This window comes from Lygodium microphyllum, chromosome 3, assembly GCF_053477565.2.
Source record: "Lygodium microphyllum isolate KBCC chromosome 3, Lygodium_microphyllum_v1.1.10, whole genome shotgun sequence".
NCBI lineage: Eukaryota > Viridiplantae > Streptophyta > Polypodiopsida > Schizaeales > Lygodiaceae > Lygodium > Lygodium microphyllum.
The window spans coordinates 15,001,072-15,073,160 of NC_141137.1; positions in this window are offsets into that span (position 1 = coordinate 15,001,072).

Below are 72,089 nucleotides of genomic sequence, written 5' to 3' on the forward strand. Positions count from 1 at the left end.
TGTAAGTTTCCTATGCAAGGATCATACTCTAGGAACTTTGCTAAGATTTTTGGCCATGTGGTCAAATCCTATTTAATCAAAGAATGAGATTTAGTCCAATATGAGATCCACCTATATATCAATGTGGTTATGTAGCAATCTCACAATTCCATTTGGCCCAAAGTTAACATTTTAATTACTGCACATGTAAGTTTCTCTTGAAATGAGCTATATTGTAGAAACATTGTCATTGGTTTTAGCCATGTGGTCAAATCCTATTTAGTCATAAGACTTATCTATCAGATTAGAAACTTTGCCATGGTTTTTTAGCATAGGGTTCTTAAAGGCTAGTTAAAGAGAGGATGTGGTTTATTGTGATATGAGATTCACATATAAACAAATATAGCTATGTAGCAAATCCCATAGATATCAATATAAGATAAAGTGAAAAACACTTGAAAGGTGGAGATTTGACCTCATGGCAAAACCTACAAGATAAGACAATTTCTATAAACTGGTTTCAACCATATGGTCAAATCTAGTATCATAACCATATGAAGAAAGTGATTCATTTGTTGTAACATGCTGTGAAATTGGATTTGATTATATAGTCAAATATTGTTTTATAATGGAATGAAAAAGTGGTCTCATGGTTTGCAAGATTTATGAGATTAGATTTGATCATATGGCTGAACAAAACAAGAATGGGGGATTCTTACCGGATGCTAGCATTGATAACAAAATGAAAGATTTGACCATATGGCCAATTTTTATTTTGTAATGGAATGGAAAAAGTGGCTAATTTGTGGCAAAATGATATGATATTTATAGGAAGTTATGAAAAATTGAAATCAAAGAAATGGTTTATGGAAACAAAGTGGTTTGTTTGTTGCACAACAAGTTTTGACCACATGGCGAGACTTCCTATAAATATAGTGGGTAATCAAGGAGTTCCAAGTAGAACATGGTCTTCCTTTTTTGGAGATAATATAGAAGATGTTTTTCTTAGAACATTTTTCCATACAACCAAATCTAGCATACCCAAAATTTGTGTGATTGAACCCACCATAGATTTAGTCTTAATTTTTTAGGATCAAATTCCAAAAAAGTGGTTTGTTTATTGCAAGACAAGATTTGACCACATGGCCAAATTATAGAAAGTAAGGAATTCCTAGTAGAAACTAGCCTTTCCTTTTGGAAGTAAGCAAGGGTTGATAATATAAGAAAGCATTTGACCAAATGGAAAAATGTCATTCTTGTAGTAAAATGAACAAAGTGCTTGATTGGTTGCAAGATATTGTGATACTACAAGAGTCCTTATTTTGGCCAAGAGATAGCTTAAGGAGAAGATTTGGCCACATGGCAAAATCTCACAATATATTGCAAAAAAGAACATAAATTACTTCTTATATTATAAGAAAATATTTGACCTCATGGCCAAATCTCAGATTGTATTGAATAAAATAACAAAAAGTACTTCTTATATTGCAAGAAATTTTTTGGCCACATGGTCTAATCTATAAATTGATGAAAGATCATGATATGTGTTGTTAGAAAATCAAATTATATCCTATGGAAAAATCGTATTGAGTATTTGTAAGTATTGTATAGCCATATGCTTATTGCAAAATTATAAAGAGTGTAACCATAAAATCTGATGGTAATGCTTTTACTATGAAAATATAGTATAATGGTAAGTTCTATATAGTAAAGTATAATACAATGTATAAGAACTTGATAAAATGCTCTAATATTACAGAATGATACAACAAATATAAGGCTAGGTTTAGCCTTGAGGCAAAATCTTGAGGTATATAGCATCACAGAATAGAAAGAAAGGCTAGTATTTTGAAAGCACTCATCATTGATAAAAGCATTGCACAAACCATTTATTCCATATTCACATCTAAGAGACTTTTTTCAGCATTACACAAATCATATATTTCATATTCACAACAAAAAGAGTATTTTCAACAGTGCAAGAAGTCATATTTTCAATATTGACGTAGAGTGAAGCTATCACTTGCAAGGTGGTGGTTGGACAACAAAAAACACAAGCACTCCAGGAGATCAATCAAGCAATAGAGAAGAAGAAGAAGACATTGAATTCTCAAGAGTGAGTGATACTTCATTGTATTTAGCAATTTCATCACTATTTTCTTCTTTCTGAGAGGTGACAACATACAAATGATAAAATCTCCATTTTCTCACTTGTACAGGTATCATGAATAATGAATTTTATTTTGGAGAAACTGTGAATTTGCTAGTTGATCATGAGATTGTTGCACTTGGTAGAGTGCATGCAATAAATCCAAATGAGACATGCCATGGGGAAACACTTAAAGATGGATATATTTCAGTGGCTATTGATAAATGTTTAAATGTAGCACTGTATTTGCCATTCCCAATAATTGATGCAATGAAGGTTCATGAAGCTATAGTAGGTGGTTTTGCAAAATGTGGAAAGAAAGATGTGGTGGTTGTTTCAAACTCAATAACAATTCATGACAGAGGAGATGATTATGAATCAGACCATGTCCTACCTTCTGACGATATTGATGTGCTTAGCATTCTTGAAAGTTGGAGAGAACGTAGAGTGATGCTATGGACAGAAGGCAACACTATGTGTGTTTTTATAGGGGTTATATTATTGGCTTTTCCATATGGTGTGATAAACTTTGAATTGCTAGGAGAAGAGGATGTTGGTGTGGTGGTAGATAAAACCCTTGATCAAACCACATGAACATACATAGATGACAACCTCCACTGTGTCACTTTGGAAAGATGGCCTATTAAACAAGTTACCTTTGATGATGGAACATCATTGCTACAACAACAATCATACATGCAATTTGTCTCTACAAATGCTTGTGCCAAAAACATGGAAGATACCGATGAAGATTATATTTTTGCAAAAAAATCAATTTTTGTTCAGAAGAGATCATATTGTATGGTTAATAGAAAGCCTTGAATTATTGCCCCTAAAGGTGCAAACTTGAGGACTTCTATGGACTCCATTTCACAGGTTTCCATGATTGATTGTTGCCAAGAAAAGTGTTGTCAATTTGCTGATAGAGAAGCAATGCAACAATTACGTAAATACTTTTGGGGATTGCAATTTGAAGACCACACAAACTATGTTTATGACAAGTTTGAATCATCATGCAGGATTGATTACTTGGGAGCAAGGAAGTACAGCTTTATCTTCAATGGACAAGTGGTATGTGGAAAGGCATGGTATGAGATTCATGGAATCCCAAAGACATCTTTTTACAGGTACAAAACACAATTTGAGCATGGCGTGAGGAGGGCAATGCATGGAAACAAGGGGGTAATAAGAGCAGCTTGGGATCACACAGAGATGGGAAGAGCCATCCTTAGAGACTTTGTTGAGAAGAATGCAAAGCAAATGCCACACAAGAGTAGAACAATGCAAGATGGATCAAGGGAGACACAATTGGTCATCCCAAATGTTTACAAGCAGGTGGATATATGGGAAGAAGTAAATACAACATTGAGTGGTATTGGATGTAAGCAAATGTCCTTGTCCACCTTCAATCGTATTTGGAACAGAGAGTTCAAGCATGTAACCTTAGCAAAGACAAGTGAGTTCTCCAAATGTAGTATTTGCTCAGAGATCAAAGAGCAACTTGCAGCAACAAAGTGTCTTCAAGAGCAAAATGTGCTTCTAAAGAAGCGTCAATGTCACATGCTACAGCAAAAAAGTTGTCGGAACATATACTACAGTTGGCGCTTGGCCTCAGCATTAGATCCAGATAAAAACTTGTGCATCATGCATGATAAAATGGACCAGCAAAAGATAGCTATCCCTAGGTTAAGGCTTTGATCAAAAGAGACTGAAAGATCTACTCAACTACCAGTTTCTTTAACAAGCATGATTACACATGGACATGGAGAAGGTAGATATGGACATTTCTCACTCGATCTATGGCCTCATGATCCTAACTTCACATTTGCCTCATTGTCATTGTGCTTTAGGAACTTGGAGCGACTACGCAGGCATGCAAATGGTGATCTACAAGAAGATGGAATGCCAAGATCAACCTCTGTGCAACATTTTCAATCATGCCAGATGACTAGTCCTACACCTTTCTTTTTGACACATGTGTCTGACTTTAAGAGATACATTGAGGGATACTTGTGTGATTTGAAAGATACACTTGTTGGTCACTCAAAACCTCTTCAATTTTGGTTTCATATGCAAGGAGATACACCTGTCATGCAATACAAGATGCATACAAAGTCCCCAGACTGGTTACCAAGAGAGGGTGGCATTGAATTATGGAAGAGAGACCTTGCAGGAAAGCCTACTCTTCCAAAGGGTGTTCCAATGTTGCTGCCCATGTTTGAGTACGTTAAGGATCATCAAGAAATAGTAAGTGGAGTCAAAGATTATTTGAACTATTGGAAAAGATGGTCAAATGTACAAGGACTTGAAGCAGAGTTCACAAAGTTTATAACACCAGTGATTGATTATTGGAAACATATGATCTACGTGCTTTAAACTCCAAATGTCCAAGAAGATTTATTTTTCATAGATTTTTGGCCAAGGACACAAAGTGATGTAACCAATATAGATGTAGATAATGCAGATGACTTCATTGGATTGGAAGAGTTGAATGATCACTATTGTGGTCCTCTAAGCAAATGACCCAAACATGCATTTGAACCAATGCTTAATGTTAAGAAAGATGACTTTATGCTTGTTAGACCTTCAAATCCAGTATATCCAATATGGCTTGGTGTTGCACAAAGTGAGGTCGATACAAATAGACATTCCAAAAACTTCAACAAGGTACGTATACAATATTGGGCACCAGTTTGTAGTCGTCAAAATGCTATAGATGCAGAGGTGTATTTTAATTGTTGGGATAAATATTGGATATGCAACAAAAAAGATCCTGAACGATGGGAAACAATAGATAGCATTGTCTTCTCTTGGATGAAGAAAGGTACAAAATCTCCCAAAAAAAATAAAATTCCCCCAAGGGATAAAGAAAGTTTACAAGAATCCATCGACTGAAGATTTTCCTTGAATATTTCAAGGATACTAAAACTAAGGTGTTTATTAACACCACCTTTTTGAGTTTTTTTCAATCTCTTGGAAACAACCATAAGCAGTAATATGTTTAATTGCACCAAGTTCCAAATTAATGAAATTCTCAAAATTCATGAAATCCATTTTTATTTGATTTTCCCATATTGATGGGAAATTCCCAAAATCGTGAATATGGAGTTTTCAAGGCTATTGTTGAAATAGAAATACATCTAAAAATTAAGTGCTTAAGGTTAGATGAAGGGGTAGAATATCTCACTAATGAGTTTAATATTTTTTGGGGTCTCATGGAATAAAGCAATAATCTATATAAAGGTATATCCCACAACAAAATGGGGCTGTAAAAAGGAAAAATAGACATATTGCAAGAGTTTTACGAGCATTTTTATCTAAGAAAAATATGCCCAAGCATTTTTTGTTTGAAGCTATTTATACTGCTATCTACATTATAAACAAGTCTCCTACAGCCACAATTCATGATATGAATCCTGAAGAATGTTTTATAGCCAAGAAACATGATTATCACACTTGAAAGCGTTTGATTGTATTTCATATGTTCATGTGCCTAATGAATTGAGCGAAGAAGTTGGACCCAACACTAAAAAATGTATTTTTATTGGATACTCTACTAAGCAAAAAGGGTATCATTGTTATAACCCTATTAGTAGTGAGATTTGGTTGAGTGAGGATGTTACTTTTTATGAGACGAGTAGTTGGTATGCATCTAATGGAGATGCATTGGATGATCTTGACGATCATGATAATCATGTGCAAACAGAAAAGAAGGAATCATAGACTCTTACTAGATCACTGATATCATCCAGTAGTAAGTTTGGGAGACTAAGGAGCAGTCCCACATCTTCAAGGATATCTATTAGTATGGCATGTAATGACAAAGGGAAGACGAAAGTGTCAGATGGTAATAATGCATCTACTAGTCATGTGGTTATTAGTGGAGACTCTACTGGTTCAAAGAGTTTGGATGATGAGTTTGGTATTCCTTCAATAAAGACACAAGGTGTAAAGAGAGCACATGTTAATGTAAAGGTTCCATTGAGTGATCCAATGGTACACATGCCTAGCAAGGTAAGATACAATGTTAGGAGGTTTGGTTTTGAGGTTTATGCAACTCACCATTATGCTTATATGATAAAGGTAGTTGATTATGTTGAGCCCACTTGTTTTGAGGAGATTGTTGGCCAGGCTCATTGGGATACAACAATGGATGAGGAGATGGTTGGATTAGAGGACAAAATGACTTGTGATCTAGTACCATTGTCCAAGGGCATTAAAGATATTGATTGTATGGGTCTATCAAACAAACATTTTGCAAATGGTTCTATTAGCATATAAAAGGCCATGCTGGTTAAAAAGTCTATGCACAGACGTATGGCATAGATTATGAAAAGACATTTAGTCTAGTTACTAGGATGGAAAATGTTAGACATGCAAGTGCTTTGGCAGTAACCAAAGGTTAGAGCTTACAACAAATGGATGTGAAGAATACCTTCTTGCATGATAATTTTCAGGAAGAGGTATATATGGAGCAACAAGCAAGTTATATGGATGTTATGCATATGTCGTGGGCATTTTGATGTATGCCATGATAGCTATTTGTCTTGACATAGCATTTGTAGTGGGAGTTGTGGCATGTTATATGGATACACTTGGAAAATGACATTGGGATGCCGTCAAGGGTATCGTGAGGTACTTGAAGGGCACAACAACTATGTTCAGATGTTATGGTGGCCAGGATACAAGAGTCATGGGTACACTAACTTTGATTATATAGAATATGCTATAGTAGGAAGTCCACATCTAGATATGGCTTTATCATTGCTGGAAGTGTTGTTTCTTGGATGTCCAAGATGTATAAATGCACAACCCTCTCTACTACTGAGGTCGAGTATGTTGCACCCACCACTGAGGCTTGCAAGGAGGCTCTCTACCCGACCTTGTTATTACTGATGTGGTCCCTACATTGCATTTGGATTCTATGAGTGCTATCCAGTTAGCCAAGAATCCAATCTTCCATATGCAAAGACGAAACACATTAAGGTGTGTTACCACTTCATTAGGAGGTCATTGAGGACATGTCTATTGACATTGTCAAGATCTCAACTGACCAAAATCCTATAGATTTGCTCATGAAGAGTCTCTCAATAGAGTATTTTTCCTTCCTTGGAAAATTCATGCACGGTGGATGAGACGATATCTTTCCTTATCCTATTGTACTTATGTATATTTGTACTTTGTCACTTTTTTCACTACAAGATATAGGCCTTATACCGACGTTTAAAGCGACAAAAATGCAAATAAAATTTTTTTTCCCCATCGTCGCAAAAAGCGTCGTTATTGGCGACGCCATAGAACAGTCGGTATTACCGTCGCTATCAGCGTCGCAAATGCGACACTGATAGTGACGCCAATACTAACGTTGATAGCGACGGTTTGCGACGTCTATAACGACGCTAATAGCTATGCGAGCAGTAAAATTTGCGATGCTAATAGTGACGGTAACATGGATTTTTTTTTTGTGGCAGGTGCCTCATATAGCACTGTGTGCTGTATGAGAGCCATACAAAATAGTTTCTGCACTACTGTGTATAATGCGCTTGCAAAAAAAAACAATGTATACTGAAATCATAAAACTGATACATGAAATAAATACATGATCGCATAAAAAGCGATTGGTACAATCATGATAGGATATCACTAATACATAGAAAATGTCTACATAGATCACGCGACTCAAAAATAAAGGTGTGTGAGCTCCTGGGATCTAAGGGCGAGCTACAAATCCTCGTCCCCCGAAAGCTCGTCCCATCGCAAAGGAGCATCGAATGGACTCTGCAAAAAAAGAAACAACATATCAGTCCACCATACAATAATGCATTCAAATATCTCATGGTAACTACGGATAAGAAAGATGAGTGACTTACAGGGCCGCCGTGTTTATACAATCGGTCGATCAATGCAGTGAGACCGTGCTTCTCTATATATCGAGTCTGAAGGCCAGTCGGATCGCGATTTGTAGTGGAGTGCTGCAAAGAAAACAAAATGCTAACTGTTAGAAATATGATTATCAGTACAAAGAATATTTCAAAAAAATAAACAAGCAAAACAAAAGAAAAACTTACAAAGTCCTCCAAATATGTCTTGTTGCCGCCACTCTCAATATGATGGACCACTCCGGTCTCGAGTCATGCCCTCGCCACCTCATGATGCTGACTCCAACCTCCTGGAGAATCTATAGCCTCCTCCATCAATCGGCACCAGTCCTCTGCATCTAACCACTCGGGCTTTGCAGCCCCACTCTTGATTGCCTTGCATGCGTCGGATCGTCTATGTGACATGTATGCATGCATGCAATCCATCATCCAGCCTATAGAGAATCTATTTACTGCAGCTGGCACCAAAAACTCCTCGTGCAAGGATGTTACTATGTAGTCCTTGCTCCCCTCCAGTATGTTCTTCCAATGATCCAAGACATTGTGCCGAAAAACTTGTTGGCACAACTCTCTCATACGAGCCATCACCCTCCTCCCCTCATCATTCATGATGATGGCTCCTGACCTACTATCGACTAGATATCTATAACCCCCTAGAGTCTGCCTAAGATGGGTCCTCTCCCATCTGCGTCCACGCTCCTTGGCATATCCAAGAGACCCCTATGTATCCGGTGTACCGACGGCGGGGGTAATATCTCTCGGAGTGGCAAATCCGTCCCCACAGGTGTGACAAATCCGTAAGGTGATGCAGCTCCAGCTGAACGACGAGACAGAGACACCGCATCTACGTCTCCACATCATCCACCTGAGCCTGAGGCATGCTCCCTAGAAGGGCTACGAGAGCGAGGAGTTGTACCTGTATCCCTTGTCGACCACAGGCTCACTGCCTTTGTATCTCTACAGCATCCCCCTGATTCGGATGCACTCCCTTCCTCTGGCCCAAGTCGTGAGCGTTGAGCTCGTCTGCTCGAAGCCGAAGCATCTGATTGCGCTGAGGCAGATCTAGCAGAGCACCCTGACGAAGACCCAGACAGATCCTGGTCTACCATCTCTCTGAATCTGGCGATTTGATCTGGAGACATGCGTGCGAATGTCATGTAACTCCTCATCACTCATCCCTCGACTCATCCTGAAAATGTCACCTACACAGAAAAAAAATGATGTTAGAATAATCAATTTAAATCATACAAAGCACAGTAATATAAATCATTTAAAACAAATCTCACTTAAAATTCATATCTGATGCACCCTTATAAGCGATTGGTCAATGAATTGAGTAAGTGGATGCTCCAACTATGAAGTATCCTATGGTCCCATGTTAATCTCTTGACACAACTCCGCATACACTGGAAGGTCGATAGACATGTCACCACAAAAAAATGAGTCCGCCTCGTTCTCAAAGAATTCTTGGACTCCTGTATTTTCATCATTGTTAGCCGATGCTAGCTCCAAGCTTTCAACGGCCTCCACCCCTTGCAATATCGACCCCTCTATTTGCATATTATCTTCATCTATTCTCGGGATATCGCTTTGATCATATACTCTCGCACTTCGGGGAGTTGAAGGTATAACATACCACCATCGAGGTTTTCGGGGTTTGGATAGAAGATTACCTGTTCACAAACACGTATAAGAGAGTTCAAACCATTGTGGCATAAACCATGTTGTAATACAATTAGTAAGCAAATGAGTCCATGCACCTGTTCACAATGGGCCGGCAACACAAAGGTGTCGCGCAAATCCGTCCATTTTTTTTCGGAATCTATTTCGAGAAATCCAAATGGACCTCCTCAAACTATTGCTCCAGCTCCTCCAAGTACCACTTTGAACCATTGCACATCTAATACTATCATGGAGAAGCTATAGTAATCCACCGTAACAATACTTTGCAATTTCCCAAAATATTCCATCTCATCCACAACTGTGTTTGGATCCATTACTCGTCACCGGCTCTCTTGCTCGAACCTTGCCTTGATACCACAGTCCATTGTGGAGCGCATTTTGTCAATACGCTCCATGTGAAAATGCCGTTCGCGTGACCACGCTGCACTATATATTTTATACTGTACATTGAAACACTCAAATTAGATGTCGCATACAAAATTTAGATACAACAGATTATAAACCCCTCAATCACCTTTGGACTACATCCCCTTAAGAATTCCCACTTCTCCATTGAGACCTCTGTCCCTTCGCAAGACACTGTGGTCAAAGCTCCATGCAACCATCGCGTTGATATAAACCGCAGCATCTTCTCCATGCCTTTGGGATATCGAATCGGTCGATGACACGTACTACGTCGGAATTTAGCTCGTGCTTCCTCTCGATCTTGCCTAGCAATCTGGTACTTGGCGAGCCACGTCTCCATAGAGGCATGGTGCAACATACAAAAGCGATTCACCTTCTCTTCCATTGAGGCATCCATTCTTTTTTGTACCCCATTTCCAACCACCACATCTCCAGTCAGTCTATCATCATCCTTCAGTGACCATAGCATTTCATTAACTGGTTCTACCGTTGGTAGCCATTGTGAAATATGCACTAGCACCTCAGTCACCAACCAACCTTCAGCCATGCTACCTTCTGGCCAAGCTCGTTGTCGCACAAAGCCTTTCAAGGTTTGTCCAGCAATCTCCACTTTATCCACAAGATGCACAAGAAGGTGGATTTATATCGTGAGCATGCTGGTGGGCAGGTATTTCTCAAAAAGACAGACCATCTCCACTGCTCCCTGCCTCGCGGATTCAATAGAGGATGTTTTAATCTCCTTCTGTGAGATCCATTACACCAAAGTCGACAACCTCTAAATGGCCCCGCGTATGTACAAACATGACATATCTTATGCCAGTCATGGGATTTTAGCCCTAATAATTGGTCGTCTTTAGAAAATGCGGACCTGAGAGAACGTATCATACCCGTCGGAGTGCGGATAGACTTGATTACTTGCTTCACAATGCACTCTTCTTTAGTGGACAAAACCCAAGGAGCGTGAGGAAGCTGCACGCGACCATCACCACTCGACTGCGGCCAAAGCGCCTCCATCTTACCTATCTCATTCAAATCCATTCGTGCCCCTATAGTGTCTCTCTTTCCTGTGATGTGGTCCCATAACAAGCTGCCCATATTCTTGAAAATATACATGGGATCCAACAAGTGGTTGACCTGTAAGTGGGTCCAATATGGCAACTTGTAGAAAACTGAGAACCGCCGCATTCCATTTGGATGTGATTCCGCGTGGACCATTTTCAACTTGTACCAGCTTGCGGTGTTCATACGTGTTGGAGGTCGTCCAAGGAAACCTTCCCTCAGTTCATGATCCTCCAGCAAGAAAGTAGTGTGTCCTTGATATACCATCTTCTTTATGGTTCGTGACCTTCGGGAGTCTAACTGAGGCCCGCACAATGGACATGCATGATAATCTGAGGTAATGAGACCTGCTCACCTGAGCACTCTCCCAATCCCGGAAAGTCATGCATCATCCACATGAGAATGGCTCGAATATTGGCTGATTGCCGACCATCGCGCCTACTCATATCTTGCACGGTGACCCCCTCCTCCCACAAAAACTTAAGCTCATCCACTAATGGACGAAGATACATGTCCATATTTTTTACTTTGTAGCGGCTTGGGGTGAGCAAGCTAAGAATGAGATGTCCTTTCTTCGTAGAAAGCCATGGAGGGATATTGTAGTTGACAAGGACTATAGGCCACACACTGTAAGAAGTTGAGCACAGACCGAATGGGTTCATGCCATCCATTGCAAGACCGAGCCGAAGATTCTTTGTCTCTCGGGCAAAGCCTGGGAAGGTTGAGTCAATGTGGCTCCATGCGTGCGAATCAGCTGATATTCGTTGAACTCCATCTGTGAACCTATTCTGTGCATGCCACGTTGTCAAGCTCGCCATGCCGGACGTATGAAACATATGGTTTATGCAGGGGATGAGTGGAAACTGTCTGAGAACTTTTTGAGGGATGGTTTGCCCTTGCAAGTCCTGTCGATACTTGTGAGAACCACACTTTGGACATGTCTCCATAGTCTCGTATTCTCCTCGAAACAGTATGCAATCGTTGATACATGCATGGATGTTATTGTAGTCCATGCCAAGCTTTCGTAAAACATGTCGTGCATCATCACGAGACTCAAGCATGGTATTTGCAGGTGGTAATATATGATATTTCAATAACTTGAAAAAAATCATAAAACACCTTGAAAAAGCACAAATGTTTGTAATAATAGTGCCGAAAAAAAAATTCAATGAAGCGTATGTACAAGGTACCTGAACAACTCGGTCACACTCATATCGCTCCACCCGTATTTTGCTTGCACACTTAAGAGTATAAGCAGTGTCTTCATCTGAGATACTTGGCACCCATTATATAATGGTATGGATGCTTCCTCTCTAAGCGGATCAGAAGTCTCGACATCCATGGGAATCAAAGTATCGATCATTGCCTCCATCTCAAGCTCCAAGATTGTAGGTAGGTCTGGAAGGTTGCCTGTCTCCTCTGGCATTGATGGTATAGATTAGCCTTGCAAGTGATGGATTGGCTCTTGCGCTCCATCCATCACACGCCTACGTACTCTTCTAATTGGTTGCAAAGGGTGCACTCCTCCTTGGGATGAGACATCACCTCCCTGGATAGAAAATTTGCCAGCGAGACCCAATCTTATTGTATATGGTATTCAATTAGCTTGGGAGTACAATGCATGATTGATATTAGCTTCAAATTACCGTTTGCTAAAAATTTGCAATCACCTGATCAATGATCTCAGATTGAAACTCGCCAAATCGTCATATGTGTTCTATAGACAATCGACATTTTCGTCTAATTGCCAGCTTGCATTGAGAGCAAGGACATGGGACACACTGATTAAGATACGCCTCGTGATCTTAAACAACAGGACCTTCTTCGTTTTCCATTTTGTCTACGTTACAACAAATAATTTGTTTTTGTTATCATTCTTTTCTTTTATTAGATTGTTATCCTCTCCTTCCATCTCTCTCTTTTTCTATGACCTAGCATATGTTATCATAGAACACTAGTATTTAGTACCTGGTACTCAGTACCTAGCACATAATATTTCATTTTCTCTCTTCCTCTCCTTCTCTCATTTCCTCTCCCTCCCTCGCCCTCACCCTCTCTTTCTCTCTTTCCCTATTAGGTTTAATGATATTTCTCTTTTTATCTCTCCTCTCTCTCTCTCTCTCATTTCCTTTTCTCTCTCCTTTCTCTCTCATTCCTTTTTCTCTCTCCTCTCTCTCTCTCATTCCTCTCCCTCCCTTGCCCTCTCTCATTCCTTTTTCTCTCTCATCTCTCTTTTATTTTCTTTTCTCTCTCCTCTCCCTCTCATTCCTCTCCCTCCCTCTCTCTTTTTCTCTCTCCTCTCTCTCTCATTCCTCTCCCTCCCTTGCCCTCTCTCATTCCCTTTTCTCTCTCCTCTCTCTCTCTCATTTCCTTTTTCTCTCTCCTCTCCCTCCCTCGCCATCACCCTCTCTTTCTCTCTTTCCCTATTAGGTATAATGATATTTTTCTTTTTCTCTCTTCTCTCTTTTCTCTCATTTCCTTTTCTCTCTCTACTCTCCCTCTCATTCCTCTCCCTCCCTCTCTCTTTTTCTCTCTCCTCTCTCTCATTCCTCTCCCTCCCTTGCCCTTTCTCATTCAATATTCTCTCTCCTCTCTCTCTAATTCCTTTTTCTCTCTCCTCTCCCTCTCATTTCTCTCCCTCCCTCTCTCTTTTTCTCTCTCCTCTCTCTCTCATTCCTCTTCTTCCCTTGCCCTCTCTCATTCATTTTTCTCTCTCCTCTCCCTCTCTCATTTCCTCTCCCTCCCTCACCCTCACCCTCTCTTTCTCTCTTTCCCTATTAGGTTTAATAGTTTTTCTCTCTTTTTCTCTCTCCTCTCTCTCTCATTTTTCTTCTCTCTCCTCTCTCCTCTCCCTCTCTCATTTACCTTTCTCTCTTTCTCTGCCTCTCTCATTTCTTGTCCCTTTTTCACCTTGACCCTCTCTTTTTCTCTTTCTCTATTATTTTTAATAATTTTTTCTCTTTTTCTCTCTCCTCTCCCTCTCTCATTTTTTTCTCTCTTCCTCTCCCTCTCTCATTTCCTCTCCCTCCCTCGCCCTCACCCTCACCCATACCCTCTCTTGCTCTATTTGCCTATTATGTTTAACATCTTATCTCTTTTTCTCTCTCCTCTCATTCTCTTTTTTTCTCTCTCCTCTCCCTCTCTCATTTCCTTTTGCTCTCTTCCTCTCCTTCTCTCATTTCTTCTCCCTCCCTCTCCCTCTCTCATTTCCCTATTATGTTTTCGTCTCTCCCCCCTCTCCCTCTCCCATTCTCATTTTCTCTCTCTTCCTTCCCCTCCCTCTCCCTCTCTTTAATTTCCCTCTCTTTCTCCCTCTCCCTCTCCCTGATTTCTTCTCCCTCTCTCATTACATACAAATTATACAAAAAATAAATAAAAAAGAGAGAGAATACACTCTCCCTCTCTCATTCTCTCTCTCCCTCTCTCATTCCCTCTCTCTCTTCCTCTCTTTCTCTCTCATTTCCTCCCTCTCCCTCTCCCTCTCCCTCATTTCTTCTCCCTCTCACATTATATACAAATTATACAAAAATTAAATAAATAAGAGAGAGAATACACTCTCCCTCTCTCTCGTTCTCTCGATCATTTCATCCCCCTCCCTCTTCCATTTCCTCCCTCTCACTCTCCCTTCCTCCCCCATTTCCTCCCTCTCCCTCTCTTTCTCTCTCATTTCCTCTCCCTCTCTCAATACATATACAAAAATTATAAAAGCCAAAGGGAGAGGGAGAGAGAGAATGCACTCTCCCTCCCTCTCCCTCTCTCATTTCCTCCCGATCCCTCTCCCTCTCCCTCTCTTTCTCTTTCTCTCCCTCTCTCGTTTCCTCCCCCCTCCCTCTCCCTCTCTTTCTCTTTCTCTCCCTCTCCCTCTCTTTCTCTTTCTCTCCCTCTCTCGTTTCCTCCCCCCTCCCTCTCCCTCTCTTTCTCTTTCTCTCCCTCTCTCTCCCTCTCTCTCGTTCTCTCATTTCATCCCCCTCCCTCTTCCATTTCCTCCCTCTCCCTCTCCCTCTCCCTCCCCCCCTCTTCCTCTCTCTCTCTCTTTCTCTCTCATTTCCTCTCCCTCTCTCAATATATATACACAAATTATAAAAGCAAAAGGGAGAGGAAGAGAGAGAATGCACTCTCCCTCCCTCTCCCTCTCTCATTTCCTCCCTCTTCCTCTCCCTCTCCCTCTCCCTCTCTTTCTCTCCCTCTCTCATTTCCTCCCTCTCCCCCTCCCCCTCCCTCTCTTTCTCTTTCTCTTTCTCTTTCTCTCCCTCTCTCTTTCTCTTTCTCTCCCTCCCTCTCCCTCTCTCTCTCTTTCTCTCTCATTTTCTCTCCTAAACAAGCAAAAGAAAAAGAGAATTAAACCCTAAACAAGCAAAAGAAGGAGAGAATGGACTCACCGATGAGATATGGCGAGGGTTTGGCGACTCCTCTTTGCGATGAAGACTCCTCCTCTCCTTCGCGAATGACAGCGGCGGCGGCAAGCCTTCTTCCTCTCCCTCTCTCACTACGGTCGCTCTCTCTCTCTCGCTCTCCCTCTCAAAACAATCGACGAAAATGCGCAAAATGAACCCGCGCTCAGTTTCGACCTATTTTTTTCCCTGTGGTGCGTCGCTAAATGCGACGTAGATAGCGACGAAAATAGCGACGCCGCTACCTGCGTCGCTATCCGCCATCACTATAGGTTTAAATCCTTGTAGTGTTTATTGTTCTCTCCTCATTAGGGAAATATTTGCATTTAAGTGGGAGGTTTTTGGAGGTAAATACACTTGTGCTACCTAGTCACCCATATATTACTACACTGATAATACCTACACAGCTGTATAGTGTAGGTGGTCGGGTGAACATCACTATCACTTTGTTTTTATTCTTTCAGTGATATTTGAATAAAGGGAAGGCCGGACACACATTGTGACTACTGAAGTTTTTGTCTCTCTCTGAGTCTCTCTCTCTCTCTCTCTCTCTCTCTCTCTCTCTCTCTCTCTCTCTCTCTCTCTCTCTCGCTTTTGCTCCTTCCACCATAGCTCTTACTTCCGCTCACATGCTTCCACTCCACAGGCTTACTTCCTTCAATGATGGACATGGCTCTCATGTTGCTAGCTCTATCATTTGATAATGGGATAGTTGGATGGGAATATTGTCTTTGTTGTTGATTCATTAGGTTTTAGGATTTGTAGACTTCTCAATCTAGTAGCCTACTATTATGCACTCATAAATTGTTAGCCTCTCAATAGCCACACTATTTGACTCTTCTTGCTAAGTTAATTTCTTGACTTGTATGTGTGCTCATTCTCCTCAAATCTCAAGACTTCTCAATTCCTCTTAGGCCTCTCAATCTCATCTTTTCATTTGCCTCTTCAAATTCTTGACTTAGTGTCCTTTTCCTTGCTCTTCCATTAGGTGCACTTGTCCTTGGGTTTCCTTTGATATGCCTTTATGCCTAGATTGGGGTCTTATGTTTCTAGATTGACTAAGTCAATCACTTGGTCAATGAAATCCTTGAGATGTGTTATCTTGAGAATGATAATCTAACTAGAGTGGATTCAAAGATTGTTGTTGTAGCATCTCGTTTGGAGATAGGGCTTCGCTCTGTGAAAGGAGAGGGAATCACTTTGCCATTTTGCAAGCACATATATGAAAATCAGTCAGAGCTTCTAGCCTAGCCCTTGCAATTCTACGTTTGGCTATGGTTCTTTGCTAGTCCCTAGCTTGTTACAAAGTGTTTCTTGGTGTATTTGATCCCAATGTTTATAAGGTACTTCTCGAGTTCTCTTTGAATGCTATTTTATAATTGGAGCTATGCATGCAATGAAATCGGGTGAGATTTTCACAAGTAAACCACTGCAAAAATACTTGCAATAAGAGATACTTCATGTTGTTTTAACTTATGGGTACACAATGAGAATCCTATGACCAAACCATTGTAAAATTCTATGTAATTTGAAATCATTGAGCTACAAACATACTAGAGAGATGCCATTATTCTCTCTAGAAATTCACCATAGTTCAAGAAGACAACCAATTGTAGAGAATCCTCTTCTTATGTTCAAATAATTTGGATGCAAGGCAGGTGTGGTTAAGTAGAGGGATCTTCACATAAGTGCAACTAAGAAGCTTCAGCTAGATTCAAGAAACACTCAATAGGCAAGTCAAATCCTTGCTAGGCTATAAGATGAAGAGCTTAAGGCATGCTACCAATTGTAATAAACTAAAAACTATAAGTAGTAAAAATCTAACTTAGGAGGCATATCTAACCAATGTGTGGGGTTGTTGGTTAAGTCTCACAATAAGAACCCATACCTATATTTAATTATCCTCAAGGGAGGTAATGATATATTAGATTTCACCTTCAATTTTAAAGGGATAGATCAAACATCTTATTCTTGTAATTGGCTCCCATGACTATTCCATGCCCCAAATGCCCACGTTACGAAGATAACTAAGGTATAGGTGTCTTACTTGTTATCCTTGGTAGGAATAAATTAATGGACTTATAAAATAACATATCAAAGGTCTTAGTATGATAGAGTCAATAAGTAAAGATAATGATTATTTACTAGTTCATGAGCCATGAGTACAAAATTGGATTCCATTTAAGTGCATTTGTAGCATGATCAATACTTGTGATCTAAGAGAATGCAAAGTAGATTCTTTGGTAGCCTTTGAAGGGTCCTAAATGTCATTAGTCATATGAACTCAAAATTAGACTTAGTAACCTTGTTTTTCCTTTATGATTTGAAACCTAGTCTCAATGTTAAGGTCTGGAGCTAGTTTGCTATGATTCAAAGCTAGTATTTCAATAAGGTTGGTTGCAAGGGAAATGGTATACTCTTTATAGGTGGATAAGCGTTGCGTACACATTGATATTGGTGGCTATGCTAATAGAGCAAATGTTTGTTTTGTCCATTAGATGGCTCTCGTAGGCTTATATCACTTACTTGTAGGCGCATGTAGAGAATGACCAATGATAGCACGAAGACGTTGCTCCATGGAGGAGGAGGAGGAGGAGGAGGAGGAGGTGTGGTGGTGCTCAAACCGTTTTGAGTGTCGAGCAGCTCATGATGATTGGTGGGGTGGTACTCTCGTGTATTTAATATTGGTGTGTTGAGGGCAGCTGCCTACCTCGAGTTGATTCGCATGGTAGCTACAAGCTGCTATACGTGTGAATGGATGTGTACTATTGGACAGTGTGTCCTGTGTACTGTAGACCAAGCCAGATGAACGGCAGGGAATTACCTATTGACATTGTTTAAGCCATGCGTTGTAGGGATGGATCATAATACGTGTGTGGCTACTGGCTGCGCAGGGTATTGCACTCGTGTTTGTGCGTTGATTATGTTTTGCTGATGTAGAGGTGGTTGGTGACACGAGTGAGACCCCATCTTCTCACAGACGAGACGACTTGCTTGCAGAGGTTCCCATGTTCCTACCTGCACATTCCTTTCCAATTTTCGGGTGGAGGCATTGTCAACCAAAATGTCCGATTCATTGTCGGTACTTGTTGCGAGCCTTCGTGTAGGCCACCCATGCCATTCACAAGGCAATGAAGAAATGTTTATGGTGCAAACCCAGTGTTTCCAGGCGTGTTGATCTTCAGCGTAATGGTTCTATGCGATGGACCCGTGAGCTTTGGTCTTAGTGTGAATGCTTAATGGTTCTATCCAATCCACATGATGCTCTTCCCCCCCCGCTTCCCCTCTCTCTCTCTCTCTCTCTCTCTCTCTCTCACACACACACACACACACACACACTTGTAACCTGAGGACATGCATTTTTCCTATCTAATAAAATGAAAAAAGCATCCAAAAAGTCACCTTTAGGTGCACATGTAAATTAATGAGAACATATATCAATTGAATGTACAAAATTGCAACAAAACATTGCCTAAAGAAAACATTAATCTACCATGTTTGACACTCCTAAGAAAGCATCAGGGACTTATGCAATCAATTCTTTGGTTCTAGGATATGATGTCACGGAGGTGTGCCATCCCAATAGTAGGGCTTAGACCAATGCACTTGATGATATTGATGGATGCCACATACAGTCACCCAACACAGATTCTGCACTTAGAATACAAGAAGACACCATAAAGGGAACAACCAACAAAGATACATATATTTCATGACATTGAGAAGAGTAGGTAGTTCAAGATGCTTCACAACAACCACAAACCAAATATGGCAAGCAAATTGAGTGCCTAAAGATAGCAACAAAAACAAAGAAGATGTATGCATCATATCAAAGAAAAACATAAATCAATTGATGAAGCTGCTAACAATGTATTCTAGGAGTCAAATCTCACATAGGCAAAGACCACGTCCCCAACTTCCATACAACTTGATCACTGCATGCGAGGTGGCTTGAGCTCTCATCACTAGACAGAGTTGTTACTGCTGATATGGGAGATGTGTCCATGGAGGAGAGACTCGAGAGTTGAGGATAATGGTGCTTTGATCAATAGCTTTACTTGGCTCAACAACACGAACAAGGGAAATCGATGTGGTTGATCAAAGGTAGAGGGTAGAAATGCTCCATGTCCAATGCTCAGGTATCGGCGAACAAACATTCTGTTGACTCTTGGGAAGGTTTCAAGCTTCACATTGAAGCTCATTCACACCTAGCATTTGATCTTCTAGTGGCCTCTCTTTGCAAATATATGGATGAAAAGACACAAGATGCATCAAGGAAGGTAGTTGTGGATGAAGAGACAAAGTTTTGCACAAATGCATCTTCGCTTTAACATGAAAGTTGTCTTGGATTTTTTAAATTGGTAAGTGAAGGAAGTGAGGCTTGAAGTGGAAGCACAAAGGGGGAGCAAGAGCTATAATGGAGAGAGAGAGAGAGAGAGAGAGAGAGAGAGAGAGAGAGAGAGAGAGAGAGAGTGTGTGTGTGGAAACTCTAGCAGTCACAATGTGTGATCAGCCTTTCATTTATTCAAATGTCACTAAAAGAATAAAGAATGAAGTGGCAATGATAGGCGCCCACCACCTACACCACTTGAAGTGTACACGTGTGCAGGTATTGTCAGTGTAACCATAAAGGCTCTTCCTCAATCTGCACACTAGGTGGTCCCTGCCAGGTTCTACAAAGCCCTTAGGATGCTCCATGTAAATCTCATCATTCAAGTCTACAAGAAGAAAAGGAATCAAATTTTTTGTTATTCTTCTTTAGCTACATTGTGAAGGCTCTATCAAGAATCCATTAGAGTACTTTGTTTCCATATTGATGCCAAGTGAGTTTGAGGCCATCAACTAAAGAGGCTACATGGCTTCCCATTTTCACTCAAGTACTACCACCATGTGGGTTGTAATCAACACAAATGTGGCAACAAACATCAACATGAAGCTGCTAACCTTACTCTCATGAATGGAATAATTGACGTGAAAAATAATGAAATTATCAAAGCCTAGGTTATGAATAGTTATCAAATGATCTAGTTATGAAATTATCAAATGCTCTAGTCGGATCTCTCTCTCTTTCTCCTCTCTCTTCTCTCAACCCTTCTATCTCCCTCAATCTTCCCTCTTTCTCTCTTCCTATACTCTCCCTAAATCCTTCTCTCTCCCCCTATCTCTTTTCTCTGTCTATCTCTCTTTCTATTTCTACCTCTCTCACTTCTCTCCTCTTCTTCTCTAACTTTACTCTCTTCCTAGCTCTTGTCTCTCTCTTTATCTCTATATAAGTAGTCGTGGCCATAGTTGTAGTCGTGGTCGTGGCCATGGTCGTGATCGTGGTCATAGTCGTAGTCGTAGTCGTAGTTGTGGTTGTGGTCGTGGTCGTGGTGGTCCTGGTCGTGGTTATGGTCGTAGTCGTGGTCCTAGTCATGGTCATCGTAGTCATAGTCGTAGTCGTAGTCGTGGTCATGGTTGTGGTTGTGCTCATAAGGGTTAGGACGATGCTCAACAAACCTAAGGGATATATGGCTAGAGAACCCTAGCACACTTGCGTCTCCTAGCATAATGTTCTTCCTACAAAGAAACCTCTCATACATGAGGCTTGTCCTAGCCTCCAACATGCAAGTATACAACGAAGGCAATCAGCCTATTAGTTAGAAAAACATTCATTTTTCATAACGTAAATCCAAAAATAACTTTGGATATTCCATAAAAATCAATCTCTTCTTAAAAAGACAAATACAAAAAACTAAAACACCATTAATCATATGCTTCGCAAAAACTAAAACAGCATCACCACAGGATCTCTTAGGAAACTCATCTTCAACTATCAATTTTAATTTAAAAATATAATATAAAATCACTTGCAAGGAAGGATACTCTTTTATCATTAACCCTCTTTCATCCTTAGAATAGTCTTAGGAACAAATTTATGCTCTAACAAGCACATATTTGAGCATAATAACTATTTTAAGGTTTATTCCATGAGTAGTAGTAGTATATATGCAACTATCAAGCTAGAGATTATGCTTTGGTATCTGTGGAGATCCCAATCTCATGCCCTCATAGAGATTGTAGTGTGCAATAGTGTGGAGAGAAGGTGGGTGAGTTGTAAATGGTAAAGGAGAATTCTATTGATGATGGAGAGAAGATGAGGTGAATCGTTATTCTATTCTTAGTGAGTGTAACCTACCCATAGTATGGCATCCATGACCGATTGAAATCAGTAAGACTTGAAATCCTACCTCGAGTATTATAACTATTATTTTGTGGTGGATTTTCTTGCCATAATTCAATGTCAATTTGTACTTGTGTTTTCCACGGTGTGTTGACTATGTGTGTCAAATGCTCTAGTCGGATCTCTCTCTCTTTCTCCTCTCTCTTCTCTCAATCCTTCTCTCTCCCTCAATCTTTCCTCTTTCTCTCTTCCTATACTCTCCCTAAATCCTTCTCTCTCCCTCTATCTCTTTTCTCTCTCTATCTCTCTTTCTATTTCTACCTCTCTCACTTCTCTCCTCTTCTTCTCTAACTTTACTCTCCCTAACTCTTGTCTCTCTCTTTATATCTATATAAGTAGTCGTGGTCATAGTCATAGTTATAGTCGTAGTCGTGGTTGTAGTCATGGTCATGGTCGCGGTCATAGTCATAGTCGTAGTCCTAGTCCTAGTCGTAGTTGTAGTCGTAGTCATAGTCGTAGTCGTAGTCATGGTGGTGGTGGTGATGGTGGTGGTCATGGCCATGGTCGTAGTCGTAGTCGTGGTCGTTGTAGTCGTAGTCATAGTCGTGGTTGTAGTCGTGGTCGAGGTCATGGTCGTGGTCATCGTAGTTGTAGTCGTGGTCGTGGTCGTGGTTGTGGTCGTAGTCGTGGTCATGGTTGTGGTCGTTGTAGTCACAGTCGTGGTCATGGTCATTGTAGTCATAGTCGTAGTCGTGGTCGTGGTCATGGTCGTGGTCGTGGTCATGGTCGTGGTTGTGGTTGTGGTTGTAGTCGTGGTCATGGTCGTGGTCATGGTCGTGGTCTTTATCGTAGTCATAGCTATGATCGTTAAAGAAAATGAGAGAGGGGGAGGAAGAGAAAAAAGAGGAAGGAATGAGAGAGAGGGAGAGGAAATACATATAGCATAATAAAGAAAGAGAAAAAGAGAGAGAGAGGGAATGAGAGGAGAACAATTTAAGAAAGAAAAAAAGAATGATAAGAAAAACAAATTGTTTGTTGTAATGTAGACAAAATGGAAAATGATGAAGATCTTGTTGTTCAAGATCGTAAGGGGTATCTTAATCAGCGTGTCCCATGTCCTTGCTCTCAATGCAAGCTAGCAATTAGATGAAAACGTCGATTGTCTATAGAACACGTACGACGCTTCGGTGAGTTTCAATCTGAGATCATTGATCAAGCGATTGCGGATTTTCAGCAAACAGTAAGAAAAGTTAATATCAATCATGCATTGTACTCGCAAGCTAATTGAATACCATATACAAGAAGATTGGGTGTGGCTGGTAAAATTTTCTATCCAGGGAGGTGACGTCTTGTCCCAAGGAGGAGTGCATCCTTTGTGGCCAATTAGAAGAGTTCGTGGGCATGCGATGGATGGAGTGCCTACAACAAAAAGGCCCCATAGATGCGCTTGTAGATGCAATATTTGAATTGTATTTAAAAATATCGGGCGCGTTTATTACCGCATCTACTAGCGTGTCTAAAATTTTGCATCTACCTACGCGCTTATAGTGAAAACTACATGCGCATATAGACGCACATATACACCCGAATATAGATGCTCATAGAGATGCGCATATAGATGCGCATATACACACGCATATAGATGCACATATACATGCGCACGTAGATGCGATTTCACCTGCAAATTAGACACAAAACAGTGTATGAAAAAAAAACTAGAGAGCATGTGCAACCACATGCTCTCTGGCTTTTTTTCCCCCATCAAATTTTGTGTGTTTGGGGAAAACACAAGAACATTACTAAAAAATATTAGCCATACTTCTCATGCAATAACAAAACATACCTTATCTATGATGAGCCCCTTCTCGTAAAAGTCCATTGCAAAGATCGTGTAGTACCAGTGTGAGAGATAATTAATTTTACAAGGTAGCTAATACAGCAAAAGAAAAGTGATTTTATAAGCTAGGATCCATTGCAAGGATCCATTACACTTAAGGTTCCATTGCATTGTAGTGAGTATTTCTATCTACATGTCTATCTGTTTGTCTCTCTATATGTTCTCTCTCTCTCTCTCTCTCTCTCTCTCTCTCTCTCTCTCTGTCTCTCTCTCTTTGCATGTTTTGCACAATAAAGTTGTGCATCTATCAGCGCGTGTACACTGCATGCTAGACGTGCTCCTACACGCGCTAGGTCCAGAAAACTCAAAAAAAACCTCAGAGGAGGTGTGGTTGTTTAATGCGAGCACATCTACAGGCACATCTAATCTGTGGATTAGACACGCTCTTACATGCCTCAGCTCCACAAAACTCAAAAAAACCTAGGAGGTTTTATGGATCTTCAACACTTGCGCATCTACGAGCACGTCTACTCTATATATCAGACGCGCTTGTAGATGCAAATTAGCAGTGAAGCACAAAATAAAACTAGGAAAAGCAAGCAACAACTAACATACCCAAAGCTAGGAAGGAACCAAAATACAACTCAGAGTAAACAAAGAGAGAGAGAGAGAGAGAGAGAGAGAGAGAGAGAGAGAAGAGAAGGACGCACCTTGAATATTTGTTGTGATGGGCAGCGGCACAACTACAAACTCCTTCTTCTCCTCCATCTTCTTGATCTTTGGTTGTTCTCCTCGTCGCAACAAACATACCAAAAGCTAAGAAGGTAGCAAAATACAACTCAAAGCAATGATAGAGAGAGAAAGAGAGAGAGGGAGGGAGGGAGGGAGGGAGGGTGGGAGAGGGAAAGAGAGAGAGTGTGAGTGAGTGAGAGAGACAAGAAGAAGGACTCACCTTGAATCGGTGTTGTGATGGGCGGCGATAGGGCTACAAACTCCTTCTCCTCCCTCTCCTTTCTCTTTGCCTCTTGCTTCCTCCTCTCTTTACCCTTTCTTCTTTGCCTCTTCCTTTCTCCTCTCTTTGATTCATGCGCCTGTCAAAAAAAACCCAAAAGAAACGCAAGACGGGACTACTTTGAAAAGAATGACACACCAGTAATATTTTTCAAATTTTTTAAAAATTATAGTGCGCGTTTGTGCGCACATCTAAAAGCGCGTCTATAAGCGTGTGTATGTAGAGCACGAATTGTGTCTATATACATGCGCTTATAGACACGCTTATATACACATACTTAAACGCGCCCAACTATGTGCGTGTACTAAGCGCGTCTATAACTGTTGCTTGTTGTAGTGGAGCCAATCCACCACTTGCAAGGCCTTGCCCAATCTATAGTGTCAATGCCAAAGGTGATAGGCGGCCTTCCAGACCTACCTACAATCTTGGAGCCTGAGATGGACGGAATGATTCCCATGGAGGTCGAGACTTCTGATCCACTTAGAGAGGAAGTATCCATATCATTATATGATGGGTGCCAGGTATCTCACCTAAAGACATTGCTTGCACTCCTACGTGTGCAAGAAAAATACAGGTGGAGCAATGCGAGTGTGACCGACTTGTTCAGGTACCTTGCACATACGCTTCGTTGATTTCTTTTCGGCACTATTATTAAAAACATTTTTGCTTTTTGAAGGTGTTTTATGATTTTTTTTAGAATATTAAAATATCATATATTACCACCTGCAAATATCATGCATGAGTCTCGTGATGACGCATGACATGTTTTACGAAAGCTTGGCATGGACTACAACAGCATCCATGCATGTATTAACGATTGCATACTATTTCGAGGAGAATACAAGACTATGGAGACATTTCCAAAGTGTGGTACTCACAAGTATCGATAGGACTTGCAAGGGCAAACCATCTCTCAAAAAGTTAAACACTTTCTGCTTATCCCCCGCATAAACCACATGTTTTTACATTTGACATGGTGAGCTTGACAACGTGGCATGCGCAGAATAGGTCCACAGATGGAGTTCAAGGAATATCAATGGATTCACGCGCATGGAGTCACATTGACTCTACCTTCCCAGGCTTTGCCCGAGAGCCAAGGAATATTCGGCTCGGTCTTGCAATGGATGGCGTGAACCCATTCGGTCTGTGCTCAACTCTTTACAGTGTGTGGCCTATAGTCCTTGTCAACTACAATATCCCTCCATGGCTTTCTACGAAGAAAGGACATCTCATCCTTAGCTTACTCATCCCCGGTCGCTACAAAGTCAAAAATATGGACGTGTATCTTCGTCCATTAGTCGATGAGCTTAAGATTTTGTGGGAGGAGGGGGTCACTGTACAAGATATGAGCAAGCACGATGGTCGACGGTCCGCCAATATTCGAGCCATTCTCATGTGGACAATGCATGACTTTCCGGGAGTCGGAGAGTGCTTAGGTAAATAAACTTCCGTTCTCGTTGGTAATATCTATATTTTATCTCGTTCAAGTTTGTATTCACTAGGTCGTGGTGTTGGAATAGGTCTGGTTACCTCAGGTTATCATACATGTCCATTGTGTGGGCCACATTTAGACTCTCGAAGGTCACGAACCATGAAGAAGATGGTATATCAAGGACACGCCGCTTTCTTGCCAGAGGGTCATGAACTCAGGGAAGGTTTTCTTGGACGATCTCCAACATGTATGAATGCCGCAAGCTGGTACGAGCTGAAAATGGTCCACACGGAGTCACATCCAAACGGAATGCGGTAGTTCTCAGTTTTCTACGAGTTGCCATATTGGACCCACTTACAAGTCAACCACTTGTTGGATCCCATGCATATTTTCAAGAATGTAGGCAGCTTGCTATGGGACCACATCACAGGAAAGAGAGACACTATAGGGGTACGAATGGATTTGAAGAAGGTAGGCAAGATGGAGGTGCTTTGGCCGCAGTTGAGTACTGATGGTCGCATGCATCTACCTCGCGCTCCTTGGGTTTTGTCCACTAAAGAAGAGCCCATTGTGAAGCAAGTAGTCGAGTCTATCCGCACTACGACGAGTATGATGCGTTCTCTCAAGTTTGCATTTTCTAAAGATGACCAATTATCAGGGCTAAAATCCCATGATTGGCATAAGATATGTCAGGTTTGTACTACAAATGGATTGTAATTGGCATTCGCATTTTGCTATTTGGAGTGTAGCCGTTGTTCATAATGTTTTCTCATTTGTGGCAGTTTGTACTATCGATGGCGATCGTAGGATGCCTTACTCCAGAAATACGCGGGGCCATTTATAGGTTGTCGACTTTGGTGCAATGGATCTCACAGAAGGAGATTAAGACGTCCTTTATTGAATCCGCGAGGTGGGGAGCAGTGGAGATAGTTTGTCTCTTTGAGAAATACCTGCCTACTAGCATGCTCACGATACAAATCCACCTTCTTGTGCATCTTGTAGATGAAGTGGAGATTGTTGGTTTTGTCCATACACGATGGATGTTCTTCTTGGAGCACTTAATAAAAACCCTGAAAGGCTTTGTGCGACAACGAGCTAGGCCAGAAGGTAGCATGGCTGAAGGTTGGTTGGTGTCTGAGGCGCTAGTGCATATTTCACAATGGCTACCAATGGTGGATCTAGACAACAAAATGCTGAAGGTCGATGATAGACTGACCGGAGATGTGGTGGTTGGAAATGGGGTAGAAAAAAGAATGGATGTTGCAATGGAGGAGAAGGTGAATCGCTTTTGTATGTTGCACCATGCCTCTATGGAGACGTGGCTTGCCAAGTATCATATCGCTAGGCAAGATCGAGAGGAAGCGTAATCTCAATTTCCACATAGTACGTGCCATTGACTGATTCGATATCCCAAGGGCATGGAGGAGATGCCGGTTCATGTCAACGCGATGGTTGCATGGAGCTTTGACCACAGCATCTCGCGAAGGGGCAGAGGTCTCAATGGAGGAGTGGGAATTCTCGAGGGGATGTAGTCCAAAGGTGATGATGTGTTTAGGATTTGTCGTATATATATTTTATATGCAACTAATTTGAGTGTTTCAATGTAGAGTATGAAATATATAGTGCAGTGTGGTCTTACGGACGATATTTTTGCGTGGAGTGTATTGACAAAATGCGCTCCACAATGGACTATGGTATCACGGCAAGGTTCGAGCAAGAGAGCCGACGACGAGCAATGGATCCAAATATGGTTATAGATGAGATGGAGTATTTTGGGAACTTGCAAAGTATTATTACGGTGGATTACTGTAGCTTCTCCATGATAATATTCGATGTGAAGTGGTTCAAAGTGGTACTTGAAGGAGCTGGAGCAACAATTCGATGAGATCCATCTGGACTTCTTGAAATAGATTACAAAAAAAAAGGACGAATTCGCACGACACCTTTGTGTTGCCAGCCCATTGTGAACAGGTGCATGAACTCATTTGTTTGTTAATTGTATTACAACATGGTACATGTCATAATAGTTTAATCTCTCTTGTACGTGTTTATGAACAGGTATTCTTCTATCCAAACCCCCGACAACCTCAATGGTGGTATGTTATATCTTCAGCTCCTCGAAGTGCAAGAGTATATGATCAAAGTGATATTCCGAGCATAGATGAGGACAATATGCAAATAGAGCGATCGATATTGCAAGGGATGGAGGCCACCAAAGCTTGGAGCATGTAGAGGAGCCAGCATTAGCTAACAATTATGGAAATACAAGAGTCCAAGAATTCTTTGAGAACGAGGTGGACTCATCCTTTTGTGGTGACATGTCTATAGACCTTCTAGTGTATGTGGAGTTGTGTCAGGGGATTGACATGGGACCATAGGATATTTCATACTTGGAGCATCCACTTACTCAATTCGTTGACTAATTGCTTGTAAGGATACATAAGATATGTATTTTAAGTGAGATCATTTTTTTAGGATTTATATTATCGTGCTTTGTATGATTTAAATTGATTATGCTAACATCATTTTTTGTGTGTACAAGTGACATTTTCATGATGAGTCGAGGGATGAGTGATGAGGAGTTGCAGGATAACTTCATGCGCATGTCTCCAAATCGGATCGAAAGATTCAGAGACATGGCAGACCAGGAGCTCTCTCAGACATTGTCAGGCCGCTCTACTAGATCTATTTTGACGCGATCAGATGGTTCAGCTTCGAGCAAACGAGGTCTATGCTCCAGACTTGGGCCAGAGGGAGGGAGTGCTTTAGGGTCAGGGGGATACTATAGAGATACAGAGGTAGTGAGCCCGCAGTCAGCACGGGATACAGGTGCGACTCCTCGCTCTCGTGGCGGTTCTAGGGAGCCTGGCTCAGGTGGATGCTGTGGAGGTAGGGACGCAATGTCTCCGTCTCGTCGTTCTGCTAGAGTTGCATCACCTCCAAGATTTGTCACACCTGTGGGGACGTCTACTCCAGTTACTTCGGCTTTTGCTCAGCCGTATGTAGGTGGCACCCCTATGGGTGCTACTCCGACAGATACTACCCAGTCGGTACACTGGATGTACAAGGGTCTCCTGGATATGCCCAGGAGCATGGACGCAGGTGGGAGAGGACCCATCTTAGGCATACCCTAGGGGGATATGCCTATCTTGTCGACGATAGGTCAAGAGCCATCATCATGAACGATGAGGGGAGGAGGGCGATAGCTCGTATGAGAGAGTTGTGCCAACAAGTTTTTTGGAACAACTTCTTAGATCATTGGAAAAACATACTGAAGGGGAGCAAGGACTATATAGTAGCATCCTTGCATGAGGAGTTTCTGATTCCAGCCACAGCAGAAGATATATTTTCTACGGGCTGGATGATGGACTGCATGCGTGTATATATGTCACACAAACGATTGGACGCACGCAAGGCACTCAAGAGTGGGGTTGCAAAGCCCGAGTGGCTAGATGTGGACAAATGGTGCCAACTAAGGGAGGAGGCTATAGATTCTCCAAGACATTGGAGTCAGCAGCATGAGGCGACGAGGGCACAACTAGAGGCCGTAGTGATCCATCATCTTGGGAGTGGTGGCCACAAGACATATCTGGAGGACTTTGTAAGTTTTTCTTTTGTTTTGCTTGCTTATTTTTTTGCAATATCCTTTGTATTGACAATCATGTTTCTAACAGTTAGTATTTTTCTTTCTTTGCAGCACTCCATTACAAATCGCAATCCGACTGGCCTTGAGACTCGATATGTAGAGAGGCATGGTCTCACTGCATTGATCGATCAATTGTATAGACGCGGTGGCCTTGTAAGTCACTCATCTTTATTGTCCGTAGTTACCATGTTTAATTAGAATGCATTCTTGTATGGTGGAATGATGTGTTTTTGTTTCTTTTTTTTGCAAAGTCCGTTCGATGCTCCTTTGCGGTGGGATGAGATTTCGGATGGCAAGGATATGTAGCTTGCCCTTGGATCCCTGGAGCTCACAGACCCTTCTTTTTTTATCACCTGATTTGTGTAGACATTTTCTATGTAGTAGTGATATCTTGTCATGATTGTACCGGTCGCTTTCATCATGCAATCATGCATTTATTTCATGTATCAATGTTATGATTTCAGTACACTTTGTTTTTGTTTACACAAGCATTGTACACAGTGCAGAAATTATTTTGTATGGCCCAAATAAAGCACACAGTGATATATCTTGCCCTGCCACAAATTTTTTTTTTCCTGTTACAGTCGCTATTAGCGTCGCAAATTTACTTGCACATATCGTTATTGGTGTCATTATTAGCGTCGCAGAGCATCGGTATCACGGCCGTTATTTGCGTCGGTATTAGCGTTGCATTTGTGACGCTGATACCGATACAAATAACGATGCTGATACTGACTATTCTATGGCATTACTAATAACAATGCTTTTTGCGATAACGGGGGCAAATTTTGTTATTAACATTTTCGTCACTTTTAACATCGGTATAAGGCCTATATCTTGTAGTGACTCCTTGAACAATTGAATAAGTGTGTCCTCACATTTCTTATTTAATCATCAGCAAAAACAAAGACGGACTATACCCCTCCTCTACCAGTTTGACCTTCTTTACATTTGATGGGCAATTAATGGATCTATTGGTTGCACCCTCTCTTTTAGCACTAGGCAAGACAATGATTTGATAAAGTATTTCAGGAGATCCAGAGGTTTGCATTGTGAGCCTATGTCAGAGTCTTGTTTTTTCTAGTTGCTTCTTAAGTGTAATGTCTAGAGCCAAAAAACCCAAAGTACTACATGAGAATTGGGAAATACAAAGAGAAAAAAACAAAGCAAACATTAAAAGGCTTAACATTAGTCATTCTCATCATGCACTACTCCCATTGAACATCGTTTTTCATGAACTGTATATAGTAGCCTTAGACCTTGGACTAAAGCTTCTTTCTTCATAGAACCATTATCAATTATTGATCATTTTTATCATTAAGAGAGAGAGAGAGAGAGAGAGAGAGAGAGAGAGAGAGAGAGATGAATAGAGGGAGAAAAAGATGAGGAGAGAAATAGAGAAATAGAGGGACGTTGAGAAAGATATAGGGAGGCTATGAGAGAGAGGGGGGGAGGGAGAGGAAGAGATTGAGATAGATAAAGGAAGAAAGAGAGATTGAGAGAGAAATAGAGAGGGAAGAGGACTCCTTCAAAGAGATAATATGCAAAGCTTGGTTGCAGATATCATAGAAAAATTTGAAACGTCGAAGGAGCAAGCATCATGGCACCAAAGAGGAGTACATCCAAAATAGACCAAAGTTTCATGAGAAAAAGGGAATCCTTTGTTTCCAAGAAATAATGAGGTGCCTTATATTAAATCAAAGAAAATAGTACAATGATAAATTATTTTTATATCATGGTTAGATTAACTTGCTCAAATTAGAAGTTGATAATTTCAAAACCACCATTTGTGATTGTGCCCTCAAGGCAAGACCTTAGAAACTTGAAGTAGTGATTCAAACTATTGAATCTCATGAAAATTTGCACTCTTGAGAAGAGTGTTATGTTGTGAAATATCTCTTGTAGAAGCGTGATTGGATTTGTTGATAAAGGGTTATTAAATTGTGTCTTAAATTATTACTAGAAACACACAAATGGGTCCAGTGATAAAGACTTAGACTCAAAATCCGTCAAAAGTATATCCTAAAGCATCAAATGAGTCTAAGAGGGGCCTAATGATTCCTAGGTTGAATTAAATATAAACATAGACATGACACCATAAGAAAGAGATTGTGCATGATTAAGGCTACACCTTTTTAAGGGGGAAAATTTATAATATGAAGAGGCTTGAAATGCATTGTCTTGACTTGCAACTTAAGAACATTAGGATTGATATTTACATTGTTCCTTAAATAGTTGCACCCTCTAGAGGATCATATTAGCAAGTTTATCGACTCTAATTGAATATCCAAGGGTGCTATTTGAATTACATTTTGTCTTAAAGAGATGTTATTCTTGTTATGGGAAAATGTTGCTTTTATTAGCTTTAAGGTAGGTTTTTTGCCTTGTTTTTTTCTGAATTTTGTGAATTTCATAAGGGGAAAAGCTATTCTTGTTCTTCAAAGGGTTTGTCGAGATGAGGGTTTGATGCATGGGTGGATCACCTCCATGATCGCATTGTGGAAAAAGGATAACAGTAAAGGGGAACCTGGAAGGGCACTTTTAAACACATTGGCCAAAGGTCAAAACTCTAAAGGACACTACTCAACACATAGCCAAAGGTCAAGTGGTGATAAGGTCACCAACAAATGTTGGTTCTCACTTCTATCATAGCTTGCCAATCAAGGAGGGCTTGGACACCCTACACTAGGCCTAGGATGTAGATGAAAAAACCTCAATGGTCTAATGTCTATGGGAGTTGGAAGACTTGATTCTAAATAAATAGTGGATTATGGATTATCCATGGGACTTGGACATGGGTATCTAGGTGTTTGGATACGAGTCCTTGTGTAGGGGGGATGGAATGCCAAATTAGCATTGTGAAAGGTGAGAAGGATCAAAGCTTGCACTTGAGAGCTATGGCGGGAGAGCAAGAGCAAGAAAGAGAGAGACAAGAAATGGGAACTCCAATAGTCACAATGTGTGACTGGGCCTTCCTTTCTTCAAACTGTCACTAAAAGAATAAAGAATAAAGTGATAGTGACGAGCGCTCGCCACCTGTAGTGTGCAATGGTGGTGACTGTCAGTGTAGTAATACACGGTCGGCTAGGCGGAGGCACCTTTATCCCCAACAACCTCCCACTTAAAGGCAAATCTTCCCTAGTGAGGAGTGAAAAGAAAAAAATAAGAAAGGTCGTACAACATGTGCACATGAACAACAGGATGAGGAAAGACGTCATCTCATCCCACGCCTATCAACTCCCTGAGGAAGGCAAAGCACTCTGTAGAGAGGCTTTTTGTGAGCAGATCTGCAGGATTCTGGTTAGTCGAGATCTTGACAAGATCAACAGACTTGTCCTCAATGACCCCATGTATGAAGTGATACCTCACCTCAATGTGTTTCGTCTTTCCATGGAAGACCAGATTCTTGGCTAACTGAATAACACTCATAGAATCCAAATGTAGTGTAGGGATAGCATCAATACTAAGGTGAGCAACCAAATGACCCAACCAAATTGCCTCCTTGCAAGGTGCAACAAACTTGGCCTCTGTAGTAGAAAGGCCCGTGCATTTCTACACCCTGGATATCCAAGAAACAGCACCTCCAACATAGGTGAATACATAGATAGAAGTGGACTTCCTACTATCTGCATGTTCTGCATAATCAGAGTTAGTGTACCCCACGACTCCTGTATCCTGGCTGCCATAGCATATGCACATATCTACAGTGCCCTTCAAGTACCTCATGATACTGTTCACGGCATCCCAATGCTTCTTGCCATGTGTATCCATATAGTGTGCCACAACACCAACTGCAAAGGCAATATCTGGACGAGTGGCTATCATGGCATACATAAGACTGCCCACTGCGGATGCATAGGGAATCTTGGCCATCTCGGCCCTCTGATCATTTTTCTGCGAACAATCAACTTGTGAGACCTTCACATAAGAAGGCAATGGACAGCTAATAGGCTTTACATCCTACATGCAGAAGCGCTCAAGGACTTTATGAATGTACTCCCTCTGTGAAAGTAGAGGAGTCCGTGATGCCTGTCGCATCTAATGCACATACTAAGTATGTGAGCGACATGTCCCAGTCCTTTCATCTCAAAGTTTTTCTTGAGCTGCATCTAGCTCATCATGAGCTTTCCTTGCTATCAGCATATCATCCACATAGAGTACCAAAATCAATAAAGAACCATCACGGGCTTTCTTTGTGTAAACACATGGATCCATAGCACTCCTGCTGTAGCCTTATGCCTATATAAAGGCATCAAAATTATGATACCACTCCCTAGGTGCCTGCTTCAAGCCATAAAGACTCTTCTTCAATTTGCACACTAGGTGCTCCCTGCCAGGTTCTGCAAAGCCCTCAGGCTGCTCCATATAAATCTCATAATACAAGTCCCCATCTAAGAAATCCGTCTTGACATCCATCTGGTATAAATCCAAGTCAAGCTGAGCAACCAAAGCCAAGACTAAGTGCAGGGTGGTCATCTTAACCACATGAGAAAAGACCTCATCAAAGTCCACACAATGCTCCTGCTTAAAACCATTTGCTACCAGTCTAGCCTTGTTTGCTGACTTGGGGTGTCCACAGGTACTTTTTAGCTTGTACACCCACTTGCATGGCAAAGCCTTCTTGCCCTTGGGCAAGGAAACCAAATCCCAAGTCTCGTTCTTATGCAAGGAGTCTATCTCCGATTGCATAGCCCTCTCCCAGGAGTGACTGTCACCCCTGTGCATAGCCTCATCGTAAGTGAAAGTCTCTCTTGCATCTGTAACCTATATATAATGCATCGAGGGCTGAAATCTATCAGGTAGATGTCTTCTCTAGTAGACCATCTCATGGCAGGCTCTGCTGCCTATCCAGATGCCTGTCCAACACCCTGACCATGAGCATCCAGCTGTAGGCTATCCAACTGGCTGTGCGGGAGCTCTCAGCTCCTCCTGAAATATGACCCTACAGATCTCAACAACTCTCTCAGGCTGCCTATGCATCTTTCTTCATGAAAGACTACATCTGCGGATGACTTTTCGCGCCTGTAGATCCCAGAGATGGTAACCCATCTCACCTGCATCCCCATTACCAAGGAAAATGCATTTGACACTCTTAAGGATCCAGCTTACTTCTCTTATCCCTAGGCACATGGCAAAATGCCTCACATCCAAAGACACGAAGATGCACATAAGAGGGAGGTTTGCAAGTCCATACCTCCTTTGCAACCTGGAAATCCAAACCACTAGAAGGTGATCTGTTTATGATATGCACAGCTGTACTAACTGCCTCAGCCCAAAAGCTCTGTGGGAGGCTTGCATGGCTAAGGATACTACGTAGATGCTCTTGGATGGTTCTATTTATCTACTCAGCCAAACTATTCTGGGGGGGTGTAGGGGGCGGTCAACTGACACTTAATACCCCTCTCATCACATAACTGCTCAAAAGCACGTGAGACATACTCACCCCCATTATCTGTCCTTAGGCATTTTAGCCTATACCCATATTGGTTCTCAACCAATCCAAGCAATCTTTGAAAAGTGGTCAAGACATCAGATTTCAGGTTAATGGGATAAGCCCAAACTTTCCGTGAAAAATCATCTATGAAAGTAACAAAATATGGCCCTTTTTCCCACAATATGGCCCTTTTTTCCACAATGGTGACAAGTAACATCTGCGCTACGTGACTTCCCACGAGACTTGGATCGAGATTTCTGAGAATCTTGTCCACAGCCACTGCCACTGCCATGCTTTCCATATCCATCATTCCTGCCTCTAACTGTCATAGCATGCAACACACGAGAGGCATCCAAATTTTTACGGTTAACCTCTTCTTGTAGAAGAGCACTCTCAACATCAGATAATTTCAAGGTAGCAGTAGAGGCACATAAGGCAGTGCGGAATACATCCCATGACTCATTAAGAGTACTAAGCAAGAAAAGAGGAGTGACATCCTCTCCAAAAGTGATGTCCTACAAAGTCAAGTTCTTGAGTATAGCATGGAATTGGCTCAAGTGAGTAGACTTAGTCACATTCTCCTTCATGCGTAGATCCATAAGCTGCTTCAGCCAATACATCTGAATCGCTAGACTTTTCTTGTCATAGAGATTCTTGATTTTATCTGTAACGTGGCTACTAGTATCATCCAGGACACGTCTTAGCAGTCCATCGGAAAGGATGTCTAGAAAACTCCGCCCGACACTCCCATGGAATGTTACGGGTTTTGCGATCTAGGTCTTCCCGCGTCTGCCACGTAGCAGAAGTATCCTGGCCGTTCCCACTTAGGATCAACCAAAACTAGGGTTTTCCTGATTGGTCATTAGCTAACAGCAACTAGCGTCAGACCTGAGTGAACTACTTTACGCAGAAACGCCAGGTCCGAAGCGGATTCACACTGCACTTGGTTCAAGGAGAATGGGAAACGAGAGGGATGCAAGGCTCAACCTCTCTGCCATAAGGCATAGTCCCATTCCGTTCCCCTAAAACAGCATAAATCGGGTAAGATGTAACTCTAGGTCATCGCTCTCATTATTCGTTTTGATGATCATCCCACTGTTCTTTGAGATTTTTGAGAAAAGTTCCTGGCTAACCGAGACCACCCAACTGTAGGACGGCGGACCCATGGTCCATCCTCCGCACTTTCTTCGGTTTGTTTTAGTTATATAATTATCAAACACATTAATTTGACATATAACAATCAGCTTCTTTAATTAATCCTGTTAAACACTGGTTCCTTCATGTAATCTTATCACGTGACATAGAAAAACAATATCAAGCAAGTTCTTTTTTTAACATTTCATCATTTTATCTTTGAAATACAAGAAGTTCCGCCCGTAGGCTTGTCCATAATCCGCCCGAGGGCTATCCAGTAATTCCCAGGGATCACTATTCCAAGCTTCCACCCGTAAACTAGTATGCAGGCCTCGAGATCCAATCCCGAGTCACATTAGTCTCTTGTTCAGGACCCGGAAGGCGAGGGATTTACGGCCAGAGCCCCCCCTGGCACCCAAGCGTCCTCCTGCTCCAAGTAGAGCTCAATGGAGAGACCTCTTGCGGCGGGTTCGGTCCACATTCCCGGCACGGTGAACAACCCCCTTGGTTAGGGTTAGGCAGGTAGTCGGGGGTAACCGAAACTGCCTCTTCCTTCAGCCTTTAACCTGAAGTATAGGTACTCATTTAATTTGTAATTCATAATTCAAACAGAGCCCTAAAATCTCTAGCAAACACAAAACATTTCCATTAATCAATCGTGTTGTTTGGCAAACTGCTAAGGAAGTGTTCTTTCCTTTTGAGTGTATCAGCACTCGTTCCCAAGGTGTCTTGTAAATTGGCAAGATCCTTTACATTTCGGTGTAGGGCGTACCTTATTGACCCAACTTGGTCAACCCTAAAGCTCCTTAGATATGCTAGTTTCCGGTTTACAACTTTCCTTATTTAGGAGGATATGCAAAAATACGTCCTTTTGCAAGATAACTTGCGTAGGGGTCTACCATCCTTGTTGAGGGTTTTTACCCTTACTCCTTGTGAATCAATCACAAGACTAAATGATTTCGTACTTGCTGCGCAAGTCCTGCGATGGAATAATCCGTTTTAGATCCTTTAAGCTGACTTATGTCCGGGCCTAGGGTTTCTTTTTAAGGATCTCGAGGACAGCCCTAGTTCTTTTATCTTTACAAATTTTTTTTACCCTACAATAAGGAAAGTAGTCAAGTGCTTAGGGTATGAATATTTCTATATTTAGATTGGTTTGGATATCTTTTGGAAGGTAATATTAATCGTCTTGTCATAGTTTTGCTATCCTTGTGACAATTTACTTTTCAGTCAATACAGTTCAATTTAAACTTCCTTTTTCCTTGCAGATGAACTCATGCCAAATAACAAACATTTCCCTTGCTAAGATGTGCAATTAGCAATGATAACTTCCTAGTAATTTGAGCAACGAAAGAAACCTATCATGAATTTAATCATTTACAATGATTCGTTGCGAAAAGGAATAAGACTAATGGTGCAAGATATAAATTCTATACCTTTAGGATTTAACTAAAATATACTACTATAGTAAATGGATAATCTTGCTCATAATTTATAATGCTTGATGCAATTCGAAGGAAACTAAGTTCTATACATTATCATTCATTCAAATAAGCTAAACTCCTTCATTACAAATAACTCGGACAAATATATCCTATCCCTAACAATTTCTCTTTGCATGATCGACTTAAAACCAAATTAAAGCCAAGAAGAAAGACTTGGTTTTGGGGTGAGATATCCACATGGATATCGGGAGATGATCCTCCCGCGGCTACGCTTTGGACTTTCTTAGGAGGCATCACAATAGTAGTCCGTCGAACGTGGAAGCAGCTTTACACTTCTTTCAGAATTCCACCGTCGCTCCCTTGCACCGTTTCCATCGAAAGTAGTTTTAGAAGGCTCCCTCGAGGCTTTAGAGCGGGAAAGGAAGGTGTTTTTTAAAAAAAAAAACACTCAGCACTCTCTCCCCCTTTACAAGTGGGGGAAGAAGAACAAAACTCCAAGGTATTTTGCGAGTTTGAAGGAAATGCTAAGGACAAATTCTCTTGGGGGGAAAAGGGCCTTATAGAATTCTAAGGGAGGAACTCCAAGGGGGGGGGAACTAGCCTTAAAGGTTATTGGAAAAGGGGGCCTAAGGAGGCCTTAGGAGAAGATATAAGGGGGTAGTCCGAGGGTTATAATGAGCAAGGGCCCTAAGGGGGAAATAAAAATTGGGAAGATAAGACCTTTAAGGTCAAAAACCCTTTTATGGGGGAAAATCTCCAATCCCACAGGAAGGGGCCCTAGGGGGTTTTTTGTTTAAGACACGGGGGAGGGGGGGTGGTTCCAAGGGAAAAGGGATTAAGGGAATTTATAAAAAAGGGGGGGGGGGGGTCTCCAAATGGCACAAGGGAAGGGGGCCAAGGGTTTAAACTCGGAGGGGAGCCCAAGGGAAAGGGGGCTTAAGGATTACACATGGGGGGTTGAGGGTGGTTTTTTTTTAAAACGCAAGGAAAAGGGGCTTATAGGTTAAACACGGGGGGGGGGGGGGGGGGGGTGGGGTTGGGGGGGTTTTCCAAAAAACCATGGGAAGGGGGCTAAGGGGGGAAAGGGGGCTTATGAGGCCCCTTAGAAGCTTCCCTCCAAGAAGCTTCTAAGCTTCTGATCCACATGGGTAGGGAGGGAAAATACAGAAGGATTCGACGGAGTGTTGATGAAGGCGCGGACTGACAGCAGAAGCGATGCCGTCCTAGCCATCGGCAGCAATCAGTGCCTCGTCCCCACTCACGAAAGCAGCAGCGAATCTGTCCTCGATCTCTTTCTCCCTTCATGATGCTACAGAGTGTCAGCCTCTTCTCCTCTAACTGGTAGCAGCAGGCCGTCCCTTTTTCTCCTCCTTTCCACTAGCGGCAGCGTACCCTATTTAAATAGGGGAGGGGAGGGGGGGATCCTCCCCCTCCTATGTGTCAACTTGCATGGCCTTCAAATGTGAGCAAGCTCGAGCAAGGAGCTTGCTGGACCTACTATTCCCCTCTCCCCCTCCAACATGACCATCGGCTGGGGGGGGATAAGGAAGAAAAACATTTCCCATTATCCTTAGAAAAGAAAGAAGAAAAATTTGCTATATCATTATCCTTATTTCCTATAAGAGGTAGTCCACGCGAAGAAAAGATTTTTAGAACGTTACATTATCCCACAACTGCCATGCACTCTTGGGGGCTTCCTCAAATACATTGTAATGAACCTGTTCTGTGAGAGATAATACAATAGTGGATTTGCATAACTCATCAAGCTCAAACCATTTCTCATTTGGCATAGTTGCAGGCGGCTGCCCGCTGAACCTCAATGGTTTGATATGCGATTTCTGCACCAACACCTGCCAAATCTAGCTCTTCCAATAATATTGATTCGTACCATCAAGCTTAGTAATGTTGAAAATAGCATGATCAGTGGACGAACTCGCCATAATGCAGGTGGAAGACTGTAGACAGTTCAAAACTGCTTGCTGTTTACTGCAAAAAATCACCAAAAAATCACCAAAATCAAGAGAAAATGGTGAGAAAAGTGTAACCAAAGCTACTGCCCACCAAGTACTAGTGAAAGTACATCATTTCAAAATATTTTAGCATGAAAAATCCATGTCATTCCGAAGTTATATGCTTGCTATAATAAATGACAGCAAAATACTGTGAGAGTCAATTTTTGACCAAATCACTGCACCAAGTCCATAAATGACAACCAAGACATGACCACGGGCATAAATCAGCACCAAACAGTCATCAAGACCCTGAGCAAATACCCAACCATGTCAGCAAAACATCCGTTAGTGAGTAGGCATACCTCTTGGTCAGTAGGGCAAAGTATACATAACACTGGCAAGACTGACACCAGTAGATGTATGCTCACAAGAGTGTAAAGCCCAAGCTCAAGTCAAAAGTAACTCCAAGATATCAGTGCATGAACCATGCAACATTTAAGTGTAAGAGATCCCAAAGTATCAAGTATTTACAAAATGCTCAAACAGTGTAAACCTCCTACTCAATGTTGATCAAGCATAAAGATGCTCCCACTGGCCCAAAAGGCGGATAAACGAGCTCAACAGCTCAATCAAACCAAGTCAAAGTACCAAAGATAGGTAACCAAGACAATGCCTCAATAGCATCCCAAGAGCATGACAGCTACAAAGCAACTGTAGGTAGCATCCATGAGCAAGACATACATTCCAATAAAGATATCTGACAACCAAAATGACATCCAATACAAAATTCTAGAATAGCAAATGAAAATCCAAGCCACCTCTTCAAAGAGCACTAAAGCTCAACAAGTACATGGTACACTGTGCCAAGACAAATGCATCAAGCCGTAGGCATCAAGTAAGCACGTACCCAAAGAGCATATAACTGTCAAAGCACTGACCACTGTCAAGCATAGACCGATGTCAATAAGTGTGGGCTGAAATAAGATCAAGCTTCCAAAACCATCTGGATCCAATGACAAGCTTGAAGTCATCCCTCGATGATCAATACATCATAGCATAACCCAAGATATACACCCAGAACCAATAGGCATATGTCAAAGCATGAAAGATAGCTTCAGCCCAAGTATTCAACATGCATTTACTGTTATAAACTGTGTATTTCCAATCCTACAATTAGGCCAAAATCATAGCATGACATGTAGCTTCAATCCCCCAATCAATCAGGATGCAATAGGCATCAAATAGGTTATGTAGTCATGCCCAAACAAGCATATGCATAAACCATGAATGTAGCACTAGCATCAAATGTTTGTGGACTATTTAAAACAGTCCTAAAACACTGCTTTCAGCCACCAACCAATACGTAATCTCAGAGGATCAATGCCAAGTATCAATACATGTGCAAGAAGCCTGAAATGGAGCTCGAACAAGTGCTTGATGCCAAGGTGGAGCTAGGGCTGAAGTGGCTGACTATGTGGCTGTCTAGAAAACAAGCGTAAATTTGCGTGGGGTTTCTGCTGGTCCTGCTAGTCCACGTGGCAGATCTAGAGTGGCTGGAGGGCTCAAACATGAGCCAAAGGGGCCTGGAAATACGCCTCTAGCAGCCCACAACCGGTGGCAAAGAGATATGAAGGTTGGAAGCTTCAATGGTGGCTGCCTTGTTTGCTTAGACATGTGGACTGAAATAAATCTCTGAAATAATGAAGCAATACCTCAATGTCAATGCCTTGGTGGTGCCTCAATAGGTCGGGAAGAAGCTCGGGAAGCCGGGGAGTGATGGGAGCTCAAGAGAATGAGTTGTGGCTGCCGGGAAGGAGACCCAATGCAAGTGGGGAGTCGATGAGGAGTTGAGAATGCCATAAGCCAAGATCAAGAGTGAGAAGGATCGAAGCTTGCAATCGAGAGCTATGGCAGGAGAGCAAGAGCAAGAAAGAGAGAGACAAGAAATGGGAACTCCAACAATCACAATTTGTGACCGGGCCTTCCTTTATTCAAACTGTCACTAAAAGAATAAAGAATAAAGTGACGGTGACGGGCACCCCCACCTGCAGTGTGTAGTGGCGGTGACTGTCACTGTAGTAATACATGGGCGGCTAGGCGGAGGCACCTTTACCCCTAACACATTGCACCTTAGAGAATGTGTAGATAAATACATTATCAATACTATCATCTAAAGGCTATTTGATCTTGTGAGATGTTCGCCAAGCTCATTCCAAGGCACACCTTTATGTAGTCCATCGGTAGCTTTTCCAAATGATGCTACCCACCAATGCTCCCTTGGAACATCACGGGGTTTTTCACTTAGACCCCACAGAGTCTACATTGCAACGAAAGAGTACTGGCAAAACCCACTAGGATTGACTTAAATTTTTGGGTTCCTAAAATCAGACAGGTCTCCTAACAGCCAGCTAGCATCAATAATTTCGAGTTTCCACTTCTATAGGATTACTTGATTTGAAGTGGACTTGCCATTGCATTTGGCTCAAATAGAATGGGAGACGGAGGGGAGTGCGGTATGTCAACCCTCCTACCCATAAGGCAAAATCCCATTCCGGCCCCCTAAAACAATGTAAGTCAATTCTACCTAGCGACTAGTTGGTCAATTTATCGTCTTCCTATTTCTATTGCCGATTTAGAAGAGCTCCCAACTAACCGAAACTACCCTACCGTTGGACTGTTGGGGGTCACGCCCACATGCATTCCTTTTATGATGGAATCATCTTTAGTTTTTTAATTACGTACATCACATTTATTGGAACATATACAATCAGCTTCCTTAATTAGTCCGTTAAATCACATGTTCCTTCACGTAATTTATCTCACTGACATGCATACAATTCAAAAATCCTTGAATAAAACAAAATTCTTTATTATATTGGAAGTTATTACAATTTCCATCTTTCCAATCCTATGGAAGATACACAAAACCCCACAAGGGTATTCTGCCCACCAAGATTCCACCCTTGTAACTAGTATTTAGGGTTCCAAGATCCCATCCTGGGTCACGAAGGGCTCATCAGATTCTAGGAACAATGCACGATTTACGACTAGAGTCTACCCACATTTCCTACTGCCCAAGACTATCCCTACGGGCAGAACTTTTGCTAATGGAGCCGGTCTAAGCCTCTTGAAATGATAAGCATGCCCCCCTTGGATTAGGGTCTCACAGCTAGCTTAGGGGTAGCCTAGCATGACCTTTCCTTTTATCCTATTTGTCAATGTTTTTCAATCAGAGATCTAGATTAGATCTAGCAAACACAAACAGTCCTTTCAAACATATATCGAATGATGCAATGACAATCACACCATCATGCAGCTCACAGCTTCCATAGCCAAAGTAGACCTTATCCTAAGGTAACGTTACATTCTTATAAGGATTCTCCTCCCCATAAAGAAGTGTTGAGTACATCTCTTACAACATGTTAAGCAAGGTATGAATTTCCCATTTGGGCTATCTTACCCAACATTAGCGAAATTCCTTAAAGAAATATATCGTGCCACTAACTTAACGAGATGACTTATAGATCCCTTTACAAAGAGTTTCACATTTTAAGCGCTAGTCAATACTTAACCTTATCACATTTGACAATAATTATTATATCGAGTTATTTTACTAATCTCGAGTGCGCATAAAGTCATTTGTGCAATAATCCCTTGTAATTATTTCCATCATGATTCCATGATTTAAAATCTCACTTAATCTAACTACAAATCATAGTGATTAATTGTTTATCCGTGTACTAGTATGCTTTCTAAATGAAACTGTCAATTTGTGTAATGTGTAAAATTAGAAGTTAATATTTTGTATACATATTTTATGTGGCAAAATAATAACCTAGATTGGCACGACGACATTGAGAATTTCATCTTCACGCTTGCATTCGCCACACCCAATGTTCCGTTGGTAGTGGTAACTCTGGCAACCTCAAGCATTCCCGTATCTCTAGCAATACTCATTCCTTGACCGGTTGTGGTGGTTCCCATGGTCCTTCCACCTCATCGCTTTGAAGGCGTCATTCGCAAGAGTATTTGTGAAATAGGGAAGGTGGAATAAATTCAACATGGGAGAGCATAAGAGAATATGGCTTAGTCGAAGATCGAGACATGGGGGATTGAGCTAACTCTCTCCCTCGCAGCCTCTCAGTGTAACTCCTCTCTCTCTCTTTCTCTTTCTCTCAAGCTTCTTCTTGCAGCATCTTGGAGGAATATCCTTCTACCTCCCTCTCTCTACCTCTCTCTCACAGCCTCTCGGGGTCTCTTTAGCTACTCCCCATGCCTCTTATTTATAATTGAATTAGAGAAGAAGGGTTGTGGCTAAGAAAAAGAGCTCTTTATAGAGGGGATCTTGGCAAAATCAACAATCTGATGCTCAAATCACAAATATGATAGTTCTATTGGCTTCGAAAGGAGGATAAAACCCGAAGACACTTGTTAGAAATCTTTCAGATCACTCCTTCTTCTCCCTGTTGGAAGTGCTATTTGTTGCTTGTAAATTGCAATCACGACGTGTGCAATTTCGCCAATCATCCTTTTTTTGTATTAAATCTCCAAAACTAGCTGAAAAAAAATACTTACTTTTTTTACATGACACCCAGTTCTAGAAATTTTCATAGCTTTTTAGAATATTTACGATAAATAATATCCAAAATATAAAAAATATGCTAGTTTTGTTCAAAAATCTAGTATTTTTGAACCATCCATACTATACACATTGACATTAATGACTAATATGGCTCATAACTCTCGTTCACATGGTAACTTCCATGATGGGTGGCTACATATCTTGTCAATCCAAAAAAATATGTCGAGTTACGATCCTTGTTTTTTTAATTATATATATTTTAAATTTTTAGTTAGTTAGTTATTATCGTTAGTTAGTTTTTTACTTTAATTAGTCTTTAGTAAGTAACCTTACTAACTTACTAATTGACTAACTAGCTTTCCAACTAACCAACTAACTTTTAATTGCATGGAAGTATTACATCCTCCTCTCCTTAGAGAAATCAAGATGTCCTCATCTCGAGAGAAACTATGGGTATTGTTGATAAAGAACATTCTCATCTATCCATGTCGCATCTTCTTCAGGATAATCCTTCCACCACTGGACAAGGTATTCTCTAAGGATTGTACTCCTCAATTTTTTCTCTCTTACATCAATTACTTTGTCAGGTTATAGCTCAAGGACTCCTTGGCTAGGTATTATAACTTTGTTGATAATCAAGGATATGGTTAGGGTTAGCTACGTATGCTTTCAATAAGCTAATATGAAATACATTATGGATTTTTATATTCTCATGGAGTTGTATCTTGTAAGTGCTTGGTCCTAAGCACTTGAGAACCTTATAGGATCTACAATATCTCAGGCTTAGCTTCTTAAATTCTCCTAAAGACAAAGAACTCTTCTTTGGATGGACACAGTTTGAAGATTCATTCTTGCCTTTTTAGATTAGCAAACGCGTTTTGTCGGTCCTTGGCAGCTTGAATATCCTATCTGATAATCTTGATTTGATCATACATTTCTTCTAATATTTTTCTCGAAGCTTCTACCCTTAGAGTAGGATTGGAAAAATTTAGTTGCATACAGTAATCTTAACCATATAGTGCCTGAAATGAAGTCATCTGAATACTTCAATGATAGGAGGCATTCTAAGCAAATTCCACTAAGGATACATACTGAATCCACCTTTTAGGTTCCTTGCTATAATATGTGTGCAAAATGTCCTCAATCACTTGATTAACTTGTTCTATGTACCCATCAGTTTGTGGATGATAAAAGCAGTACTGAAACAAAGTTGGATTCTAATGGCTTCAATTAAACTCTTCTAGAAATGTGATGTGAAAAGAGAAGCACAATCACTGATGATCCTTTTAAGTAATCCATGTAACCTAAAAATCTCTTTTACAAAAATTCTTGCAATATCTAAAGCTTTGTAATTAGTTTTTGTTAGAATAAGATGAGTGACCTTTGTTAGCATGTCTACTATTACCATTATTGAGTTATATCCTCCTTGTAGAAAAGGTAACCCAACTACAAAGTCCATGCTAATAAACTCCCATTTCATCTGGGGAATGTCAAGTGGTTGGAGTTTTCCTGGTAACTTGACATGTTCAATTTCTACCCTTTGGTAATTTACACATTCAGTGACATACTTAAGTACATCACGCTTGAGTTTTTGCTAGTAATAGCTTTTTCTGACTGCATTAAGCATTTTTGCATGTTTGGAGTGTCCTAAAAAAGGAGAGTCATGTGCTTCCCAAAGTATCCACCTCTCTTGAGAGTCTGACTTGAAGGAATGCATAGTCTCATTCTGAAATAAACAAGTCCTTCATCTTCATCTATAGAGAATTCTTGATACTTAGTCTTGAATTTGAGATCTTGTTCCTTATTCTGAACTTTCCAAAACAATTGTTGATAGTTTGGGTCCTTATTTGATTCACCCTTAGTCAATTCAATGATAGGATTAGTTGGCATTCATACCATTGTAGAGCCAGATTTTCTACCCTAGATGGTTCTTTAGCAAGATAAGAGCATTAAGGAAGGCTTTACAACTAAGGGAATCTGCTATTACATTTTGTTTACTAGGTCTAAACTTAATTTCAAAGTCATACTCCTACACAATTTCAATCCACCGTCGTTGCCTCATATTAAGATTAGACTGAGTAAAAATCAACTTAAGACTTTTATGATCTGTGGACTAAGGAAAACTTATTTCCAAGCAAGTAATGTATCCATAATTTTAGAGTGTTAATCACGGCTAACAACTCCAGGTCATGAGTAGCATATCTCTTTTTATGAGCTTCAAATTTCTTGAAGAGTAAGCTACAGGATGACCTTCCTGCATTAGTACGTATCCCAATGCAAGAGAGCTGGCATCTGTGACAACTTCAAATTCCTTTCTTAAGTCAAGTAGCCCTAAAATAAGAGCAGTTACCAAACTATGCTTTAGTTGCTCAAAGCTAGATTGTTCAATTAGCATCTAAATAATGGCAACTTGCTTTTCGAGTAGGTCTGTAAGAGGTGCTGCAATTTGGGCATAGTTTCTGATGAATATCTTATACCATCCTGTTAGACTTGGAAAACTTCTCAATTCCTTGATAGTGGTTGGGGGTGGCCTATCTTGAACATCTTTGACCTTGCCAGGATCTACTGATATACCTTCAACAAACACTATGAAACCCAAGTATTCAATCTTCCTTTTGAATAAGGCACACTTCTTCTTGGCACACTTCTTCCCACACAATAGGAGCAGCTCGAATCAAAGAATCTTGGAGGTCTATTGGGCACATTGATTCCAAATGAGTGTTCAAATGAGAATTTAGCCTATTTCAGAACTTGGACACTTGTTAAACAGTATCCAATGGGGAATGCATATTTAAGAAGAGAAACAAATGCTTCTAGGGTCAATCCCATTTGCTTCAAATTAAAGAACTCATTCATCTTTTGGGTGCGATAAGATGGAGGTAAATATCTTCCTCTTAAAGCTTCTTTCAACAAATCCCAAGTAATGGTATTTTCAGGACACCTTGATCTCGGCACCACTGCTTCCACCAAAGTCAAGCTTTGCCAATTAATTTTAGCTTAGTTATCATGGCTTGGTTGGATGGGACAGTTCCAACAGTAGTAAAATAATCTTCCATGGATTCTATCCAAATTTCTACATCGACTTCTGATGGGATCTGAAACAGGCCAGCACTAGCTCATGCACTAGCCGGACCTCTATCATGCGCTCAACAACCCCACGGCCTCGCGGCCGGAGCGTGGATGACACATACATCATCTTCCTAAACATCTTGCGTTTGTATCACGTCTCGTAGTCCAACTCTAACCCAATTAACACTCCTCAGAGGGAGTCCCAGCACATTGCCAAATAGCACGAAGTACAAACATAGGAGGTCCTCCCACGGTTGACTGTCGCTACCTCACTGCGACTCTCCTACACCTTGGGGATTGGCCCCTCGATGCGTCACTAAACATATATAACACAATATTGCACACATTTCCACTCAAGGTACCAATTGATCGTATCCAGGAATGTACCTTACCTCACTTTCTTTCCCCTTAGACCCAACGCCTAGCCTACAACTTAGAACAACCTTACTCACTCAACGTTGGTCATATTCCTCTAGAAAGCAATTGCCATGCATCCAGGGGGTATTGTGTGATACCTTTTAAATTTCTTTATGATTTATGAAAATTGTGAATGCCCAAGTGCTCAAACAATTAAAAATGAGCATTGGTGCACATGTGGAAAACATTTCTTTCAATGATTTTGACTATTGCTCGTATGCGGCATTGCATGAACCTAGCACCGAGAAACCCTCGTGCTACTAGGTTCTTAACTTTCAATTAAGGACCAACCTAAATGGTATGCATAAAAACCACCAAGCTTTTCATCATTTCCTTCAGCATTTAAACACCTTTTATACACTCTACCCCCTCACCCGTTTAGGTTGTGCATTATTGATCGGTTTAGAGTTCATTTCCATGTTTTTATTGTATAAAAAGCAATTAAAAACTCACTAAAACATAAAGGCATGGCTGAACTGAGGCTAAACCTCATATTTCAGACCCCCCATACATCCACAAATATAGTTCTTATTTTTCCTTAATTTTCGGCACTGAAAATCTAATTTTTCTAATTTTTCTAATTTTTCTTGTATTTTTTCGCAATATTAAAATACTGAAAATACAAAATGAGTTGTGGGCTGTGGCCCTTAGGTTTATTTTCAGCAAAAACACAAATTTAGTCTGTGTGTCTTATTATATTTTCCATTTATATATCAAAAACACCCAATTTTCCCCTATTTCACGTGTTTTACGGGTTTTACACCATTAATTTCAATCACAACACTCATGATTTTCTGATTTCTTGAGCATAAACTGATCAAACTCATAGCAAACAATATTATAATGCATGATCATCCCATAGGAACAAGTATTCATGATGCAAATTGTATAAAACATCAATTTCTTTTGTAAAAATGAGATTACCGTTCTTTGTGGGTTGCGGGTTTTTATTTGCCATGTCTCGGGACTAATTTCCAGCAGCCATTAATGCTCATGATAGCCCACAATCAGCAATCTTCCTTCCTCTTGAACCACGGAGCAATCCGATCTTCATTGGACAAGCATCTGTCATCCATTCTTCTTCTTCTTCTCCACCACATGAATTTGCCCTTAGGGGAGAGAGAGGGAGGAGAGAGAAAGACTGAAATCAGATATGTTCATAGAGACCGCCATTGGAGGAGTGAAGCACGGCGAAAGGATTAGCATCTAGGGGGGAAGCAAGGGCCAATGTCGATTGGGGGGGTTGCTCACATGCAGAAGATTGGTCTCCTCCATCCATGGCGCAAATTTCGGCGCCTACAGGCCACGCCTTCTCTCCACGTTTTTTCCTATCCTATGCATGAAAAGTTTCATGCTACATTAAGTTGCTACATGCCCCCCCCAAAGGTCATGACCACTTGACCAAAGTTTGGTCCACCTCTTCAAATCTTGCCCATTTCTTGGCTCCTTCCTCGTTCGGACTCCGAATCGAGCTCTGAAAAATCTTGGGCGTCCGGCTTGGCATCCCACATTGGCTGGTAACTCTTGTCAACCCGCACGACAGTCTGAAAGTTTATGAAAAATCAACAAGTGTCGCTCGGGCGCCTTTAAAGCACTTTGACGCTTAAAATATTCCTAGATCGAGCCGCCGCCTTCGACGTTGAATATTTTTTCCTTGATATTCGTAATTTTTAGCTATTTTTAAGCACTTCTCGGCATCAAAATTCGGCTCTCATGGGCGACCACGGGATAGGGTGACTCAGCCCATCGAATCCCACAATAGATTTGCACAAAACAACCAAAGGAAGCATCAAGCTGATACAAAATAGATACATACTAAACACATCACAATGCTCACCCTACCCCCTGACAGAACCAAGGCATGACATCCACAAGGAGTAGGCCTAGCATAATCTGATAAAAGTCCGAAGCTAGTCACCAACCAACTGCTCAAACACGGCCAAACTAAAAAAAACTGTCCTAGAGGTTGCCCCAAGTGGTGGTCTGAACTACCTACCTAACTAAGGACAACACAACTAGGAGCTCCTACTAGGCAAGAACTCCTATAGCCTGATCAAGAAGTATTTTCTTGTAGTACATGTCTTCTTTTAGGGTTTTTATTTGATTGCCATACTCATGTATGTAAAAAGGAGGGAGCTGAGTGTAGTGACCCAAAGAGAACAGGGCATCGGCCTCAGGTCCTGTCTCGGTACCCAAGAACCTACCAAGCCCTCGCAAGGCAATACTTAATCCTTTTCTGACGCTCACTTTTATTTTCGCTCCAACCTTCCTTACTTTCTTCTTTTCTAGCAAGAAGCCACCCCTAGGAAGACAAGGTATCGGCCCCGGGTCTGACTCATCCCCAGGAACCTACCAGGCCTTCGCTAGGCGATGATCAACTGCTTATAAGATTTTTCCCTTTTCTTTTCTATTTATAGGGGTTAGAACCCCTTTTTACACACCTCTGTATTTATATTTATTGTCTTTTGGGATATTCAAGATTTTTTTTCCTTTATCATCATTATTTTTATTCTGGCAAGCTTCTCTAACTACCTCACAACTAACAAGAACTCCTAGAACGGCTGCCTAGCAGGCTCGCAGAATAGGGTCACTAGGACTTCCATCTAAAACATTAGGGCCAAAAACGCTTCAAAAAATGCACTTTTGTTAATCACGGGATTAAGGAAAGGGCCAAAGAGAGTTCGCCACGTATGCAAGAATATGGTATTCTTGTCTCCTCTTTTTTAGAGATAGTGGAGTCCATTTCGTGATTCTCTCTTCTTTTTTAGCCAAAACCCCTAAAGTCTGACATGTTTTGGAGCCCCAAAGACGTTATTTACTTACAAATCTGACCAAATACGTGACAGAGATGTGATGAAATTAATAATGAGTTTTTTGAAAGTCGGGAGATCTTTCAATATTATTTTTGGCGCCCAATACATACTCATTTGGGTTCTTGGTGCTACTTTTTAGTTCATTCACCCCTCTTTGAGCTTCTTTCTCTGCGCTTTCATTCTTTTCATGGCTTCCTCCAGGCGCCCTTCTCGTTTAATACACTCTTGCACAATCTATAGCCAGGGAGTAGATGGAAATTTTGAGCCCAAAACCTTTGCTGTAAACGATTGGGTTACCATGCTGCCATCTTGCAAGGGCTCTCATAAGGTGAAAAGAAGAAAACGAGAAGATATAAAACATCACTGGAAGGGGCGTATCATTGCCTTCAAAATTATGCCCAAAGGCTGGTTTGTCAAGGTGCAACATGTTTACATGGCCAAGGATATGCACTTGCCTCCAAACGAACGTGTTCCCCAACAAACACATTGTAAGTTATAAGTTGAATAACGTATATAATTCTTTCCCATTTATGCAAGTTCTAACAAACGGTTCGTCATTGTAGATATCTTTCCGTCAACAAGTATTGAATGGCAACCTGTGGAAAGCCTAAGTAGGACTTTCCATGCCATTCATAAGGTATTGGCAGACATTATTTATGCCGATCAAACTGTGTCTTTTTATAGTGAATGCAAGGTTTTTATATATTATGCACAGTATGTGGTTCCCTCTAAAGCGGATAGGTATAGGAATATCGAAGATTTGCCATTGCCAAGTCTTTCATTTCTAAACTGGGAGATTCCTGACAAGGTAACGGTGCAGAGTTTCAAATTCAAAATATCTCAGGATATTAAAAAGTCCATGACAGCTGAAAGGATCTCAAGAAGAATACGTTTATCATGGTTTGTACCCCTCCATATCTTCGTGGCTTGCTTCAAAACAACAAATTTACAAAGAACGAAGGTATCCTGGCTAAGTAGAAACTTTTCGGAAGAGGATTTGGACAACACTATAGGGACACATTGGAAATCTAGAGAGTGCGATCATAAGGGTGATATCTTGAGGTGCAGTGCATGCCCTCAATCCTTGGCTTTGGCTTACAGTATCCCTCGCCAAACTCTTGCTTTGGGCTTTGATTACAGGAGATACAAACTAAGATTGGGTATTTGGGTTCCCTTGGACTCCGATACAGATTACACACCATATAAACTTGCGGTGCACGTTTTGCCGCATGAAGAAGTAAAGAAGGTGAATGTTACTTCCAATTGGAGTCTGAAAGATGTGAGGGATACCTTGGAATTGCTAGACAATACATCCCCTAGATATAAGTTCAAAGTGAATGGTGTAACAATTGGTAAAAGAGCCGAGCGCTCTTTCTTTTGTACGAGTTGTTTGTCTCCCACAATTGTGAGTTTTGAGCCTTGAGAATGAAAACTTGGCAGGAATTTATCTTAATAGACTATCCTTAAGATATTTTTTAATGGGAACTCATAAGCTATCATGAAGCAAGTTGCCTTTCGAATGTGTATAAATAAAATGTACATTACATTCGATTTACAAGTGAAAATTTTCATTACACAATGAAGTACAAAAATTGCATAAAAATGTACAACGCCAAAATAATAAGGCTCGTGTATGCTTATGTTTGCTATTTTCATTCTTTATCGATTTCTTCAAAGATATTTTTTCTCACAGGGCCTTTCTTTGATTGTTGAAAAAATTTCACCTTTACAGGTAGTCTCTTTTCTTGGGGCTTAAGAGGGGATGGATCAAATTTAAGAGGAGAGAGCATTGGCATTCCTTTTTTCTTAGACTCTGCAGCAGTGTTCCCATTGCCTTTGCCCTTGCCCTTGCCTTTACCATTGCCATTGTCCTTACCCTTTCCCTTGACCTTTCCCTTGCTTGTGCCCTTGGCCATTGAAGTTTTAGGAGGAAGAGGGGAGTCAGGATCATACGGTGTGATTGCCTTGTCCAGAATCAGCTCGATGCATCTCTCCCTTATCCACCAAACATATGATTCAGGATAGTCTCTACACTGTAAGAATAAATGTTATAAGTTAGTGAAAAGAAATCATGATAAGGGTTACACAAACATCAAATGAAATTAACTTACATTCACTCCTTCTATTTGTAACAACTTTGAATCCACTGTTCTGCAAATGTTTGAGATAACTCTCCATCCACAAGAATGCACATCGCTTTGCAATGGAACTTCTTGTAGAAGAAAAGTATAAGGCCTTTGAGGATCAGCAAGATCCTCGTATGTTGTATCCAAAAATGTAGAAACGAGTCTACCATCACTACAAAAGGAAGCTTTGTAAGTTCAAAATATTCTTTATAAATAAAATCAAAGTAAGTAATTTTCTTTCAACATACATTCGTGCTTGACCATGAACACCGTTGAGAGAATTCATAAAGATAATTTCCCTTGAAAAACAATTAATGTAGATGAGACTCCAATGCCCTCTGCAAATTCATAAAAGAGGTGAGTAGAAGGGTGAAAGCAAATGAATATAAATTTTCCTCTACAGAAAAAGAAGAATACCTTTCTACATAAGGGAAAAAGATGTGGTAATTTGTCACACTATCGAAGCTATGAAAAAATGGTGAAATATTAGAACCAAACTTTGCAAAAAGTTCCACAGAGAGAAGTGGATCAACAATGTATATGGTTCTTCGGATATCGAGAGTGAGAGAGGAGACCAATGCCCTGCAGACAATAGCAAAAGCTATTCAATACAAATTTCATCCAAAATATACTTGAACCTATAAGACTTAACTTACGCAAAAAAAATAATATAAACCTTACCTTATGCAACAAAAAACTACGGAGTCAGATAGTTGGACATCCCTTTTTTCCAACATGGGCTTGTCCTCGGGAGATATACTAAGATATTCCTCCTCAGGTTCCACAATAAGACTTAACTTACGCAAAAATAATAATATAAACCTTACCTTATGCAACAAAAAACTACGGAGTCAGATAGTTGGACATCCCTTTTTTCCAACATGGGCTTGTCCTCGGGAGATATACTAAGATATTCCTCCTTAGGTTCCACAGAAACATTCACAAGAATCTGCCCATACACTTTGCCCATCCTCTCGCTATTGACGGGAGCAAGTGATGCGGCTTTCCTCTTGTAAACATCGTCTTTAGTTTCAAACACCTCCTGATTTTTTTCACTCAAGAAATCCTCCTGCTGGGTGGCACCCCTTGTAAAGTAAAGGTGAGTAACATCCTCAACATTTAGCTTTTTCTCTTTCCTGGACAATTTTGGGGGAATGTTAAGGATTTCAAGGGCTTTTTGATCATTGGAAGGCAAGGGCCTCAGCACTTTGTCAAACCTATACCTGACTCTGCTGATGATGCTGAAATCTTTATTCATAAGGGTGATCCTATGAGCATGGGCGGTAGCAATGTAAGCGTCGTTCATGAAATCAATAACAAAATCTTCTGCGGCCTCTTGTAGGGCAAGAATGGCTGAGAGTTGCCACTTCTTATTTAGACCAGAGACAGTTGCCACTTGAGACAATCTATCAGAGATCTCTTTAACGACCCTTATAAAAGCAGCTTTTGGAATGACATGCTGTGTAGCTCTCTAGGCTTTCCTGATCTCACTGAAATATCTCTGCATATAGAAGAACCTGGACTTTCTCTTTCTCTTTTGTGGCTTGGGAGGTTCAGTGGCTTCAGCAGATGTAGGCTCAGGTGCCATTGTAGGGAATGAATCTTTCACAGGACAAGCCTCACCCTTTGCTTCCTCAACTTCAGGAGAAGAAACATTTATAGAAGATGTAAGGCCAACACCTGGTGTAGGGGGGATTTCTGTTGTAAAATGCTCTGGGGCCTGTGATGGACCAGCTTGAGTAAACTTGGAAGAGGGCTCCTCCTCAGATTCATCAAATTTTAACTTTCTTCTACCCCCACTGTCCTTCCCATCCAGATATACTCTTCTTGCAGTTTGCTTTGTCCTTGCCATCCAGAAAAGCAAAAATAACAACCAGAAGGACAATAACTGAAATAGTAAAAATCCGTAAATCAAACAGGCTAATTGGCGCGAAAAGGGACGAAATGAGCAATTTCGATACGGCACGATATGAACAAAACGAGCAGAATGGAACAGCGCCCTCGCTCCATATTGGAGACCACAATGTCGATACGGCGCGATATGGAGGAAACCAAGACTGCATATGGACACCCTCGCTCCGTATTGGCAATGACACAAGGGTGAGACCAAAATGCTGATACGGCGCGATATTGAGCAAACGAAGACAGCGTATGGACGCCCTTGCTTCGTATTGGCAATGACAAAAGCGGAATGTTAATAGACCTGCTCCGTATTGGTGAGACCAAACTGCTGATACGGCGCGATATGGAGGAAATGAGAACAGCGTTCGGACGCTCTCGCTCCGTATCGGCACACCTCTTTTTTACTAGCGAATAAAGGACTCAGCCGAAAGACCACCGATACAACGCGAGAGATAAGAAACAGAGAAGACGCAAGTCTTGTATCGCACCGTATCGGCAAGCAAGGCGGAAGAGCTCAAGAAATGAAAAGTGTACATGTAGGAAAAATTACCACTTATATACCCACGTCAATCATGACACGTGTCAAACACGTGTCCGACGCTGATTGTGCCACGTATTTGCATTTATGGTCCATATGCTATGTGTCAAGTAACGACCGGTCCACTTGTTTGCCACCTGGTTATCGGCCACGTGTTGGCCAACGGCTACTGCCACGTGTCAGAGACCAACGGATATGGCTAGGTGGCATAATTTCGCGCCTACATAAGGGTGTGTCCCTTATCCGTATGGCTTTTTTCGATTTTTCAAGACCTCTGTTTGTATTGCTAATATGGCGCGAGAGCGACTGTTTGCCTTCTTCGCTTTCCTCTCTTCGCGTCGTTTTGGAGGTTCTGCAGAGTCTTCTTTCAGCTCTCCTCTCAAGCTCATTCTGCCCTGTGACCACCGTTGTGGCTCTCGCACTTCTTACTGGAATCACCGATACGGTGCGAGGGGGCCTATCCGTCTGAATCGTTTCTCTCTTATCGCGCCATATCGGAAGAAGTTGTAAACATGTCTGAACCCATAGAATTCCTAGGATCCAAGGTTTCTCTAGGAACTGGTAAAAGAAGAAGGCTTTCAAAAGGCTCAAGGGCATCAACATGTGATGAGCCTGTGCATTCTTTTTCCTCTCCATCCTCTGCCACCAGTGTGAGAAGGCCAAGTACATCTCTAGGGAAGCGAATGTCGATAGTGAGAGGTCAAGGAGTATCAGAGCTCACTGATATCACTCCATCAGAGAGGCTACTTGATTTTATGCTTCAGAATGGAATGGATCTCTCATTCTATGGAGTTGTAAAAAATGTGTTTAATCCTGATTGGGAACTTGACAAAGTTCTGAAATCTTGTGAAAAATATATTGTGGAGGACTTTTTGGAGTTTGAAAATCTTGCAGGTCCTTCTGTTGAAGTTGGCACAATTGAATATGTCCATGTTCCCATTGGGTCAACAGGAAATGAAAAGTCAGTATTTACTAAAAAGTGCAGGGCCCACTCTCTGGAGAGGTTTTATTCAAGAGACATATTTTACTGCACTCATTCCAAAAACTGCAAGATGATGAGAAAATCTACTGCTTTTATTGTTTTCACCCTTGTCAGATACCCTGTGAAAGCTGAGGAGCAACAGTTGGAAGGAGCAAAGTCTGCCAGCTTTTGCATGTTAGATGATCTGGTAGATGAAAAGGAAACAGAGGAGGTTGTAGATACAGATTTTGAGGCTTCTATTGCTGAGAATTTGGATGTTGCTCACTTCAAAGCTGAGACTATCATTGAGGAGAGCCAAGGAGATACAAACCCTCAACCTGATGAGAGTTCTCACCATATTGTTCCTTCCCTACCATGTATACCTTTCAAGGACAAGGAGTACATTTTACTGTCAGATATTCAAAAACTTTTTAATCTCAGGGAAGACTATTGTCTTGCAATTATTGCAGAGGCTTCTGATGCTGCAAATGGGATAATTGACACAGAAAATGAATCAAAGAAAGAGATTCTGAAACTTGATAAAGAAACTCTAGATGATAAGTTTATTGATGCTGGTGAGGCCCTCTCTCTTTGTTTTGAAAAGGCCAAAGAAGCTGAGAAAGAGTTGAGTATTACTGATGAGGACTTCGATCGCATTCAAAGCGAACTCGGGATTTCCAATTTTGGAAGAGAGGAGTTTGAATATGTTAAAGAATTGACTAACACCAATGAGACAGCATCATCAATTAATTTATGGAATCCATTTAAATTGGAGTACGATGAAAATCAAGTGGTAAGATAATTTTGAATTTGCTTTTACACATTGGTAGGTTTACATTTCATGCTCATTCAGTATGGGTTTTATTTGCAGTTGGAGATTGCTGATACAGATAACTTCTTGGGGCATGGCAAAGGATCGAGAGCTGCTAGTAACACATTCAAAGACATTGCACTCGGCCACTACTTGGCTAGGATTGACCCTGATTCCTTTTTTGTACTTCATAGTAGTTTCTCAGAGGATGCAGCATGGCCCATACTTTGTATTAAAGCTCTTACAAGGCTTCTAGGTTTCTCAGGATTACAATATAATGCCCACAAAGTAATGTTTTTGGAAAAGACTGCAACAATTAGGATTTTTGGCTACGGTCCAGGTTACTCTGCTTCTAGAGCAGGATACTTTTTGGCGTTTTCATCCTACGCCTTAGCTGCAGACCGAACTGATGTAAAATCTATAGCTGGCTACAAGAGAAAAAAATTTCTACGTTATAGAGGAAAGATTCCTGAGGAGGAAGAGAATGTGAGAGTTTTGGAAAACTAGCTTTGTATATATTCTTTCTTATATATAAAAGTGTGATTGCTCATGTGTCATTGCCGTCTTTTATTTGCATTCTTTGAAGTTTTCATCGAAAAAACCAGTTGAATAGCTCCTCCAAAGCATTACTTTTTGTAACTCCTCCCCCATGCCTTGTGCTTCGAAAATAACTTGTGCGTGCTTGATAGTGGGATTTTTCCATGCCTTGGTTGCTATAAGTTGCTAAGGGGCCATGCTCCTCCACAAAGAAAGGTCCATGAATATGAAGAATATGCTGCAATACAAAGTAACACAAATTTTATACCAATTGAAAAACCTATCAAAATAAGCCCATATTAAATAATTATTACTTTACCAGATAAAAAGTGATATCTTTTTCTCCCCATGCCTCTTTTATCGCCTGAACAAGCTTTGTGATTGATCTTTTGAACTCTTCCGCATATGTATATGTTGTCTTATGTTGCCTGAGGAGTTTCAGAAAAACATCAAGGTGTATCCAGACCTCCATTCTAAGAAACGCAAGCCTCGGCGTGCTTGCAACATTTGTTGTGATCTCACATAGCTCTCTCCAACACTCCCAAGCCGAATTCACCTGCCTTCTTGAATGAATTCCTAAGAATCGTCTAGCTTTTGAGCCTCCCATAGAGACATCGGCCAAGATATCTCTTGTTTTTCCTGAAAGTATTGGATCCTTTCTCAAGTGAACTTGGCCCCCATGAAATCCCATTTTCGATAGCAATGCCTCGCATTTATCAATACACTCATCTGATAAAGATAATGGCTTAATGGAATATGCGTAGTCAAGATGCAACCTGAGAAGCTTATCGATTATTCTAATCTCTGCATGCAAAGTACAAATATGAACATTCTTAAGAGAGATGGAAAGAATGGGATCCCAGATGTCTTCTATGTTTTTAAATTTACTCAAATCTATAGAGTCTCTATTTGGGGCTCTTCTTACTGGTCACAAACTACTCCAACCTTTGGATCCAATACTTTCCATGCAATAAATGCAAGGATATTTTGCATTTGCACCATTACATATTCCAAGCATACATTTGATAGTTTTCAAATCAGCACTCATATGCCATTCCACATTAAATTTACCAACCCCATCAACTACCAACATTTCGCCTTCACTTTGAGACTTAATGATATTTGGAATACCTGTATGGTTGAACAACCATTTCAATGTTTGATGATTTTCAATTGGTACCTGGGCTGCACCAATCCACCAAATCTCCATCTCGGATTGGATCTTATGCAATGGAGCTTTGCCCTCACCATTGCCATGGTCCAATGCCATATTCATGAGGCAAATGCTAATTCTTTCCATCTTCTGTCCCTTTTGAATCTGTGCTTCATCCAACTTCAAGGCAAACTTTAGAACACCATAACTTTCTTCTACTGTGATTTTATACATGTGAACCATTGCAATTTGCACCTTTTTTAGATCAACCCATATATTGTTAAACTCATTGTAATAAAAAATTGCCTGTTTTTTTTGTTTTTCATAGGACATAGACCTTTCGATGTGAATGTAATCTCCAAAAACATGTGGAATCTTGCGATTCATGGAAATTCTTGCAGTCAAAACTGCAAGGGCTCGGGGCAATCCAAATATAGTTACCCTATTGCGTTTAAGATTTTTAAACCATAATCCAAAGATAGCACGATAACCTTTTCGACTTATACCCACAGTATCACATGTCTCTACGATTTCATTTGCTTTCACTGTGCCTTTTAAATCCTTCACTAACTCTCTCAGAGTTGGACCTCTCAAATCCACATTTTCTAGTGACTTAAGAATCCTCAAAATGTCTTTCTTATTCATGGTTTCCTTCAAAAGTTTGATTTTTTCCTCATTCTCTCGGATATTTATGCCTAGTATGTTAGAGACATATTTCTTTGTAAGATTTAGTCTCCTTTTCTTTGCTCTCTCACACAAGTTGGTTATATTTTTTAATGGTCTCTTCCTCTCTCTAAATCCTACTGGAGTCTCTCAAGCGTGTTAGCTTATCCTACAATGAATTGTTAACATTTTTCAAAATATCAATTTGACTTGTCAACTCTAAAATATTTGTTTGTGTAGTTTCTAGTGTTTTTTTCATTTCGTGCACTTGAGCTATATATGTGTAAGATGCAGAGTATAACCTCATACAGTAGCCAAGCATTCCATTGTAACCTTCTCCAGTATATCTTATATAGTCATGGACATTCAAAAAAGGAGTTGGTTTACGTGTAGAAGGATCCCTGGGATAGATATTTCCATCCACCCACAAATCTATATGCTTCATTCATTGTGTTCGCAACCTGTTGGCTTCAATCTCATCTATCAATACTCGATGATGTATACTTCTCCAAGATGTGTAAGTCGGATCTAGCTGAATAGATAGCTTGTATTTACGTGTGCTTGCGCCTGTGTTATTTGAAGTAGTATTGCTAGACATTCTAGAAAATGAACCGAGCAAGAATCTCACAGTGATAGGAAGCAAGTGCAACAAAAGGAATGGTAAAAGAGAATAGTGTGTAGAAAGAAAACGCGGGAGCAAAAAAATGCGAAGTTTGTACGAAAATCTCGAAAATACAAAATCTCTCGAGTTCCAAGACAATAAACGGCCGAAAAGGTGACCCCTGACCTGGATTAAAAGATGAGGGTAATTAAATGGCCAACCTCTTCAATGAACCAAATATTCTCTCATTAATCACATCTGTACAACCAAATTTAGAGGTTTTATTCTTCCTAAACCTCAACTAATTAGCAACTTAATCACTTTCTTACAAGTGCCATTTTTGAAGCGTTTTTGGCCCTAATGACAGGTCCTTCAATGCCTGACAATGTCTTCACAGGAGGCAATGACTACTCAGAACTCCCTTAAACATACTGAACCAAAACCTGGGACTTCATGCCTTGGACGCTGGTCTCCAACAAGGAACAAAAAACCCCTTAACAAGTACACAAACACATATAACACTAAACCACAGTACTCATAAAGGATAGATATCACCTGGATAGGGCCACAAGAAGCTTCCACGCAACAAAAGGCTCCTTCCAAGCTCTTCTTCCGAACCTGTCTAGCACAAAACTAAAACAAGAAACCATTAACCGCACCTGCACTAAACAGACAACTGGCCCTCTTGGCCTAAAGAAATAAAGCACTTCACGACAAAACTTGAATGGCCCTCTTGGCCTAACAAAATAAAACAAAATAACACCTACACATCCTTCCCTGGAATAGCATAGATATACAATAATAGGCTCCTTTCCAAGGAGGAAAAATAGGCTCGTAGCCCTAAACTAAATGCATAAGGTTATGACCCATCCCTCTTGCATAGATAGCAAGAGGCGTACGCATCACATGTTGTCTAATTAACTTATGGGTCCAAGATAACAACGGTAGATTGGTCTCGGCTACTCTTTGCATCACCCATATCAACCATCGTCTACCATATATTGCATGTTCTGATAACATACCCCACAAGCGACCGGGTCTTGTTTCATCATTGATGACAATATCCAAACTAGGACCACAATTAAAGAAGAGGTCTTCCTCATAAGCAAGATTTGCCAAAGAATCCGCAAACTGAATCCAGTAACGTGGAATCAACTGAAAAGACACTCTCACAAACTCTTCAAGTAGGGTCATCGCAGTCTGATGATACATACAAAGAATGGGATTCCGCTCTGTGTACGTCCCATCTAGCTAATTCAGGATCAACTGGGAATCCCCTTTTACTAACAACCGACGAATACCACCTTGTTTGGCAATATGCAGTCCCATAATCAAGGCTTTATACTCTGCCATATTGTTAGTGAATCCTACCCCGAGATAAGCAGCTAACTTCATCATAACTCTTCGTCGAGGATCTCAGATTACTACTCCAACACTTCCTTTTTTATTAGGGCCCCTGGACGCTCCGTCAAAATATAATGTATGCGTCCGTAATGGGTTTACACAGCCGCCCATCACGAAATCCTCTACTCGTAATTATGGTAATCAAAGTTTAGCATGTTTAGAGGATGAACTGATGGCTCCATCCCACCTTGTTCATTGAACTCAACAGGGATACTCGTCAACAATCGTAAGCAGTGATGGCGGAAGACTTTGATCTTCCACACAAAGATTCCGTCTTCTTGCTCAATCACTTTATATCCTTTGCTCCACCAGATGAGTTTCCCTTGATGGTATCTTTGCTCCAGATATGGGTGCTCCAAATAAGGGATTAACCGACCCATCAACCAATTTTAAGCTCTTCCGCAGGTCTCAGATCATCCCTAGTAGGGACCTGCAATGCATTTCTCGATATTAGCATACTTAGAAATAATAAGGCTTAATCTTATTAAGATTAACCTTATTTTTAAACTCTACTCCTTGTAGATCAGCTAATAGGGCCGTAGACCTATTCTTCCCTAATCTAACAATCTTGTAAGGGCCATCCCATTTAGGTTCCAGCTTCCCTGGAAATAGCTCCCTATGCGCATCGTAATAGAGGACTAATTGACCTTTTTTAAAGGTATATTTCTTCGCTCTAAGGTCATGCAAATGCTTCATACGACGTTTAGCCACCTCTTGGTGTAATAGGCTTTGCAACTTAATTTCATCGAGGTGCGCTAAAGTCGTGAAATGTTCTAATAGGGCGTCCTCATTACCCAAAGAATGGTTTATTGCGAATCTAATGGTTGGAAACTCAATTTCTAAGGGTAAAACGCACTCTTCACCATAGACTAGTTTTAACGGCGTGTGGCCAGTGGCTCGCTTGAACGTGGTATTATATGCCCATACTGCCACATACAGCTTCTTGTCCCAGTCTCTTACTTCTCAGAGACTATCTTAGACAAAATACCCACAAGCTGTTTATTAGTACTTTCAACTTGTCCATTTGCTTGCGGATTATAAGGAGTCATTTTATTGTGCTTGATTTGCCAAGCCTCAGTCAAGCTTTTGATCACCTTATTCAGGAAATGGGTTCCACGGTCTGACACTAATTCTTTCGGGGGACCAAAACGGCATATTATCTGCTCTAAAAGAAAACTAGCAGTTTCTTTAGCATCATCTTTCCTTGTTGCACGTGCTTCTAACCACTTTGTGAAGTAGTCAGTTGCTACAATAATATACCTCTTTTGCGCAGTCGACGACGGAGTAATAGGACCCACAAAGTCTATTCCCCACTTCTCAAATGGAAGTATCGCCATAATAGGGGTGAGTGGTCTTTTCCTATTCTCTCGACTATCATGTCGTTGACAAATATCGCATCTCTTAACATACGCGAACGCATCTTGGAAGATGGTGGGCCACCAGTAACCTGCTCGTAAAGCCTTTTGTGATGTAAGCCGTCCAGCAAAATGACCTCCATAAGCAGAATCATGGCACTCTTCCAAAATGAATGGCACCTCGTCCGGCATCACACATCAGCGATAGATGTCATCAACCCCTTGCCGATATAATGTACCTGTGATCAAAGCAAACTTTAATGCCTGCTGCTTAATTTTCCTTCTCTCAGCTTTAGATAGTTCGGATCCAGCCTTTCCTGTCAATAAATAATGCATAATTGTAGCCTACCAGGAGGGAATAGACGACGTATCTATCTTAAATAACGACTCCATGTCACTACCTTTAGCCATAGATTCTTTCAGCTCCCCAAAGTCCACAAGACATTCCACAATACCCTGTAACCTTGGTGGCTTACTCCTGATCTCATAATCAAACTCCTGCAAAGTGATTAACCACTTCCTAGACGATCAGGTGGCTGCAACTTATTCATCAATAATCGAAGCCCCTCCGCCTTCGTATAAAGCACAACTTTCTCATAGAGGATATAGTGCCTGAATTTCTTAGTCCCAAAGACCATCGCAAGACACAACTTCTCCATATAGGTATAATTGATCTCTGAAATGCCCAATTTTCGACTAGCAAAGGCTATCGGATGATACCACTTTTCCCCCCATATTTGGGCTAAATAGAAGTTGATACTATGCATGGTGGCTGCTGAAAATATACAGAACACCTCACCTCTTTTAGTTGCATTTAAAACGAGAGCTTTTACTAGCTCCTGTTTCACATCCTCGAAAGCTACCTCACAAGGGTCGCTCCATTCAAATGAACAGCTAAAGGATAATAGATTTGTAAGCAGCAACGTTCTTTCTGCCAAGGCATTTATGAATCTACGGTAATAACCAACCGAAGACAGGAAGCTATGAACTTCTTTCAGAGTGCGTGGTGGACCCATGGCAACTATGACTTTGACCTCCTCGGGATCTGTCGCAACTCCTACCGAACTGACCACATGGCCCAGCAAGAGCCCATAAGGTACACTAAAAACACACTTCCGTGGGTTTAGAACGATACAAAATTGTCTGCAGCGCTCAAAGCATTTTCTTAAAATGATCAACTGCCTTTCTCTCATGGTGGCGGCCCCTAAGTTATCAATAAACACCTTCAACTCTTCAGGGGATATGTCACCGAATGTCTTATCTGCTGTTCATTGCCACGAACCAGGCACATTGCATAAACCAAAGGCCATCACATGGTACGTAAAAGTACCAAAGATAGTAATAAAAGTTGTTTTCAACTTGTCCTCTTCTGCAATTGCCATCTAGTTATATCCTGCAAAGCAATCCATAAACGAATATATCTCCCTACCTGCTAATTGATCCAAAATCTGGTCAATAAATGGCAATGGGTAGTAATCCTTAACTATCTGCTTATTCAGCTCTTTAAAATCTACACATAATAGGATTTGGTTATTTTTCTTCTTCATGATAACAACTGGTGAACACCATTCTATGTGTTGCACAAGAAAAATCAAACCCGCTCTCCGAAGCTTCTGTAACTCTTCAAACAACCCGTCCCTCAGTTCGAAAGGCATACGCCTTACTTTCTATCGTATAGGGCAGCTTCCTTCCTTCAACGGAATTGTATGAATGATGAAACTAGAAGGAATGCCTCTAAGTTCACATCATAACTCCAGGCGAAAATATCGCGGAGCTCTTGGATCAGAGAGACATACTCCTCGCATTCTTGGACACTGAGCATGGACCCTAATTTGATTGGTCGCGACTCATCAGGTGTCCCAAGGTCTAGCTCGATAACATTTGCATCTCTTATACGAACTTGGGCCTCTATCGGCTCGTTCAAAGTGATCTGATAGATGTCTTCCATGGTGGATCCCTCTTTGGACTCATCACTCGATGATGTCTCACTAGCGGATAAATCCTCTAATGTCTCCATTTCTGTGGAAGATAGAGGAGCTCTCTCACTCTGCGAGGACTCAGGATAGGCATCAATCACCACGCACTGAGCACCTCTGCTGAATATCAGCCGGCTGGCGGGTATATCCAATCAGTTCAAAATTCATAAGGTTAACAGATGGTGTCGACAATGGCATAATCTACTATTATCCCATCGACGTAGGCTGCAACCCTTGGGTAATGCTTCTCAGCATGCTCGAACCAGTCATCACCAACTCACGCAATACCCAAAGGTTCTACGATATACCCGGTATGCAAGATCTTTCTAAATTCCTTGCATACTCCTGGGGAAAGCTTAATAAGCTATAAAAGGTTCACATCTGGCTTGACTTCGCAAAGAGAGCTCGCCAAATCGAATTCACGATAGTTCGGCAGAGTTTGCTTTTCACGCCAAACCATCCGCTCTTTAGGTCGATGAACCGGCTTTATTGCTTCTTTTTTAACTTTCACCTTCTTTCTCAGTGGTTCCTTATCCTTCTTAACATCGGCTTTACTCTCCACGGGCTTCAGAGGTCCCCCTTCCATGGTAGGATCCAGAACTTGCATTCCTTTGTCGCCCTATTTAGGGTTTTCGTCGATAGGCTTATCCTTGTCGGCCTCTCTACCCTTTTTACCTCTTGTAAGGACAGCTCGCAGATTAGAGGTTTCAGCATCATTAACACGCAGAGCCTCAATCAAACTAACCCCACTATCACTAGGCAGCTCCTCCACTGTAGTCTTTGGTCGTTGGAGTATTTGTTTAGGTCCGTCTTCTCGCTGGGAATCATTTCCTTGCACACGATGATTAACATGCCCTGGTTGTTGCCGACTACCTCGCTGAAGGGAACTAATCTTACTCCAGCAACAAGTGGCTACTAAATGGCCAGATTTTCCACAAATGTCGCACTTGATATTTGGGCAATTTCATCGATAATGTTGCCCACCACACCATTTGTAGCTAAACCTCGAAGGTACACCCTCATCTGGGTATCTACTTCCTATTAAATTTTGTTGTTTTTTAAGAGAGTTGACATCAACGGCTATTTGTCGATACTGCTCTGTAATCATGTCGATATAATGCTTCATCATGTCCTTAACCTTGCCAAGAACATTGGAAGTGCTCGACTCGTAGCCTTGATCATTACCATGTCGTTCCATCGGCCTAACAATTCGATTAGGCACTACTTGTTGAACCACAGTCATGGTATTAGGATTAACTGCCTGGCCTCCACCATTTGGAGCCATTTGACTGCCCGTAGGCATCGACATGCTAGGGGGAGCTGGTAATAAAGGCACATTCTGCATCATGTTCCCTCTCCCATTAGGATTAGCCATCACTATCCCTTGGCTACTATTGCCATTGGCCGTCACCATATTATTTTCCAATGCTAGACCCATATTCAAATTGCCTCGAGAGGCATAGGCTACTTGTAGTCAGGATTCCACTTCTTGTGCTCGTGTAATGGCAGTATCTATATCCCCCAAAGGGAAACTACTCAACTGCAACTGGATATTAAAGTCCAAGCCATGCAGAAAATATTGCAATTGGGCAGCTGCGGGGATAGGAATAGAGGTGTCCAACTTACGAAAAACCTCTTTTAGTTTCTTTGCATAAGCACGAATATCCTCGTGTGGTTCTTGGTGGGTCACGTTGAGTACACATAACCAATATTGCCCACCCCTTTCATGAGCAAACTCCCTTCGAAAAGCTCCATAAAATGAATCAATATTCAATATGGTTCCAGCTTCTAAACCATGATATCATATGGCAGCTCTTCCTTTGAGAGTCATGTTGAAGAACATCATTAAATGTCCTTTTTCTTGGATGCGACAGTTAAACATCAGCTTTTAAAACTCCCTAATGTGGAGTTCCGCATCTTCCTCAACTAACCCATTAAAAATGGATAGCGGGTAACCTAGAGCCGGCAAATGGATCGTTCCTACAGAAATTGCAATAAGCTACGCCATGACGGAAATTGGATTTTCACTAGGGTTACACCTCCTGCACTTCATGTAGACTGCCTTATGGAAGAAAGGGGAGCACTAGAGCTTCCACCTTCTCCTAACTTACGACTGTGGCACCAAGACCACTAGATCCACTCTCTCGTGAGGGTTTAGCACCGCTACACTTAGGGGAATACCTCCTAAGAATTTCAGCACGTCGCCTAGCTCTTTCGTCTCTCTCTTGCTTTTGGATTTCGGCTAGACGATGCTTATTGATGAATAGCGGGTCAATCTCAGTATCCTTTGGCATAAACTGCTAATTGGTCCCTAGACAACCAAGATTCGAGGACCGCCACTTCTAAGTGGCTCCCGATAGACGCACCACTGATGGGACCTGAAACGGGTCGGCACTGGCTTATGCACTAGTCGGACCTCTATCATGCGCTCAACAACCCCACGGCCTCGCGGCCAGGAGCGTGGATGACACATACATCATCTTCCTAAACATCTTGCGTTTGTATCACGTCTCGTAGTCCAACTCTAACCCAATTAACACTCCTCAGAGGGAGTCCTAGCACATTGCCAAATAGCATGAAGTACAAACATAGGAGGTCCTCCCACGACTGACTGCCGCTACCTCACTGCGACTCTCCTACACCTTGGGGATTGGCCCCTCGATGCGTCGCTAAACATATATAACACAATATCGCACACATTTTCACTCAAGGTACCAATTGATCGTATCCAAGAATGTACCTTACCTCACTTTCTTTTCCCTTAGACCCAACGCCTAGCCTACAGCTTAGAACAACCTTACTCACTCAACGTTGGTCATATTTCTCTAGAAAGCAATTGCCATGCATCCAGGAGGTATTGTGTGATACCTTTTAAATTTCTTTATGATTAATGCAAATTGTGAATGCCCACATGCTCAAACAATTAAAAATCAGCATTGGTGCACATGTGGAAAACATTTCTTTCAATGATTTTGACTATTGCTCGTATGCGGCGTTGCATGAACCTAGCACCGAGAAACCCTCCTGCTACTAGGTTCTTAATTTTCAATTAACAACCAACCTAAATAATATGCATAAAAACCAGCAAGATTTTCATCATTTCCTTCAGCATTTAAACACCTTTTATACACTTTACCCCCTCACCCGTTTAGGTTGTGCATTATTGATCGGTTTAGACTTCATTTTCATGTTTTTATTGTATAAAAAGCAATTAAAAACTCACTAAAACATAAAGGTAGGGCTGAACTAAGGCTAAACCTCATACTTCAGACCCCCCATACATCCACAAATATGGTTCTTATTTTTCCTTAATTTTCGACACTCAAAATCCATTTTTTCCCTATTTTTCTCCATTTTTTCTATTTTTCTTGTATTTTTTCACAATATTAAATGATTGAAAATACAAAATGAGTTGTGGGCTGTGGCTCTTAGGTTCATTTACAGCAAAAACACAAATTTAGTTGGTGTGTCTTATTATATTCTCCATTTATATATAAAAATACCCAATTTTTCCCTATTTCACGTGTTTTACGGGTTTTACACCATTAATTTCAATCACAACACTCATGATTTTCTGATTTCCTGAGCATAAACTGATCAAACTCATAGCAAACAACATTCTAATGCATAATCATCCCATAGGAACAAGTATTCATGATGCAAATTGCATAAAACATTAATTTCCTTTGTAAAAATGAGATTACCGTTCTTTGCGGGTTGCGAGTTTTTATTCCCATGTCTCAGGACTGATTTCCAGCAGCCATTAATGCTCATGATAGCCCACAATCAGCAATCTTCCTTCCTCTTGAACCACGAAGCAATCTGGTCTTCATTGGACAAGCATCCGTCATCCATTCTTCTTCTTCTTCTCCACCACATGAATCTGCCCTTAGGGGAGAGAGAGGGAGGAGAGAGAAAGACTGAAATCAGAGATCTTCATAGAGACCGCCATTGGAGGAGCGAAGCATGGCGAAAGGATCAGCATCTAGGGGGGAAGCAAGGGCCAATGTCGATTGGGGGGGTTGCTCACAGGCAGAAGATTGGTCTCCTCCATCCATGGCGCAAATTTCGGTGCCTATAGGCCACGCCTTCTCTCCACATTTTTTCCTATCCTATGCATGAAAAGTTTCATGCTACATTAAGTTGCTACATGCCCCCCCCAAAGGTCATGACCACTTGACCAAAGTTTGGTCCACCTCTTCAAATCTTGCCCATTTCTTGGCTCCTTCCTCGTCCGGACTCCGAATTGAGCTCTGAAAAATCCTGGGTATCCGGCTTGGCATCCTGCATTGGCCGATAACTCTTGTCAACCCGCACGACAGTCTGAAAATTTATGAAAAATCAACAAGTGTCGCTCGGGTGCCTTTAAAGCACTTTGATGCTTAAAATCGTCCTAGATCGAGCCGCCGCCTTCGACGTTGAATATTTTTTCCTTGATATTCGTAATTTTTAGCTATTTTTAAGCACTTCTCGGCATCAAAATTCCGCTCTCAACTTCCACATTCTCGCCTTTCCCGTTAAATTTTGGAGGTTTGACTTGCTTCAAAAGATTCCTTTTCTCTTGGGCTTCATTGGAAATTATTTTGGGTGCAAAATTATGGGAAATTTTCAAGAATTCCCAAGTTAAATTTTACAAAATTTATATAGCATTAATATTAGAGTTCGATACTCAAATTTTTTCTTCACCTTACATTGTATTCTATACTAACGTGCGCTCTGATACTAACTGTGAGGTGTTCGCCAAGCTCACTCCAAGGTTCACCTTTATGTAGTCCATCAATAGGTTTTCTAAATGACACTGCTCAGTGCTCCCTTGGAATATCATGGAGTTTCTCACTTATACCCCACTAAGTCTACATCGCAATGAAAGAGTTCCGACCGAACCCACTAGGATCGACTTGAATTTTGAGGTTCCTAAAATTAGACGGGTCTCCTAACAACTAGCTAGTGTCAGTAATTTCGAGTTCCCACTTTTATAGGATTACTCGACCTAAAGCCAGACTTGCCATTGCACTTGGTTCAAAGAGAATGGGAGATGAAGGGGAGTGCAGTACGTCAACCCTCTTGCCCATAAGGCAAAATCCCATTACGGCCCCCTAAAACAATGCAAGTCAGTTCTACCTAATGACTACTTGGTCAATTTATCGTCTTCCTATTTCTATTTCCAATTTAAAAGACCTCCCACCTAACCAGGACCACCCTACCATTGAATGGACCCATCCGAAGTCACGCCCACCAACTTTCCTTTGATGACGTAATCGTCTTTAGTTTTTTAATTACCTATAGCACATTTATTGAAACATATACAACTAGCTTCCTTAATTAGTCCATTAAATCACATTTTCCTTCACGAAATTTATCTCACGGACACGCAAACAATTCAAAAAATCCTTGAATAAAACAAACTTCTTTATTATATTGGAAGTTATTACAATTTCCATCTTTCCGACCCTTGTAACTAGTATTTAAGATTCTAGGATCCCAGCCTGGGTCACAAAGGGGCTTCTCAGATTCTAGGAACCATGCAGGATTTATGACTAGATCTCCCACTAGCACTTTGCAATGCCCCTGCTACTTTCCAGCGAGTCATGATGGCCACATTCCAAAATCATCTGCAAGACTTTATTGAGGTATATTTGGATGACTTCTGTGTCTATATTTTGATGCGTGAACACTGGGGACACCTGGAACAATGCTTTGACCGATGCCGGGAGTATGGGATTTCCCTCAACCCCGACAAATGCATCTTTGGGGTCTCTTCTGGAGTTCTGTTGGGCCACATTGTCTCTGCACAAGGGATATCAACAGACCCTGCAAAGATAAAAAAGATCGCAGCTCTAACAGCACCCACCAACCTCAAACAGTTGAGGGGATTCTTGTTGAGAATCAGCAATCACACTCACTCAAACAGCCTCTTTGTATGGAGCTTCAGGGTCAGGGATATGCAGGCTAACCTATCCCATATGCACAATGGTGCCGACTGTAGTTTCCTACTTTCCTATAAAGCATTGTACTTGCTTCCTTTTCTAAAGGCAATGATAGTACTCTTTTCTTTTCAGTGAAGTGTCAATGTCATTGTCCACATACACAAGATTGTGTTTATGAGTCCAAGTCTCAATCTTGGAACCTAATTCACTTGTGTAACAAACAGTGTCTTTTCCATCATGAGTCCACACTTCTCCTTCCATCCTCCATAGCTTCCGCCTTTGCCATGCTCTAGATCCCGCATTTCTCACATGGTATCAGAGCCTAGTTGGGCATGGCATTGCTTCTCCAGCCTCTCTTGATTCCTCTCAACCTCAATCTAGCTCAATGCCAGCTCATGACTTCATCTCCCAACTCTACTCTCACTGAAGCTTCCATGGCAGCCATAGCTAGCAGCACCCTGTCAGATTGAGTTGTTTATATCTCACTCCACAGGTCAAATCTCTTGGAGCTTCCTTCTGGAAAAGTATTCTCCAACTCACAAAGCTTCCCTACATCACATCAATCTAGGAAATTTGACCATCTGGAGCTTAGCATTGTGAAAATTCTCAATCTCTGCTCTGGTCTGCCATAGCCAGACAGGACCTACCTCACTTGGAGCTTCAATAACTTCTCAACCAGGCCACTTCAGCTCTTGATTTCTTCTAGGGAGTTGTTCCTCTACTCAAGGTGCTTCATCCTGGAACAAAAATCGATCACATTGCTGCGCCCTGACCCCGGCATTGCACAAATTCATCATCGTTGTCTTGAACTGCGCCGAATCTGTTCGAGCTGCATGCGTGCTTCATACAGTCCACGATCTTGACGATTATCATGGGGATTTGATAGCCCATGAAGTCAGCTTCCTAGGCATGTAAAAATTTTTGAAAATGATCAAGTACAGCTCCTGCAATGTTGAAAAAACCAGGCCCCTGTCTCAGAAACCCTAATTCCACCATAGCCAAAATTTCTCAAGCTTTTTTTTCCTCAGTTTTTCTCTCTCCTGACACTCAACCCAAGCCTCTATCACTCTAATTCATTGACCCAGCATCAAATCAAGGAGGGGAAGGACCTGAGAAGATTGAAGAACAACCGAACGATCCCGAACAAGAAGAATCAAGCTCAACATCACACTGACATAGTGTGTTTTCACACTGTCATTAACTGTGTCTCTTGACACACTGCATTCTGCTCTTCTACTGATAAAATCTCAGAATTCTGGTGTTGATTTACTGCTGATCTTGCAACCTCAACATGGGAAAAGACTCTCCAAATGCTCGATTCAAAGGAGTCGGGTTTCACACCTGGCAAACCCGCATCAAGCTCATCTTGATGAAAAAGGGTCTCTGGGCCATCACAAATCTCAAAGAGAAGAAACCTCGGGACGCGGACCTTGTAACTACTTGGCAAAAGAATTATGACAGAGCCCAGGCCATTATCAAACTGGAGCTAGACGACAATTATATCCACCATGTGGATAGCTGTGAGACCTCACAGGATACATGGAAAAGACTTGACACCCTGTTCGGTGCACAATCTAAATCATCAAAGTATGGTCTCCTGATTGAGTTCTTCAGGCTTGAAATGAAGTCCAGCACATCACTTGCCACACATCTC